Consider the following 72,089-nt stretch of genomic DNA (forward strand, 5'->3'; position numbering starts at 1 on the left):
ACACGGACAGCCACCAGCAGACAGAGAACGGTCGTGACAGATACGGGGACTCTCAAGGCTACCAGGGTGGCTTCAAGAGCCGCGGCAGGGGAGGCGCGCGGGGATCGGGGAGGGGGGCCGCTCGTCCGCCGCGACCGCACTACAACCGCAAGCAGGAACACGTCGAATAAGCCCTCCGGCGAACTCGGCGTCACATAAGCGACTCACTATCGGACTAAATCATTCGTGAAAGGCAAATTTCACCGGCAACAACGCGCTGTGGAAACAACAAGAGATTAAGATAATAAAAAGATAAAAATCTCAAAAAAAAAAGTAAAATAATAAAACTCGAAACTAAATAAAAAATAAGTTACTTGAATTTAGATGTATGATATATGCGTTTATTGTAAGTTACGTTAATTCTAGATTCGTGTAAGGTTATTGTCACGTGACTCGGAAATTCCGGAAGGCCCGCTGGAGCCCCGAGCCGTCTTCGCTCAGTACCTCTCGCGTGCCTCTCGTCCTTGAGATAAGTACAGGATATACGATGCACATAAGTTCTCTTTCGGATATTCCCTCTTTCCTGGTCGATTATTTTCAATTATACAGTATAACCCTTGCTGGATTGGCTTTTGTATTTATTTCATTGCGATGTTTTTATACATACTATTAATGTTTTTTTTATTGTGCCCCATTACTTCCCAATAACAAATGTTTTACTAAAGTCTAGTTTTAAATGTTTAATAGTTGGCAATAAAATGTTACTCTTAGATATTTTATCCGGCCGTTCAAGTATTTCGTAAGCACTTTAGGGGGGAGGGGTCCTTACATTTCCTTATTTGGTGATAGTCAACAGCAACTTTACTTTTTTAAACATTATTACCCCCACATATTGTCTATGCTTGATAATGAAATGCCTACAAAAAATTAATACGTTTATGTCCTATTATTTTTGAGAGCGTTGCTTACTTTTGAAGACGGGGGGGGGGGGGGGGGAATACGCAGTACGTAATACTTGAACGACCCTTTATACATATTACGAAAGTATAATTTTTAATTATATAACTAAACTAAATGTTGGAATCAAGTTATAGATAGCACAAGAACCTTGTTATGAGCTATGAAGTAGAGAATATTTCGTGGGAATATAGGCTCATTGAGTATTATTGGAAAATAAGTTAATAAAATGCTTTAGTGTTTAACTGTTAAACGTTCAATAATGTATAAAACGGGAGGTAATGGATTTTTAAATCAAGAATTATTGAAGCAACTAATGTAGTTTCCTTGAATTTATTTGACCTGTTAGGCTGTGTGCAAGCAAATAAAGTATTCTATGAACAATTTTTTTTATTCAAAACCCTGTGGAGGCCAGCCTTAAATGGGCAAAAAACTGTTCACAACTCCAGGTATATATATAGTAGAAAAACTAGTAGTAATTTGCCTCTTTTATGACCTGGACCTAAATTTATTGATGTGTCACGACATCGAGCTGGTATATCTAGACATCTCTACCTGATATACCAGCAGGAATAAAGCGACCGTAATTTGTACTTAATTTAAACCATCTATTTATTATCATATAAATACGCTTTATGCGTTACTATTATTCAGTAATTAAACTGAATTTTTTTCTATTCTACACAATTTCTTGGCAAGAAAAAAAAATTTGAAGAGTAAACAGCGTGTATGTAAATTGTCCTGTCTCATAAACTGTATTATAAATATTTTTATTGTACTTCAACAAAAAAGTAAAGAATTAAAATTATTTCTGACGCAGGTCCCAAAGCCTACCTTAAGATCAATTTTTCAATGTGTTGCTTGCTCGGCGATCACCATTACTGATATTTCTTTTATATTATTTAATTTCATGTGCCACCAGGGGTGGATCTACTTAAGGGCTTTTTGGGTTGCAGCCTAGGGCTCCGTGGGCTCCCAGTCCCCAATAAAAACAATAGGCGATATTTTTAATTAAAAAAATATTTGAAATTTTAAAAAATCTAATAAATGGGTCAATTTAAAATCCGTGGCAGAAAATGTCGTCCCCAAGCAAAAATTCTTTGTTCACTAATATTTTTAAAATATTAAAATTTTGTGGTAGCGTATTTAGTTAAAGTACAAATTAATTAATATATTTTTAAAAGAAAAACGGAGTAACAGTTTTGTATAAAGTAACAGAATAGTAATTCATGGTAACAGAGGTGTTTTACAAACAATAAAATGTTGTCCCACGTCTCATGGCACTATGCAAAAATCACAAAGTTGCGAATACCACAAGAAAAAATCGACAAAGAGCTCTTCTGGTAATTATTAATACGCAAGAATCAACACCAGATGTTGAGAAACCACCACCTTCGGCATCTGACATCTAGAGAAAATGATTATAAATTACAAGAAAAGATACAAATAGAGCTGTAAAAAACTGTCCAACAGCACGCCTAACCTAAGCTAACGGTAACTTACAAAAAGATTGGTATTGGTAAATGAGTTGTAGCTACAAACAACTATGTAACTAGACCTACTAACTACTCTAAAGGCCGATTTACATTATCTTAGTGTTTAGGAGAGTGCTTAAGTACAACTTGAAAGGCAAGTTCTTTAGCGTAGCGTTTACTAAAGCAAGTAGCGTTTACATGTTTCAACTAAAGTACTATCCTAAAGCACTCTCCTAAACACTAACATAATGTAAATCGGCCTTTACTTTATGTCTCTAAAAATATGACCGAATTTTGAAATTTTATGGAAAACTGATACTTGATTTTCTATATGTAATATATACTATTCAGATGATTACACAGCATTATTGGTTTGTTCTTATAATTATTTCGGCGCTAATTCAGAAAATTGAAGTCAAGATCAAGTAGTTGTAGCGTGTTCAGGCAAAGAGTTTTTAGGAAATCGGTATTTATGTTAATAACTGCTTTATGATGACTGAATACATGTGTTAGCTCGTAAAAGAGGTTGTAACACATGCGCACGGGGAATTCCTTTGTTCAAGTTTGATGTTATAGAGTTTACGTTAAATCAGTGAAGTGAAAAAAGTTTAATTTCCTACCCTAAGAACTAGATCAACTAGCCCTTTTAGGGCCTTTCCAACGGGTCCATTTTGTTAATGAATAAAAATCAGTTTATAAAGTAATATATTTAATTCAAAGTATTCCTATGTCCAACTAGTGTGTTGTAAAAATAGTCATACAAATCAGAAAATTTTCGACCAAAATAAATACTTTTATTTCGACCAGCTGATATCATACAATCTTAAACCATAAACTCTGTAAAAACCTATATATGCTTACAGTAATCAGTGTAGATAGTGTTAACCTATACAACCCAATGCAATTATACAAAATATCATCTACTTATCTAGCTTTTAAAATAAGGGTAATATCGCATTCGTTTGTTCGACCATTTTCCTCAAATTGAGGGTATTAGAAAAGAGGGTATACCAAAATTTATTGCATACAGAAATCACTAGTTTAATGCTAGGAATGTAGAATTCAGATGGATGAATAACGAAATTTTGGAATGATGGAAAAGGGACGAAATGGACCATTCCAAATAACTTTTTTACATTCTGGTCTTAAATTAAGATTATAAATAAAATGTTTTTTTTGTACAACATACTTATTGTATTGTACAGCGACTACTATGATGGTCCACACGACGCATTCACACTATTCACGTTGATTTAAACAAAAGAAATTTACTTTATTAAAATTTGTTTAACTGAATTGTCGAAAACTTAAATTATAATTTTGGCGGTACCTTTTACCACCACATTAAATACTAATTATGCATAGAAATGTATATGTACGCTACGTAATATATTATTATGTAGCGTTTATATGATTTATTCTTTGTAGAGTCACACGTACTAAAAGAGGTAAATTTAATTTTTTTCAAGTTTACACGTTATTTGATAATCTTTGTTTCCATGGTTTATTGGTAACCATAGCAACGACCACGACACGAAGATTATGTTTCTTATGGGCCTATATTCACTTTGATTAGTGATTAGGAGGAAACAAGTGTGGACAGCGACTGATTAGTTGTTTGCGTAGTAAAGTGATTAGAAGCGTGTTCTATTTTTTTGCGAGTGAAGTGCGCCCTCCCTTCCCCCTCACTTGCGGCGTGCTTGCCAAACTATCTCTCAAAAATCGACAAATGAATTTACTTTTTTTTAAATTTTATGTTATTATTATTAATTACTTGATATGTCATGTGGAACATGGTGTGATGGTTGCAGCTCCTTACAAACGTTGTGTAAAAAAAAGGCGATTAAAAAGAGTGGCGGAGTTTATTGCCAGTTCTGCTCTTCTGTTTTACGCCCTTGATTTGAGAACTGAGTAAATGTAAAATTAGAAGCATTAATATGTACTGACGAGTCATAAGTGTTACCTATAGGTTATGTTATGTTACCTATATGATTTTTTACTTTACTTTACTTAACAGGGCCACTAAACAATAATTGGACACTACTTGCACTAATCAACATCAATTACTAATCACTTGCACTCGCACTAATCAAAGTGAACAGGCCTTATTGCTTCAGAACAGTCGGCCTAAATAAGTGAACGAAATTATACCACCATACATTATAATGGTAACCATAGTAACAACAATGATATCGCATTTATTAAATGTCGTGTGTCATCATAGTACGTCTAGATTCATAACATCATTGCACACAAACATCAATATTTACACTTATTGCTGTTTAATACGTATTTTATAAGGCTTTTGTTTAGACCTAATAGTAGACCGAAAATACAGTAGGTTGGTTAGTATCACTGAGACAAATGAATATCAGTAAAGTATCGTCAAATGTTTAAATATTATATCGAATAAACGCGAATCTTTTACATTAATCACGCTTTAAAAAATAAATAAATCAGCAACAACCTTTTTAGGTCTGGGCCTCAGATTTCTGGATCATGATTATCTAATAGGCAGGTAGGTGATCAGCCTCCTGTGCCTGACACACCGTCGACTTTATGGGTCTAAGACAAGCCGGTTTCCTCACGATGTTTTCCCTTCGAGCTAATGTTAAATTCGCATAGACGAAGTCCATTGGTGCAGCCGGGAATCGAACCTACGACCTCTGGGATGAGAGTAGCACGCGAAAGCCACTAGGCCAACACTACTCTTCTTTTAAACTCAGTTAAATTTAATTTACGCTTATTTTTGTGTAAATAAAATCGCATTTATATATGTTAGTTTTATTTAAATCGTGTAACAAGTTTAAAAATAATTTGTGATACTATTCGTATGTAGAGTCGTAATTTTTAAATTGTCAAATGCGATCTCAACGATAGCAATTTAAACTGTGTCTTTGCATGTGATAGATATAGTTTTATACGATATTGGTATAGAAATACTATTCGAAAACGAATTAGACCGAATTCCTTGAGTAATTAGTTCCCTATCGTTTACTATGACTCAATATTTCACTTAACAAATTCAATTTTTAAAAATGATTTTTTCGCGTTTTTATAACATTTTGGTCTGGATAATACAACCTTTGAGGACTAGGCCTCAGGTTTGTTGCTGATGATGACTCATTTTCATAGGCAAGTAGGTGATCAGCCTTCTGTGCCTGACACATCGACTTTTTGTAACTAAGGCGTGCCAGTTTCCTCACGATGGTTTAACTGAGTTTTATTTAATCTTTGAATTGAGAAAGGAAAATTGATTTTCCGCGTTTTCCGCTATTAATCGAGTATTGAGGTAAAATAGTATTGTTTTTATTTTTAAATTACACTAACAAACGTACTGTATTAGGTATTTGTGCAAAACAATTATACAAAATTCCTTTGCGCACTTTAAAAGATCACTGTACCACAAAAACTAAAGTATTGCTAGTTTTGAGGCGCGACTCCGCCTGCACAAGTCATTAGTGTGGCTTTGAAAAAGTATTAAACGGAAATATTAGCAATTCGCTAGACTAGCGGTGAGAGGGTTTGTATTCATGGTAAACATTTGTTTAACAACATTTCGTCATGATCGTAGAACAATGTCGGATTTAGTATTGTCTTTGATTAACATAACCTTTACACATTTAAAGAAAAAAAAACTTTTACCGGATTAAAGTTATGTATTATTATAAATTTACAATTATTTGACATATTTTTTGTAATAAAAAAATAATTGTAAATTTATAATAATACAAAACTTTAATCTTTCTTATGTAAAAGATTTTTTTCTTTAAATGTCGGATTTGAAAAAAAACATTTTTTATCATATTTGGATACTACAATGACTAAATATTACTGCTACATTAAATCCATGTTTTAAATTTCAAATTAATCAGTCGGTAAAGTGACGGATTTGATAGAAATGTGATTTTTCTAGAAAACTGTGTAATTTAATGTTATTACTTTTATTTTGTTTTAAAACAAACCCTTTTGTTTGATTATATGCCAATTTTCATAATAACAGAATAAGAATTGAAATAGTTATGACAAAAACTAACATGATTATATTATTTAGAAATGGCTGCCCCGTAAAGTTTACTATTTGTCACATCCGTCACTATTCTACGACTATGACGATTTGTTGCCGTGTGTGGACGTGTTTGCGACTTTATAATACATAGTGTGGAGCAATGATAAAATAATGCAAATAATAGAACTGTTTCAATCAAAAGCATTATGGGACTCCTGAATCAAAAATACAAGGATAGAAACAAAAATAACGACGCATTTGAAGAAATTTCCCAAACCCTAAATATACCCAACAAATGTTCTTTTTGCAGAAGTATAACGTAACGAATTTTGGAAGGAGGGTGTGTGTTCGCGGTATTGTTAATATTATTTTCGACTTTCCAGTACTTTACACCACATAATGATACCTTTATGGTATAAAGAATCACTTTGGTGGTCACAAAATGTTTTACTATTGGGTACAGAAAAACGTTACGGCGCGTTACACGAAGGGGGGGGGGGGGCTTCAATATTCTCCATCTGTAATCCTATACATCAGATACAGAGAACACTTCCAATTGATTTAAACAAAGGTTCCAGCAACATTTTTTTTTTATAGAACAAGAAACAGGGAGGAGGCTCACCTGATGTTAAGTGATACCGCCGGCCTTTTAAGTATTGGTACATTCTTACCGCTCATCGACTATTGCTAAACAAATATTTACCATGAATGGCTAAAGTGTGTGACGTTCTAGAACACGTTCTCCCGTGTTCTAGAACGTCACTCAATCTTAAATCTGCTTTTAAGAGCTGTCAAATCATTCCTGAACTTTTGCATATTTGAGAGTGCTCAAGAGGAGATTGTGTCTCGAGATATCTTTTGGAATACGGACCTAAAATTGTTGTTAGTTTCAATTGAGAATTGTTAGTAAAAGTAAATTTTATTTAAATATGCAATTCTATGATTAAACGATTCCAATTTTTGACTAATAAGCGTTTAATACTTTTTCAAACTCACTTAAAATGCATCAAAATCGGTTTAGCCCTAAGATTTGCAGTCTTTCCAGTGACATATTAATGCAAGTTTTAATTAATTTTGAGGTACAGTCAGCAAAATTGGCACCAACTAACATAAGTAACAGCCTAAAGTGATGTTGGTATGTGATAAGTCAAATATGGACCAAACCAATAATTTATTCCACGTCAATTTCGCCTCGCAACAAAAACAAACATACAGACATATTTCTTTTCCCTTATAAAAATAATATTAAAATTATTATTCAAATGTCAGGCTTATAAGCGAATAAAGCACTTTAAATAGTTTTGATTCACGTTAATTACTACACGAATACTATTCGGGCTTCCGTTCAATTCCGAATTTCCATAGAAACTATTCGATAGTTCGTGAGGCTTTGCAAAAAATATTTTCCCGCTAGAATCGAACATGGAATAAACTATGGAGGTTAAATGGCGTTATATTCAACAGTATATTAATCTAATTAAATGCTAGCGATGTCACAAATCACATATAAATTGTCCATGTTACATCGTATGTTAAATCATTTGTCTGGACATCGCGTGCCGCATTTTTCTTTCCCACGACTCTGCTTCCGCCCAAGAATGTCGCACGTCACGGAATAACTGAAAAAAAAAAAAAAAATTATTAGGGAGCGTTCAAGTATTACGTCACGCAATTCTTGACCCCCCCCCCCCCCATGTAACGCACCGTAACGTTTTTCTGTACCCAATAGTAAAACGTTTCGTGACCACCTAGTGACTCTTTATACCTAAGAGTTACCATTATGTGGTGTAAAGTACTGGAAAGTCGAAAATAATATTAACAATTAACGCGTAATTCAATCCCCGCCCCGCATCGTAACGTTTTACAAGAGGACCCCCCCCCCTAAATTCGTTACATAATACTTGAACGCTCCCTTATTGTTTTATTATTTACAAATAACATGTCCAAACAGGTGACCCTAAATCAATAAGAATCCATAAAATAAATTAGTGGCGCTACAACCTTTTTTTAGGTCTATGCCTCAGATTTCTGAATCTGTTTTATGATCATTTGTAAATCTAATAGGCATGTAGGTGATCAGCCACCAGTGCCTGACACACACCTTCGACTTTTTGGGTCTAAGACATGTCGGTTTCCTCATGATGTTTTCCTTCACCGTTCGAGCATATGTTAAATGCGCACATAGAAAGAAAGTCCATTGGTGCACAGCCGGGGCTCGAACCTCAGGTATGAGAGTCGCACGCTAACTGCTAAATCCACTTATAGTTTAAGTTATTTTGTGTAAAATTCTAAGTTGAGATTTAGCGGTTTCTTTAGCATACCCGTTTGGCTCCATTCGGAAGAATGACCAAAGGAAATGTTCAGCCCACTCACCTGTGAGAGCCACGGCTCATCAGCCAGCAGCTCATTGAGTATGGCAGTGGTATCTTTGCTGGGGTTCTGCATTCGCTTCTCGGCAACACGTTTGCTGCATTCAGTGTACATCAGGTACTTCTGGTGAGATATCTTCGTGTACAATTGCACTCTGCCGCAGCAGGCCGCGCACACTAGGAACTCCTGGAATTTGTGTTACAAATCTATTTAACTCACTTAATTAAGCTAATATAAATGTTGGATAATATTTTAGTGTTAGCATAATGAACAATGAAAATCTTAGAATTTAGAATTTATTATAAATACATATATTCTTTGTATATTTCTTGTATTTGTATAGATGAAACTGTGCTTTGTGTATGTTTAAATGTGTATTCCGTTTTGGCTATTGTGTACAGTGTAATTGTTTGAATATGTTTTAATAAGTAGCTGTAGGAATACCGTTGAGCAAATAAATAAATAAATAAAAAAAAGAAAATTATTTTTTTTGGCCTTAAAGAGGCCGTTCCAGTATCACGTAAGCAAATTTACTACAATTTACCCCTCCCCCTCCTCTTGCAAAAGTAAGCAAAGCTCTCAAAAATAACAGTACATAAACGTATTAATTTTGTAGTAATCCACAAAAATGCATTTTGTTTTCAATCATAGACAATGTGTGGGTAATATGTGTAAAAAAGTAAATAATTACTGTTGACGTAATACTTGAACCCCTAAAGAAATAAAATAGAAACATAAGAAAATGGGTTTTCTTTTGTTTAAAATATAATTTATTCCAAGTAATACTGTCGTTATGAGAAAAAATAAGCATTAGGATCTTTAGAGAAACATTATGTTTTATAGTAGAGAAATCTCCTATACCTATGGTATTGATATTGAAACTACAATAAATTCCATTTAAAACGCATTTTTAGATGAAGGACCTTCCTCTAACTCTTCCTCAGACTTAAAGGAACCCCAACCAGTTTAGTGAGTCCCGATTATCGAGATGTATATATCACCGTAAAATTGTAAACACCGTTACATTGCAATCTATCTCGCGAGATTGTGAACTGTCGAAAGATTGTGAACCTCAACGCACTGTTTACAATTTAACGTATTATTCGGTAGATTGTAATCTATCGAAGTGAAACCGTCAAATTACAATCTTAAAATTGACCGTTTTATGTCCATAAAGTTAGGAATGAAACACGGGTATCAGTCAAATAAACTGAACGCACTTCAAGAATTGTGATATCAAGTATTTATTCATTACATAGTAGGTAATCAATAATTCCGACATCATAATCTCGCGAGATAGATTACAATCTAATGGAGTTTACAATTTTACTGTGACAAATATATGCCCAACGAGAAAAACTTCGATAGCGCGTTTCAAGAAAAAATGTATTGGCTTGGTTTTAAAAAGAAACATACCTTCTCATACGCCAGTCTTGCATCTGGCTGGACGGGTTCCAACGTAGCAGGGTTGTAAGGCTGTCCGTAGAGCAATAGTCTTGCGACTGCCGGCCGCACACACGCTCTGCAAACACCATTTCCAGCCGCCACACTTAATCCTGGCCATGTGGCTACCGCCGCATCCAAAGACCGGGATCCATTACCGCCACCACAGACCCCACTTGAGACGCGTGTTCTCATGGTCTCTGTGACCTCGTCTACCGTTTTTACGTTCGATAGGAAGTACTCGTCTGTAAATATTAGCGGCCGTCTAAATACTTGAATGTTGTCCTTGTCACACTCGTGTAAAAGAACGTGACGAAAAATATACACTGGTTTGGTTCGTTTATAAATAAGTATTTGTAGTAATGTAGATATTTATTGGCTGAAAACTATATTTCAAACAGTTTGGCGATCTATATCTCGTTATTAATAGATTCATGCGTTCAAGTATTAGGTAACACAATTTTTAGAGTTACTTGACCCCCCCCATGTAACGATGTTTTTCGTTTCGTGACATTATGTAGTGTAAAGTACTGGAAAGTCGAAAATAATATTAACAATAATGCGTAATTCAATCTCCGCCCCGCATCGTAACGTTTTACAAAACGACCCCCCCCCCACAAATTCGTTACGTAATACTTGAACGCTCCCATACCACGTTATTTGTGAGTGTCACAGGCACTTAAACCCGAAAAATTAATACTTTTTAGTGGTAGGCAGAATTGCAAAGTAAATCTAAAAAAAAACGGTCGAACGAAGTCAACGACAACATATTTCTAACTTATACATTATACAAAAAGTTCTACGACGCTTCTATCTGCCTGTCCGTGATTAACTCAAAAACTTCTGCACGGAATTTATCGTTTTTAATGTTTACCGTTTTTTTAACAGTGAACTGGTGAAATATCAATGCAAAATGTTGTTTTTAATTCTACTAAAAAATATGGCAACAAAATTGAATTCCAAGAAAGTCAAAACAAAATTTTCACGAAATATTCGGTAAATAGGTAATTAAGTGTACACAAGTGCGTACGAAAACTGAATGTAGGCCGATGATATTTACATATTTTAGAAAAAATATTCTTTAGCCTTGGTTAGCGGCCTCTATACATTCGTCACGTACATAAATTCGTACATAAATCTAGGTCCTTTGAAAACCTTTGCTAATTGGATTTGACATTTATAGCCTCGTTCTGGTAGCGTTGGTAGACACAGAAAACCATGCTTTCAAATCAAACACAGAAATATGTCTGCCCTATGTCTAATAGGAAACGGGACCAAATGTACTATATAATATTAAATATGGGTAATAAATTTCCCAATTAGTTTGCCTTACGAATCTATATAAATAAAAATGAATAGCAAAACGTTAAGCACAAATCTCGTAGACAACTGGACCCATTCGAGTATGTTTTTAAGTTTATTTCTTCAACTCTTAGGAACGTTTTTATGACGAGAAAAATTTGAAAATATGTATATAAAAAAGAGGAAAATTGCAAGGGTAGCTTAGAGAAATATTCATATGTTGGTATGTAAATAAGGTAGGCTAAGTAAAAAAACGACGGCTTGCATTCCGGGAGTGCCGGCAGAAGTGAAAACTTGAATATTAACGTTGTGCATTTTTGATATTTTGGAATGGTTAGGGAATAATTTTGCACGAATTGCTTTATCAGTATAAAATTACTATCATTTATGTGGTAGAATACAATATTTATTTATTGCGCTATCGTACACAAACAAGACAATTTATATTACATTAAATACGCCGCGCCAGCTGTCTACTCTCCATCCGTCTTACGAATTTTCGATCAGGTCACGTGTCCTGACGCGAGTTTAACATTTTTTACCCATTCCAAAAAAAGTGTACGTCGCTAAATAAGTTTTCACTTCAAAAATATTAAGGACAAACGATGTTCGCGAGGGCATCTAGATGATAAATATACTCACCCTGTTCCTGAAATATTTCTGTAAGGAAATTAGGGTCTAAGGCGTGTGATATTAACGTTTGTATATACACTTCGAAGTTCTCTTGATACATTTGGGTCTCAAGCATCCGTTTCTCTATGAAATGGCAGTCGTCTCCTTGGAGTTCACTTCTCACTAACTCTACTATTGTTTCGAGGTGGGTTTGGGACCGAATTTTCACTTGCACTTGTGTGTATAATTTCTTGTTTTCGGGATTCCATACTGTATACTGAAATGTCAATAGGATGGGCCGATTACTGCATAAAATTAACATTATTGTATTATAATTATTATCTCATACATACAAAAAACTACATGTACGAAAAAAAAAATGTAGTTTTTTAAAGTAATTTTGCTATGTACTTCCACTAGAGGTAAGGTTAGCAAATTATGGACCGTTCATGTATTAGGTAATGGGAGGGGTGTCAAAAGTTACAAAGCGTTATAGGGGTGGAAGAGGGGTTTGAACTACGCGTTACTAAGCAATGTTTTTAATAATATTAACGCGATTAAAACTGCGTCAGGGAGCATTCAAGTATTACGTAAGCAATAGGAAGGGGGTCTTTGATTTTCTTATTTGGTGATAACGTCAACAATAATAATTTATTTTATTACCCACACATTGTCTATGCTTGAAAACGAAATGCATCTTCGACGATTCCTACAAAGAAATAAATTATAAAAAGAGATTTGCTTACTTTTGCTGACAAGAGGAAGGGGGGATAAATTGAATTAAATCTGCTTATGTAATACTCGAATGGCCCCTAACCAAATAAGGAAAAAAAAAATTACCGTTGATATATTCCTGTACAAAACTTTTCCGTTATCTTCGAAGGGCTCGTATTTTTGTAATAGCGTTTTTCCGTCTACCCTCCATATCGTCGGCCACATTTCTGCCAATTCATTTTTTAACGCTACGAACTCACCGGACTGAAAATATAAATTACATATTTACGTCTAAATCGATAAATTTGAAACGCCATAAGAATGATAATTAAATTCAGACAAAGAATCTCCACCAGGATTTGTAAATAGCGAATTTAGATTTAAAAAAATATTTTAAAAGGGACCAAAACCGTTGGTAGCTTTATGAAAATAGGGGTGTTCCACACATGCATTTTCAGCCCTTAAGTGAATCGCTCTTACGTACGTCACCTGGATAAAACACCACTAGGTTTAGTAATTTAAGGAGTATACTTACTACTAGAAAAATTACGAAAATGTAACTCTATATGTATATGTCCAAAAATAAATAAAATAACAAACGCAATCATTAGAATTAAACGCAAAAATCAATTAACGATTCGGTGAATGTAATAACATAAATAAGGAAAATATTTTTTGATAATTTCTCAGAACTGATATCTTTACCAGAAAAAAAAGTCCGATAAAAGCATCTATTAAAAATAACTCTTCTTATAATCTCCTCTTAAAATTAAATGGGCCTTTGATAATAATCCAGTGCCACTACAACCCTATATCCCTATACACTTGGCATCATATTGCATCTTTTTCATTGATATTTTTTATTTCATAGACTAGGTGATCAGCCTTCTGTTTGACACAAAGTCCATTGGTGCACACCCGGGGACCGAACTTACGACCTTGCATGAGAGTAGCATAATGACGCAACTAGACCAACACTGTTTTTGCTGCTAAATAATGTTATTGGTTTAATTAAAATGTATATAAATACACTATTTTGTTTCTCTATTATTAAAAATATAAAACCTTATTTTTAAACATTGGCGGTTTACGACCGCTAAGGTAAGCATAAATAATATTGGTGATTCCATGAATCTCGTATGAGCGTACCAATTATTAAAAGGCCGGCAACGCACTCGCGAGCCCTCTGGCATTGAGAGTGTCCATGGGCGGCGGTATCACTTAACATGAGGTGAGCCTCCTGACCGTTTGCCCCCCGTTCTATAAAAAATCCGTAACACCAAATATTGTTTTGATAATGCCAGCTCTAATTAGCAGAGGAAATCTATGCGATTTCAAACACCCCACATACTCATACAATGGTATTTCCACTTTGGATATCAAAGCGGGTCACACACTAATAATAAATAGCTAGAGATAATAAGTATTTACCTGATACGGCATTTCTTCAATGGGCCGTGAATTATCTATTTGACCGGTATTGGGAATTTGTTGATGGGTTTTAATATTATGCAACTTCCGGTTTGAGTTCGCATCATTTTCCGTCGATCCGTAACCATATCCCAAAGCACCAGAATGAGCACCTACTAACATAGAAACTTGTTATAAAATATTAAGTATTATACAATTAATATTAATAAAAATATATTACCTGTAATCCGAGTTATTAACCTAAATTTTTTTTAAATTATAAAAATTGAAAAAATATGGCGGGATGGGAAAGGAAGGGATGGTGACGAACTACACCAATGTGGATAACATGTGCACGTTATACCATATGTTACGATTATTACAAATTTATTTATTCACTAATAAATAACGCATTAACAATGGACATGTTATCCTAAATCGGCGAATTGAAGGGTGCTACCAGGAATAATTACAAACTAAAATTATGTAACACAATAATCAGTAATATACTCGCATTTATTTTATGATTTTCCTTCTATTATACAAAAGTATTTACATAGAATATTGAGAATTGTGCATAAACAAATAACAAATAGAAATACAAAACGTATATTCCGGGCATGTCCTTCTAAATACATATTTTCTCAGCTTAACCGTCAAATTATTATGCAGTTCGTCTTCCTTATAATATAAAATCACTTTGCTAACAGCGAAATATGAATACACTATCATAAGTACAAACTAAACCGAATACTGTAAATACAATACATTTTATATTTACAAGACACCCACTGGTATCAAACCCATAGAAAAATATACCACATTTTTGGAATTATTTATGGTAGCACCCCTTCAAAAGCGAGTATGACAAGAGTCACAATTTCTACAATTTACAATTAAATGGCACTTATAACGTGTCATAAACAACAATCATTGTGAAATCTTGTTACAGAGTAACCCTAAAATATCGAACTCTAAGATAGATACATCACATTTTATCATAGAAACTATTTACAGGCAATAATAATAATAGATTTCATCTAATAAAAATTTACATATCACAGTTAAAGTGTAACAAGTTTTCACGTTTGGCTGCCGGAGCAGTTAGCTTGCTCCTGTCATACAAGCCTCAGGGCTAGTTCTTCACCATCGCGCTCTACTTCTCAAATGGAAATCTAGTAAATTGAACGCACCTTCGTCGGGCTGGTGCTGGTAATAGTACTGCTGCTGCGGCACCGGCTGCAGCGCAGGCGCGGGGGCCGGGGCTCGGGGTTTCTTGGCCGAGGCGGGCTGAGGCGCTACGGCCGCAGACGGAGGCGCTTTGCTAAGCGCCGCGCGCCCTTTCTTCGCCTTGTCGTTCAGCGGCGTACTGGGCACGTTCAGCACGGGCTTGTTCATCCGCCGCGCTTCCTCCTCGGCGTCGTAGGCGGCCTCCTCGGTGCCGTCGTACTTTCTCTTTCTGTCCTTATTCAAATGGTAATATCTCGGGTCGTCCAACTCGACGCCTTTCGGCTGCGAACCCAACAGGTTCGACTGAGCTCCGTGCAGCTGATTAGCACCCAATAGACCGGCGGAGTTCATCCCCGCCGCCGGACTCATCACCGGGTTGTTTAGAGCCATCCCGGCATTTAGCACGCTCGAGGAGGCCATCGCGCCATTCGCACTTTGGGTTGAGTTTGCCTCGCATGGGTTTTTTGGAACTTCATTGGGGTTAAATGCCTTGTTATTGACAGTATTACTATTGGTGTTCGTTCTCGACCACGTAGACTTTCGAGCGCCTCGGCCGGCCGGCGGAGGAGACGTGTCGCGTTCTCCTTGCAAAAATTTTAAATAAGAAGCCATAAAGCCCGACCCCGGGCCCGTGACGGGAACGTTGAATTTTTTTTCCATTACTTTCGAAGTAGCGTCTTGCGAGGCACTGTTAAGATTCTGCTGCTGTGAAGTGGGTGCTACCGTCGTCGAAGTGTTAGCGCGTTGTTCTGCAAGGAAACCGAGTTCTTCCTCTATATTGGGTACTACCACCTTGGGCTGTTCCTCCTCACGAGTTTCAGGAGTTGAAAACGATGACGAGGAAGCCGAAGGTGGAGTTTCACTGAATGAAGATAAAGGTGTTAACTCCACAGAGGATTGGAAGTCGGGATGGGGTCCTAAGTGAAATGGTGGAAAATATGTTAATGCATGACTGTGCTGCATTGCCAAGGCCTGATGTTGGTTAAAATTACTAGCATGTAAAGGGGCCTGAGAACCAAAAGCTGAAGTACCGGGGAACATTTTTGGAGGTGGGGGAGGAAGGTTCCATCTCTCAAAGTCAAAAAAGCTGCCGTTTTGCTGTTGGTTATTTGTTGAACTATGTGCTGGTGGCGGTATTCTACTAGCTAAGTAGTCGGCCATAACTGCAGCATTGGTAAGTTCATTTGAATGTGGTATAGGTTTTTCAGTACTTTTTCTTCTGGTAACTTTAGCTACTGGAGGGGCACTCACTACAGGTGTTACGGTTTTACTTGGTTTTGATTCTTGTACTTGACAACTTTGTTGTAGGCTTTGTAAATTCTTAACTATACTCATAGGATCACCGCGACAGCTAGATAAATCCTGTAAAGCTACATTATTACTATCAAAGCAATTAGGTTTTTCACTTAAGCCTAGGGTCCTATCCATAGAATTTTGAGATTGAGACGTTGTCTTTTCATTATGAGTATTATTTTCCGATATATTACTATAATTAGTAGAGCTTCCACCGGTATTACCATTACTAGCAAATTTTCTTTGCCGTTCAGACTCCCAGCAGTTGGGTGCAGAATTTTGGTTACGGTCATACCGATTTTCATTAAATGACTTAGCTTGTTCGATACCTAATGCCCTTGTGATAACTGAAGGATAGGCGACTTGACTATTTTGAGATGGGGGTCTTGATATAGATGCATCTAAAGGAGATCTTGGCGCAGCATTATTTACTTTACCATAATGATCTCCATGTTGTGGAGAATGAATAGAATTCATAGGACTGTGATAAATGGGATAGGCAGGGCTAGACCTATGACCTAACGGTGAGGTTTGTGGGGCTACTTGCAAAGGACTCTGTCGCTTGGCTGCACCTATACTACAATCGGGACCGTTTTGAGAGCTACTACTAGAATAACCAGTGTCAGTGCTAGAACTACTCTTGGCTCTTACATGATATTCAGTTTCAACATTATTACCACTTTGGTAATGTCTGAAACTGGAAGTCTGGGATGATGAGTAAGGAGAGTTACCTATTCTATTTGACTTAGAACTTCCATTAGAGCTGTTATAACTTAACCTACCGGGAGCATCCATAATTGAATAACTAATAGGAGAAGATTGTGGCTGAAGTTTATCAATGGATTCACAACTCTTTCTTTGTTCACTGTTAATCTCAGGATAAACTTTACTTTGAGCTTTAGTTTGAACCTGGGGAGGTTTAGGTGTGGGTGATACAAAACCACTACTACTATTGGTTGGTCGGGATGGTTTTTCACTACTGGCACTTTTGGGGGACTGGGAATTATAAATGGATGAGGGGCGAGTTGAGTTGGAAGATGAGGAACGGAAGTCTTTAGTTGGAGGGGTGGAGGAAGAAGTCACAGGTGGAGTTGACACAATACAAGTTTGTTGGGAATGAGCACTTGAACTTGCAGAACTTGAATATGACTTACTTCCCGCATAATCCTGTTGTGTTGAAAGTCCACTTTTAGAACCACTTGTACTATATGAATTGTCACTTTGATTTCCGTAACTTGAAGGAGATTGGAAAAATGTTGAAGGTGCTGAAGATACAGGTTGTTTAGCTGCAGTCGCTGGGGATCCTGACCTGTTTGTTTGTTTACCAGCATTGGTAATTTGTGAGTTTATGTGATTATTTAAAGTCTGAGCTGCAGCAAAATGAGCATTAAAATTTTCATAAGTTGCCCCTGATTTTGTTGTAGCTGGGCTGGGTGATGACGGCACAACACTTTCATGAGGTAGAATTCCAAATGGACTTGGTAGTTGATTATTGCCCTGCCAACTTAGGCCTGCTGTACCACCAGGAGTTGTAGGCTGATCAAAAAATGAAGTCCCTTGTGCGGCAATTGCCTGATGAGAATAATTCTCTCTTAATGAGGATAGTTCTGTTTCTACAGATGACTGCTTAGAAGCCACAGCAGCTTGAGCTTGTGCTATGACTTGGCGGTGTTGTAAAGAAGAACTGTAGTGTGCTGGTTTAGGATTTGCGTGGTGAAATAATGGCGAGAAAACAGCATCATAACTTACAGCTGGTGGAGACAAAAAACTACTAGGATTAAATGGTGATGCAGTGGTAGAGCCCAATTGGCCTGCAAGTGATGCAGTTGTATGAGCTGCCTGCAGTAACAATTGGCTTGTGGTTGAGGGCACCGATTGGCTGCCTAAACCTGTTCCACTGCTTGCCAGGTGGTGATGAAAATCTCCACTTGCAGCACCAGCCTGAACACCAGCTAGCCGATTGTATGAAGCATATGCTGACCATGGTCCTACTGGATCCATTACCACCTCCGTCTTGTTATTGTTTTTTTATAATATCAATATAAGTCCACACTTTCATCCATAATTTAAATTACAAATGTAAAATTATCAAATACCACTAAATGCAGCACTTGTTATCATCTTTTTAGATATTTCCTCTATGTACTTGAATTGCACTCCTGAAAAGAAACAACATGTCATTAATAAACAATAACAATGATGGGCATCTTATAAGAGACAAATTGTAATATATATTTCGGTGTTTATTCTTCGAAAACTTTTACAGAAAATAAAACTGTTTATACAACATATCTGTTATGACGAAGTAAGTAGACGATGAATCGAATGCTGATGATAATTTGCCGCTCATACAGAAGCGTCAATGCGCTACAACATACTTACACCCAGGTTATGGATCGTTTGTAATAAATTTAAAGACTGAAGCTTGAGGAAACGTACCATCTCTTTAGTTTTGTTATAAATAATGTCAATGTGGTTTCAGTGGACGCTCACAAAACAGATAACATCGTAAATATGGCCTCGACTAGACTCTTCTTGTGCTCGTGACGACGGGTTTTGTCTATTGTGAAACGGAGAAGCACTTGAACCGTCATAAATTAGTCGCAAAACTGTCACGTATTATCGATACTGGGAAATAAATATACGTCGCGGTTCTTATTGTTATTGAACGTTTGAAAACTGCTGCTACTTTTATTTACAAGCAGAAAAATTACAACGTTTCGCCTTTCACATTAATCGCCGCCATCTTACTTGTCTTATGTCGAATGAAAAACCGGACAACAAGCCGTGCAGCGCCCTCTAGATGGCAAAGGTGTTTTTTTTTATTTTTTTTGACATATTTAACTTTTATCTGTGGTACTATTACAGACAGACATATAAACAGAGTGGTTTCATGTCACAGATTGTGAAAATGAGTAGATGTATAATCAAAAATAACATTGGTATAGAATAAAAATAATAATTACAGTATTATGTTCATTGATAATATGAACTAGGGGATTTAATAATATATTTAAATAAAAAATGTTCACCAGTTTATATATAACACAAAAAGCGTTAGTTGTTACCTACTAACCTTTGCTGTGTAAGAAGTCCAAACACTAATAATATTTTATTATTCAATCGAAAAAATTGTGGCCCGGCTTAATGGAATATAAATACATAATGCTTACTTGGTGCGTTTTCCAATTACAGAGCATAATGCGACTCAGTGCCGTACAATGCCGCATAATGCTGAAGCTTAATTGGAACGTGAATTAGTTTTCAAATGCATCAGCAGAGTGCGCTAAGTCAGTGTTGAAAAAAAATGTTCTGAATAGAGCCTCATTAAAGTATAAATAATGTGGTTAACAATAATAATTGGTTGAAAACTTTTTACGCTTATTTTAATAATCAAATTATTTCATTAACATTTTTTTACTGAAATAAGAGAAAACCTTTAAAGAATATAAGGTTTTAACAAGCTAAATTAACAGTAAAATATATTGTTTCATGTAAGAAGTTTACATCATTTACGTTTTGAGTAATTTTTTTAAAATGATTTCTAAAAAAATTACTTACTTTTTCAAAACCATTGCAATGTTTACAAGAGTATAATTCTGTAAAATAAATTTGTTTACAGATCCGAATTTTAAAATAAAATTGTATTCATATTTTAAATGTGGAATATAAAAAAGTAACTAACTTTAATTATTTTCAAAATCTACGACGAAACAAATTTTTCAACAATAGTTGAAATTATTTTTTATTATTTATTAATAATATCTACTAACGAAAATTTCGATAAATGCCAACTTAAAGTAAAACACTGGTCAATTTTCTGTCACTGTGTTGGTATTTATTGCGAGAAGCACGCGAGAGCATTAGTTTTGAGAGTGCTCAATTGTGCGAAGCGTTGCTGTAGTTGGAACATTCAACGTTGAGCATTATGCCGCATAATGCGCTCTAGTGCTGTAATTGGAAAACGCACCATGTTTCTATACACAAACTGGAATAAGGGGCTGATAAACAAAATGGTTACTTACCTTCAAATAGCAATATTTTAAATTTCATGAAAATAGAAACCATTTTAAATATATTTTGTTGTTTGAGAAGGGTTGCATTTTTTTTCTAATATTATAGAGCTAACAGTCCGTCTTCAGGGACTGTTTATAATAAAACAAAAAGTACCTAATAAACACATTTATTATAGGTTATAAGTATTAATGTTACAGCAAAATAATGCTTTCTAACTATACTTTTTAGCCACTAGGTATGCTCTTTGGTTCCGATAAGATACATAAAATGATTTTAGGAAGACTTAGATAAATTAATGCAAATTTCAAAAATATTTACGATTTTCTTATAAATTATTTTTGCCTTTCAAACTATTGATATAATATGTACCATAACATTACACAAGTAATTAAGGAAATAGATCCGGAGTATTCTATTAACCATGCCAGCCAAGCCGACCAAACTTACTTCTTTCTTCATTCATAGCAGACTATGAATCGTTATTTAGAAGCCGAGCTCTATAAACAATGAACTTCTAAATTTACTTTAGAAAAGAGTATCTTTCAAATGAGGAATCTATAGACAAACTTACGATGCGTAGCAATAAGAAAAAGAAGGTACTGTATCCTAAGACACGTCCAAAGAGTATAGTAAATATTGTTACAATATTTTTTGTCAACGTCATTGTACAATATTTCGTATATTTCATATTTCAGGATAATAAAATAGCTCGTCTCTCATAACTGATGACCGCGACTATACGCTGTTGATTAATCTAATCTACATACAAGAATTATTTTTTTACGTTTACACAATATAATCGAGTTCCCTGAGATCTGTGCCGTCAAGAATACAAAACGTAATCCATTTTTAAATGTAAACTTAAGCAATTTTACAAATACTTATCAGAATATGAAAAATATTGGGATTGTCATGTTGTCTATGCCTGTTTTACGTATAAATACAGGCTGCTTATTAAAAATATTAAAAAAAAAACCTATTCACACTCGTGTCAACAATTTTGACACATTAATGACAGTACTATTTGAAACCGCGCCATCTAGTGGTCATTAATATAATAAATTACATACAGTACAATTCATTTAAGACGATTTCCCAGGAACTCAAAACGCTCGCGGAAAAGCGTTTTAAGCGGTTTTTGACTGTAATGTAAATCATACTTGTCGTGATAGTCACTTTAAAACCTCGCCATCTGTTAGATACTATACGAAATAGCTGAATATAATGTCCAGATAATGAACTTAAAGTAATAGACAAACCTTATTTTAATAAAAGAATTATGAGCTACAAAATTGTGGAATCAGAAATTGTATTTCATTTTGGCACATGAAAACGTAACTAGACGGATATAATGAAAACAGCACAAATTGTTTACAATTATTGTGCAGGACGGCACTTAAAATTACATTATTCAATATTAAACGATTAAAAAAACACTAAAAAAAATAACAATAATTTATAAATGTATACATTGTCATTTTTGTGCTCTCCCTTTCTATCGTATTGTGCGTTCTCTATTGTATTAAGAGACAAAATATTCATTGGTTAAGTAAGTTAAATATATAAACTCGATCATAAGAGAGCTTTATTGCTAAACAACATAAAAATCGAAGAAATCCATTTGTTATTACCGTAACCAACGCGATGTGAAGCAGACATTTTAACAACTAATTTTAGTTTAGTGTAAAATTCACGATCCACGCTAGTATTAACATCAAACTGCCTAAAACGTCAACATTATTCCACTTTGTTTTGCGTTGACAACTCAGTGTCATAAAGTGCCTCACTATAGAGTTTTGTTTCACTATTTTAATTGGTAATAAATTAATTCTATAAAAATAAAATATATTCGTTTAAAGTAATGGTTCATACACTGGCAAGCAATTAAAATATCACTCATAAAATTAAGTTCATTAAAGAAACGAACTAAAATAAATGTTAATGATTTAGCAAACAAGGCATAGCTGAAGTTATTTAAATAAGTACACCACAGATACAATTGGAGACTAGTCTTTTGTCTATGATTGCTTCAATTATTGTACCTTATGGACGATATGTTTTATAGCTAACGTTTCAGTATTGTGTGATAGACGACTCCAACAATAAGAAAACAAACAGTACTTAAAGTTCGTTACTTTAATGAACAGATTAAACGATATAACGCGATTGTGATTTGTCAAACATGACAGATGACGCATGTGGTACGAGAGACGTCATTGACCAATCACATTCAGGCAAAACACTTTCCGTCTTTTGTATTCTCAATCAAATACCTTAAAATATCTTTGGTTTTTCAAATAACAAAAATAAAAACTAAAATAACAATGTCAAAAAACCTTATCCTAATAAATCTAAATCTTTTATGAGTATCGAATATAATATCGTTTTCTTATGAGTACTTTAGATTCTTTTCATGCAATTGAACGTATAACAGATGCCAACGAGTCGCTCAAATATAACAGCTACTTAAATTTCTTTTACACGGATTTTGTTTGAATTATAAAAATACGACGAGTTGCACTCCGGGAGTGCCGGCAGAAGTGAAATCTTGAATATTAACCTTGTGCATTTTTGATATTTTGGAATGGTTAGGGAATAGCTTTAATTATCAGTATAAAAGTACTATCATTTATGTGGTAGAATACAATATTTATTTATTGCGCTATCGTACACAAACATGACAATTTATATCACATTAAATACGCCGCGCCAGCTGTCTACTCTCCATAATAACCTAACCTACACAAAAATAATTAAAATTATTCACTATGTTTTAAGTTGCCATTTTTTATTCGCGTCAGTCTGACCAAATCGTTAATAATAAAGCTTTAGACGTTTCGCAAAATTAAACCTTTATGTATTGACTTAAGGTCCAATTACATGCATCAATGTATCTGAAGAAAGAGACAAATTAATTAAAACCGTAACAATATAGCACGAAGGTTCATAATTAAAAAACATCCGGCTTACGAATTTGTCCTGACGCGAGTTCAACATTTTTTACCCATTCCAAAAAAAGTGTACAACGCCGCTAAAGAAGTTTTCACTTTAAAATAATTTGATGTGAAAGAGTTTGACCCGGACGTCCATTCGATTTACGCCTCAGGTAAAATGGCAGCTTTAGTAACTGTTTGTGCAGCAGACGGTTTATTTCGAATAAAAAAGGTTTGAATTTTGCAGTGAGATAATAATTGTCATAAGAATTATACTCATTAAACTCTGACAAAAACGAATTATTTAAATCTGTTATTTGAGCAGCCCTTATATTTGATTAGACATTTAATCTACTATTAATTAAAATATAAATAATATGTAAAGTCGGACATATTTCTCTTAAAATTTCTAAATTTTGAGGTAAACAACGTCGAGAAAGTTTAATTACCATAATTTCTGTCTAAAACTAAGCTAAGAATACGCCTGAAATAGTACAATGTTTTGTCTTTATCACTCACAAATAAAAAAAGTCACAATAAAATTTATAAAAAAAAAAAAAAAAAGTAATTAGTAAAAATGCATAAAGTATAACGCATGTATCATACTCTTATATGACTAAAGCACTAAAAACAGATTCCAGAACGAAAAATATTAAACAATTTAATAAAAAATCCCTATTGCAATTATATCTGGCTGCCTTGCGCAATTGCGCTAACTTAAATGCGCTGGTGGATCAACTCTTAATACTTGACAGATGACATGTCAGTTTGACAATTCATTTTTGTAATTTAAAATTTCACATCGTTTTCAAGTAATAATGCAAACTATTCGTATACAGACTGTCGGTAACATAGTTTTGACAATTCTATGTTACCGACAGTCTGTGAACAAACATCAAATGTCAGATGTCAGTGCCATGTCATTTGTCAAGTTTTATTTGTACCGCAGCGATTTTGAGCTAGCGCCACGCGCATCTAAGAGCTATCACTTAACGTTAGAAATTTTCCATCTCTTACTACAATTAAAGCAATCTTCTAAATCTGACATCGAATTTCACTGGAAATAACAGGTTCGCTTAAACTTAAATACCTTGAGTTAACGAGTTTTCTAGAACAATATCAAATTCATCGAGCGGTTCCAATATTTGCCTCAAAAACGTAAGTAAACCACGCTTACGAAGGAAGCTTTGTTCTTCATACATTTCTGTGGTCACGCGGGTCATTGACATCGGTACAAGCATTCTATGAAGCCAATGTTCACTGAAAAGTAAAAAAAAGTAATACAACTATACTACGCTTGGACAGGGGCTCAATTTTTAAATGGATTTTTTGTTTGACGGCGACATTAATGAAAATGTTAATTTTAACAGCGATGGCAACACTCTGCGCGGACTATGACAGGACAGATATGTTAACGTAAAATTGTAAACACCGTTAGATTGTAATCTATCTCGCGAGATTATAAACTGTCGAAAGATTGTGAACCTCAGCGTACTGTTTAAAATTTAACGTATTATTATTCGGTAGATAGTAATCTATCGATTAGATTACAATCTAACGGTGTTTACAATTTTACGGAGACAGATATAACCAAATAACATATTTAATTAAAATACGTTCTCATTTTTTAAATATTTTTACGTAGCGTACAAGTAAATTTAATGCTTATTTCCATTCATCCAAAAGTCACGATTGCAAAGATATGATTGAGAATTTAAAGAAAACACTTTTTTTACCGGATTGAAGTTATGTATTTACGTTTCGCGTGCTTTACAGCGTGCGTGGTCACGGTGACTGAAGACAAAAGGTGTTGAATGTCAAAAAGTATCACAGCTGTAGAAAAAGTTGTATTATCTGTATTTATTTCCCAGGAATTTATATCGACTAAAAGTTAAAACTCTATTTTTTTATAGATAGAGGACACGTCGGAAAAATTTTTAATTATGTAAAATAATTATAAGTTTATAATAATACATAACTTCAATCCGGTAAAAAAGTGTTTTCTTTACATGTGTAAAAGTTATGTTGAGAATTGCCAAAGTAGAAGACTTTTAATAGATATTAAATAACTTTAAGATCTATTAAAAATCACAATACTTAAATTTGGAAACCAAATACATACCGCAAGCTAAGACAAACAAATAACTGGAACTTTCCATCTTTTCCCAGAGTCCTTCCAACCGAATTGATCTCGTCCATTAAGTGGCAATAACACCTCCATATAGCTCTGTGCTCTTGGTCCTGCCGGCAATTGTATGCAACGCCACAACTCTTGTTCCCTTGCAAATTCCCCTCATCACACAAGCTCATCTTGAATTCGTCTTTCACTCTCACTGTTAAAGAAAATTCAAAACCTATATATATATATATAGTCAGCTAGTATATATATATATACTAGCTGACCTGGCAAATGTCGTTTTGCCATGTACAATGTACATATATCATTTATAATAAAAAATAGGGGTTGGTCGTAGAGGGATGAAAATAAGGGGTTGTATGTATATTTCAATGCTGTATCATAAAGAAATGAAAATATATCTTAAAATTTAAATTTTTTTGGGGTGGACTACCCTTAACATTTAGGGGGATGAATGATGAATAGATTTTGTCCGATTCTCAGACATACCCAATATGCACACAAAATTTCATGAGAATCGGTCAAGCCGTTTCGGAGGAGTTTATCTACAAACACCGCGACACGAGAATTTTATATATAAGATATTCTAGAAATTTCGCAAAGGAAAATACGCCACAGATTTTATATAACAGAGGGCAAACGGGCAGGAGGCTGATGTTAAGTGATACCGCCGCCCATGGACACATTGCTATACTCTGATTTTTAATTCCGTAGAATTCTGACATTTCATAGATGTTGCTACTAAAAATATCTCCACCGAAAAAGGGACAAATTTGACCCATTTGAAGGCCCAACTGAAGGTCAAATTTGACCCAAGGGGAATATAAAATAAAATGCAACGTATTTTTAAGGTTCTATCTAGAATAAATATAAATATTTCGGTAAGGTTAGGTAAATCTAAATATTTACTTAGTCAAGTGACCTAATACAAAAATAACAAATATTTCAATATCACAAGTAATATATCGAATTAACTTAAAGTACTTAATTTTATTCTTTAGCTGGTATCACTGTCTACTAATTCCAGGTTTAGTAAACCTTTTTAAAAAATGAATGTTATCTTAATTTTGCATTTTTTTACTGTTAGCAATGACAAGGCACTCAAAAAAATGGATACATTCTCTAACAAATAAAATGTATAAAATATGAATAGACTCAGTTGTTCAGACTCGTATTCAAATTGAAAAACGTGCCTGGCTAACAGGTTTGCCATCTCTGACATGTCAAAAAATTATAGCTGTCAGAATTCTACTGAATTAAAAATCAGAGTATACAAAGCTCGCGAGTGAGAGCGCGCGGAGGAGACTAAGAATTGGTTCGGAAATACTTCAGTAGCGAACATTATTGACATGTTCAATCCTATAGGTAAGTTAGAATTCGGGAGCTTAATATTAAATTCAAATGGAGTATCTAGATAATGCGATCTATTGAAAGAAAATCATGTGTACAAACATAATGCGTAGGTCTGAGTTTCATCATCGGACGTTGAGGCAGAATACGAAATTCCACCCGTATCACCTCGACGTCCGTCGTTCCACAACTGAGCGTTTTTCAAGGCAGTTTTTGCCGCGCACCACCACTATGTGGAACCAGCTGCCCACTGAAGTATTACCGAACCAATTCGACTTAGGGTTCTTCAAGAAAAGAGCGTATCAATTCCTTGAATGCCGGCAACGCACTCGCGAGCCTTCTGGCAATGAGTATCCATGGGCGACGGTATCACAACATCAGGCGAGCCTCCTGCTAAAAAAAGGCTGTTCAAGAATGAATTCTATTAAAATACACCTGCAGAATAGTTACAGAAAAACTTACTAAAATAGTCCCAAATAAAGAGATTCTTCCCAAACAGTCTTGCAGATTTGAAACCACACAGAAACGCTTGCTCCAAACATTTAACCAAGCCATTCTCGCCACACAATAACACGCTGAGTGAGTTGGCGTCTTTCTCCCGCTTTGTTTGATAATGCCATTTAACTATCGCATTAACGCAATCACCTAGAATATTGAGAAATAATGAAATATACTAAATTGTCGATCCTTTGTGCAGGACATATATCCGTTAGAGAAGATACCAAAACAAAAGAAATGCAAAATAAAAAACCCTAACGGTAATTTTAAATGTATTGAAATTTATTAAAAAAAAATATTTACATTACTATAGCTAACACAAAAGCAAACTTTATAAAAAAAATGATATTTTTGAAGTTATACTTCTTTAGGCGCGTTATGAAAAATTGATGAGAGTGAAATTTTACGATTGCGCGCGCACCGTGACACAAAGTTGTCAGTGTGATTATAGCGTGCGCGAGCGAGATGGGAATAAGACAATCTACAAGTAAAAAGAAATAGAATATGCGTGAAGTTAGCAAAGAATTTTCAATGACCATAATGACATTTACCTTTTAAACAAATAAAGGAGTTTTAATTATTTTTTCAAAGAAATTTAGCAATGTTTTTTTCACAAAGACCTATTGTTACTTAGTTAAAAGGTTATGAAACATACCAAGTTATTAAATTGAATTAATAATTGAATAATATACTAAATATTAAATATTAATAAATTGTTTACGTTAAATATTATTAATTAATTATATTAAAAAAAAATAAAGCAGGCCAAAGAAGTATAACTTCTTACGCGCGTACATAAGTACACGCACCCTTTTTTTTTATATCAAGTGGTAATGGTTATGATCAACCGAAAAATTTAGGACAAAGAACTAAATAGACATAGACATAACATTTATTACATACGAAAACACACACACATAAACACACAAAATAACAATACTTAAAGAAAAAATAAAATAAGACATATCAAAAACAATTTAAAAATTCCCTTTTGCCGGTTCGCTTCTAGTGTGCAATGTGTGTGTACTGTTGTTGTTATTTGCCCTGGCTCAGCATTATGCTGAGGAGCAAAGCAAATATTTTTTGTAGAATCATGTAATACAGTGCTACGTCCCGTTATGATATATGAGGTCAAGATATATAGATATATATGAGCAAATTTATTTTCATAATCCCAAATATATGATTTAATTATAATTACAAGTAGTTAAAAAGAAACAAACGATTGTTAAAAACTTACCAATCATATGCTGTATAGTAGAGGTTGATAAATGCGTTGTAGTAGGGGAAAGAGCCGCTTGCGCCTGTTCACTTTGCCTGGACTGACGTTGCCGAGATCTGGCTGCTACAAGCACCCTTTCAGTAGACCCGTCATCTACGCCTGTCCCTAGCCATCTGTTGCATGGGAATCTGGAAGGTAGGGGCATGTTGAGTCATATTTGTTTCAAAAGGGGAGATGGGCTTCTATACTATTTGAATTTTTTTTTATTGAAGTGAAACTTCTTTATCGGGGTTGGAAAAAATTTAGTGTAACATTTTTTCGTTACGCGTCACATTTTTCCGTTACGCGCCATCTTTTGAAGTGAAACTTCTTTATCGACGTATGGGAGAAATTTTGTAGCAGGTTACGCGCCATGTTGCTTTTTGAAGTCAAACTTCTTTATCGGCGTTGGAAAAAAATTTACACACATTTGTCACATTTTTCGGTTACGCGCCATCTTTTTCTTGTCCCTACCACGGTTGATCCGAAAAGATTCGAAGCCATTAGTAACAAAAATATATAATAACGAAAACAATGATAGTACCTAATACTAATAATTCTATTACAATTAATGAAATTCTGTAATAATCTTAGTACTACATAGTAGTACAGGAATAAGTTAAAATGAAATAATTGTATTTGTATTCATGTCTATGATAACAAAAGCCTTTTGTTAAACTTTATCTAATTTAACTTTATTTAACCAATTTCTGTAAAGTTGCATATAGTAGATCATTTTTCGAAAAATAAGGCCATAAAGAAGTTTCACTTCTTACGTGTGTACACCTAGTACACGCACATATTTTTTCTAATTGAAATACTATTTAATTAGGTTTTATTTATATTAGGTTTTATTATATTTCGACTTAACCGATTTTAATGAAAGTCGGAATAAGTAGTGTACCTGATTCAAAACATATAGCACACGTTAAACTCCAAAATAGATCAAAATTAGCCCAATCAGTCCAACCATTCTCGAATTTTAATACTAGCTGACCCGGCAATCGTTTGTTTTGCCATGTATATTATTTCTAGGAAGCATTTGTTTTAGTTTAATAAAAATAACTTTGGGTTGATCGTAGAGGGATGAAAATTAGGGGTTGTATGTATTGCTGTATCATAAAAAATATAATTTTGTTTTTCTATCAATTCTATCTTATCACTAAGGGGTTTGAAAGATAGTAGCCGATTCTCATATTGAATTTGCATAAAAAGTTTCATAAGAATCGGTAGAGCCGTTTCGGAGGATTATGGGAACGAATATTGTGACACGAGAATTTTATATATTAGATATAGACAATGCAATAGTATAGAATAATATAAAATATCAATACTTACAAATATGTATGACCAGTGACTTCGTTTCTCCCATATATATGATCCAGTAACCACCGTGGCGACAAGCCCGAGTTGTCGTGACCAATTCGTAACGTGGAAAGGATTCCGAGATTCTTATGCTGAAATTATTTCAACATTTTGACAATGATTAATTAATTATCATTATATAAATAATTATGTTTCTATTTTTTTTGAAAACAGAGTTGAAATATTATGTACAACCATTTAGGTGGGCCACAAATATCTGAATCTGTTATATATGATCACTAGCAGACCGGCCAAACGTTGCTGTGGCTAAGGCTTTTGTTATATTACATAGTAGCAAACTATTCAAGGGAAACGGTAGGAGAACACCAGTCATGGGGACCACTATGCTTTTTCGTGGATATGCCATTAAATTGTAGCTTATGTGAAACGTTGGTACTCAACACAGCGCCATCTGTTAGAATTGTGACTATCAAATAATTAACAAATAATTTGCAATTAAATAATATTGCGGGTATAAATTGAGATGTAAGCTATCCTATCTTTTAAGATCAAACCGCACACGGTGTGCAAATTTGATTGAAATCGGTTCAGTAGTTTAGGAGTCCATAGCGGACAAAAAACGTGACACGTAATTTATGTATATTAAGATATGGCATGTAGGTCATCAGCCTTTAGTGCCTTCGGCTTTTAAAAACTTATAAAAAAATAAAATAAATCAGTAGCGCTACAACCTCTTTAGGTCTGGGCCTCAGATTTCTGTATTTGTTTCATGATCAATCTAATAGGCAAGTAGGTGATCAGCCTCCTGTGCCTGACACACGCCGTCGACTTTTTGGGTCTAAGACATGTCGGTTTCCTCACGATGTTTTCCTTCACTTTTCGAGCGAATGTTAAATGCGCACATAGAAAGAAAGTCTATTGGTGCACAGCCGGGGATCGAACTTACGACCTCAGGGATGAGAGTCGCACGCTGAAGCCACTAGGCCAACACTGCTCACAATTTGTATATGGTGGTACATTTACTGAATACGCCATCTAGTGGTGTGAAGTGATCAAAATTTAAAACCTAGTTTACTCACATGAAAAACAAATTCGTTAGTGTTTCGTGGAATCGGTATCTTTGGTGTCGATTCTCCATTAGCCCCAGATATGGACAGCCAGCAGTTGGCAGTCGTTTGACTTGCCTTACGCGACGGCACTATGAGTACCCTATATGGTAACTCTAAAAAAAAGTAAAATTTCGGGTTCTATCACAAAAATAATATATAAACCGTTAAGTACGCATAGAGCGAAGTGCCTCCAGTGATGCCTATTTAGGGGTTTTCCCTCCAAATTTAGGGGAAATTAAGATGTCGTGGGGGAGTTAATGAGTTACCGTTGCTTAGAGCGATTTCAGGGGGCACTTTATATAGGATTTTTTTGCTCTTAAAAACGCAAGATTCTATACAATTTAAATGAAACCTAGAACGTAAAACAAAAGCAAATATAACTCCAAATTGGATAATTGACAAGAATTTATAAATGCAATATTCAACTCCTTGAAAATGTAGTTAAGTTATCGTATGAATTGAATTGAATTTATTATGTTTGCATTTTTTACGTTTGGGAGAAATTATTTTTACAAGAAAGACGGCCTATTTAGTCTTTGTCTTCATTAATTTTCTTCTGTTTTGTGTTATTCTGATGTAAATAAAAACATTTTTAAAGAGGTAAAAGCATCCCATAACGTGATTATCCCGTTTTGAGACCCTTAAGAAAGAAGGCAATATTTTTTTTATATCCTTATTTCTTCTATAAATTATTAATCGTGATATTTTATCTCCAAGCTCTTCATTGGTTATCGTTGACTGAATCTTTTTGGTCTCATAAAAAAATTAAAGTACAATTTACTGTGACTTTTCTAATTACTACAAATACACTAATACACTCACTTGTAGTTGGATACGTATTCGTAAAACAGTGATAGTCAACAGCATTCAACGTTAACAAGTGATATAGAAATTGTTCTCTCTCCTCTTCGCATCGCAAGAACGCAGTCCTTTTGTACTGGGACCTCAGTAATGTTGTGTCAGAGAGAAGTTCTCTTAGATGTTTTGATAACAGCTTCTTTTCTAGCGACAGTCTCACCCACGCACGGGCGTAACCTATTTCGGTTTTTATATCTGTCATGGCTTGTACATTTCTGGAAAAAGGATTTTTTTAAATTTATTTATTACAGCAACAAAGAAAATATTAGAGATAATGGTCAATGCAACTCCTGTGAATACATATATCGGTTTTACGATCATAATTAAGAGTGCGCACGTGTAAGCCGTGCATCTCAGAGCAAGAGCATATCAGCCAGCAATAGATGCCAGTTTTTTTGTTGACCAGGAGGCATCGCAGGCCCAAACTCTCTAACAAATATGAATTCTGTACCCTCAAAGTAACAATGTCTGGTACATAAGCGGGTGGAAAGGATACATTTTATACATACTCATTATATATTTACTCCTCTAATATTGAATCTCATTCTCGGACTGTAGCGACAATTTCGAAAGATGTAACATATGTGTAAAGAAATTAGGTTATAGCTAATAAAACACTTGAGTAGATTAACGCAATGATTTTGGTCTAGAACCCTGTCGAAGGGAAAGCGTAAAAACCGTTTGACGTTACCTAAAGTATAGATAGACACTAAATATTATATAACTTAAAGCATTATTTATATTTTGCATGTAGAAGTAAGGTTTTTTATTATCTAAATCTCGTACAGTTGCACCACTTCTAAAGATTTTAAAACAATTTTCAAACTCGGATTAGATCCTGAGATTACCGCATACAACGTCACAAACTTTATAATAGAAGTATAGATTACGTATGGCTCGAAGGACCAAAATTTACGGTTCCTATGTAACAGTGTGTTTATAACATAAATATAGTGTTATTTATTACTAACCCTTCAACGCGGGTATAAAGGATATAAAATACCTACTTTAATGCTAAAACAATGTCATATAAATGCTGAAGGGTGCCTTCTAGCTATACTTTTGGGGCGTAACTCCGACGATATAGGTAACTCTTACGCTATGACCCGTAAAGTTACGATCTAGTCGCAGCCACAAACCTCATGTCAAAAGTGAGATTTTCAGGCAACGCTCGTAAAGGATTATGAGGCTGGGACGACCTCCGTTCCAATGTGCTGGAGTTACTCAATCTGTCTCGAGAGCTATCTCGGGATCCACCTCGAGAGCTGTCCCTGGATCGATTTGTGCTTGTGCACTGCTGGGCTTCTACTTCAGCACCCACTGATGATAGGTCTGAAATATAGCACTCAGATCTAACTTAAAATGCCCCAAACGTTCAAAGGAATATAGCAGAAAATAAGTCATTGTATGCTACCAAATGTAAACTTAATCTACTTATTAGACATACTATGAATCTACTCTTAGGGACAATTTAAGGAATGACTATGAGTACAACGGCACTATTTTGTCCATTCCGTTCCCAATTCTTTTAATGTTATCAGAAAGAATGCTCCATAAAGAAAGTTGTGATACTTACAATCCAATCGTTTTCGTAAAACACACCAAGCCAAAGCTGCATGTTTAGAAAGTTTATATTGAGTATAAGAAAATAATTAATATGAACGGCAGACGCCCTAAAGTTATAAAGCAGTTTACGTTAAATAGCACTTTGTTTAAAGTATCATTACGGCATAGTAAAAGTGTATACGCGTGCGGAGATTGATGAAAAAGCAATCAAATTGGTATCAATTGGAACTGCGATTTCAATATACTTAAAATTATTGTGTAATAAAAAAATGTTTTTGGCTTTCAATTTTATACTGAAATTGTATATGTTGTATTAGAATAATAATGGCGATGCGAAATGAACAAACTTTATTCATCTTCATTCATGTATTAAATAATAAAATTTACCTGGCGTCAAATAATTAGGATCAATTGCCTTTGAATTATTACTACACTGCTCCAACTCTTGGTAATTCATTAAATGCATCCACAGAGCTGACTTCCCCATCTTATGCTGGAGTCCATGAGACCAGAGTCGTTCCAATAAATCACACAATGACGCTATCATTGTGCTTTCTTCTATTCCTGTAATTGATACTTCCGAACCTAAGCCTAAGTCACTCTCTTCTGTACCCATCTTCTCTAGGAGCATTCGTTTTGTTTTACTCTTGCACTCCTAAAAATAATGTTTTTTACTAACAACCTCCAGCGGTACTAAACTATAAAGCAATACTTCAAATCATTAAGATTATTGGTTCAAATATCATGTTTCATTTTCTTCTTATTTAGGTACAAATGCTGGTCCTCACAAACTTTACCTGATTTAATGTTTTGTTATGAAATGTTTCATATAATCTATTGCCTTTATAAAGACCACATAGTCATGACAAAATTACAAGCAAAACCAAATCATAATATCATTTAAAAAATGTTTTTTACTTGCACCATGTATCACGGTATAACTGTAATCTTACCCACAAAAGACTAGTTTTTTTTTCTAAATAAAATTGCACCATGTACCATATATATGTACCTGTACTAGTTACCCACAACACAGAGGCTTCCTAGTGGGGACTAGCGTTGGATCAGTTTTGTCACAACCATATTTCTGTCATGAATAAAGTATTATTATAATATAGGTAAGAGAACGTTGAACGAATGAATGTAACTCCAGTCCTCAAATGAATAGTAGTACAAACGAGATGAACTGGCAATTAACTGCCCGTCACTCTTTTTAAAGGAGTATTGAATAAAAGGTACTAAACCTCAAATAAGTATATGATCAGCCGTACATTTGCGGATATCGTAAGAGTCCAGTACCTTAAGAAGTTTCTCAACAAAGGTCCTATTATTTTGTGCAATTGCCGCGGGTGTAACATCAGTCGACAGACGCCTTCCAATATCACCGAGTAGCAACTCTGGGGGGCAATCTTTAACCTGCCATTTGGCATTTTTGATTCTCTTCAAACTATTTGTTCTGAAAACGAATTTCTTTGAGATCTTGTCCTAAGACACACAAAGTCAAGCGATGAATTGGACACTTACTAACGTGCTGGATTTTGATAGTGATAACGAAAACTCTTTATAAATAATATATTGCATTAACAACCTGTTTGGTACATTTGTGCATTAAGGTACAAGTTTGAGAATGCATAAAGCATGCCACTAACATACACAACATTGTCATACAAAATAATATTTTATTAAATATTGCCATTAAAATTTAGTACTCTATATTATGCTCAGCTTAGCTGCAATAAACATTTTAAAAACAAATACAAAATTATAAAGTATTTAATAGTCATAGAGCTTTAATTTATCCGTTAAGCGTGCTAGTTACAAAAACTGCATTGATATTACGAATTCATGATATTAAACGTGAGACGAATTTAATTATTATTTTTTAATTTCTATAAGATCAACAGTATAAAAGCCGTCGCGTAACTTGGCAAGATCGTAAACATGAGTCATCTTTTTGTCTCGCTTCTAAACGTACACGCACAACAAAATCTTGCCAAGTTACGGGCCGAAACTCACACGTACGTAGGTACATACTAGTGAAGACCATATTATTAAAATTATACTTAAAGATCTATGCCAATTACAATGAGCATTTAACAAGCACATGCTTTGCACGTGCATAGTATATAACATGCAATATCACAAAAAAAAAACACATACAATGTTTAAACTAAATTAATTAGAAAAACTAGCTGCATTGCTATGTAGCTAAAGTTTATATAAAAGATTTTTACTTAAATAATAATAAATATGAGATTCTTTAACTTTGTAAAGGATCACAGATAAGTAATAAAATTCATAGGTACAATGTTAAGGCAATATGTAAAAGGATCATTACTCTATCATGAGTTTAACGAGGAATATCTGAATACTATGTCAATCTGTCTTAGCAATTATAAAATAGTCTTACAATAAAGTTGTTTAAAATAAAGGAGGCGTTATGCACGAGATAGAGAGGCCGCATGTGGAAGATGAAATAGCCACGACGGCGGCGAAAGATGACTTAAGACAGGAACATAGAAAATTTTTGAAGTTATACTTCTTTAGGTGCGTTTTGAAAAATTGATGATAGTGAAATTTTACGATGCGAGCGCACCGTGACACAAAATTAACAGAATGAAGTTGCCCACGGAAGATGCTACGGCATTGGACATAATTTAAAAACAACATTCGAATAATAATAGAATTTATGTTACACTTAATGTAAGAGAATAATAATAAATATTTATTTATTTAATTTTCAAATGTAAACTGAACTACTGACTATAATGACTCCTTTTCCAGTCTTTGATTATTTAATTGTAATTAATTATTTGCATGCAATCAAATTTAATAATGCCAAAGAAGTATAACTTCTTACGCGCGTTCATAAGTACACGCGCCCTTTTTTTATTTATTTAGCTTAGGAAATTTGTCCTAAAACAGAAGTGGCAGTGGGTGGGGTATATAGCCAGATAGACAAAATATTGAATTTAAAGACTATATGAAAGAGAAGAAGGAGAAGAGGGGGCCCTAGAAAAAGGCGAAGAAGATATAGAAGCCTTAGCAGGAAGCGAATGGAGAAAGAAACCCATGAAAAAAGCTTGAGGCCTTCACTCGTGGAGGGATTCCGATCAATTAGGAGTTAGTTAGGATAACGAGAAAAATAATGTATACTGTTAACATTTGTAAGGATTGGAAATAAACGGGCTTTATTATTATTATAGGAAAGTATGAACACGGTGTTTTTAAAATAAAAATTTTGATTAACTATTTAGTTAAACGTTTGTTATTTTAAACGAGATTCTAATACAAATATTTTTATGAAGATACTTTGTCAAATTCACGATAGAGCTATTGGGCTTGAAACTTAACGACAGGCGTGACCGACTAACGCCAAACGAATGTGTATGAAAATGGTCACGTGATAAACCGTGTGCTTTAGTCTTTCTCATACAAATACCTTTAGCGGTAACGGGCCACGCAAGATATAGTGATTTTATCAAGACAAAAACGTATAAACATTTTTTTTACAAATTAAACATATATTTTATAAACAATATGACTTGGTCACAGCAAATAAATAGTCCACCACTGGTTTCAAATGTAGTGTTTTCATGCCTATATATATTATACCTTTATGTAAAATATATCATAAACACTTACAATAGGGCCAATTTAATAGATAACATTTGACATCTGTCAGTTTTGGCATAGTAAGGTGACTTGCTTAAAACATCGATTTAAGTGAATGAAATACTAACTTCAAATATTATTTGAACCGAATACGGTTATTATGAAAAAGTATTTAAAGGTTTGGATTTCGTTATTTTTACATTAAACTAGCTGCCCGCGCGAACTTCCTTTTGCCTTAATATGATTTTTTTACTTAGCCTGCCTTTTCAGTAGCTACATATGGAACATCTTGCTACCCCAAAGAGACTATTACGCTTATCCGAAATGAAAACCTAAGTACGAAATTTTTTCAATACTTTTCTCAATGAAAATCATCAGAGTTCAAGGAATAAATTAAAAAAAACCACTCGAATTGGTCCGGCCGTCTTCGAGTTTTGAGCTTACTTATATGACGATTTAAAAAAAAAATTGCTATAATCACAATGTTATTAATGTATGGTGTACAAGTAATTTTAGTTAAAGTTCCTATATTTTTGTTCTTTATTTATTTTTTGCTTGCTTGCTTGTAATTTATATTTAATAATATAATTGATGTATTACAAACGTCATATTATGATGTATTTTTACATAGAACTTATGAAGTGTAACTTTCGGTTTTTGCCACATCACATTAAAAAGAAAATGGGTTCACTTAGAACATTGTAATGACGTTCTGTTCTATTTAGACCAGATATTAGTCATGTTTAGTTTGGTTTATTAGTATAAGTAAATCGTAAAATCACCTTTTATTGTCATATTCCAATAAATATGTAATCGAAATTAAGAACAATTTTGCAGTTTCAACTTCGAAAAAATAAACAATAACAAAGTTACCTTATTTAAGTTTGATGAGTCAAATGTGATCTAATAAATTGAAATATAAACACAAATACATGCTCTAACCCAAAGCAAGTACTTTTCACAACAACAAATATAAACTTCAAACACATGATATAATAATGTTGCCAGTTCTGATGAAATACAAATAAATAGTTTTTACAGCGCTTCACTGCGTACAGATTAGACCAATAATATTGTCTATGGTTCAAGTTCTAAATGTCACATTTTTACTTGAAAAGTTTAGTCATCAGAACTAGCAATGATGTTTATTTACATGCATTAATGGTTTTAATAAATTTATAACGCAATATCGGATTTTTGTAGAGATAAATGGATTTTAACGTAGACGAAATGTCTTTCATATTCTTTAATAAAAAACTTCGGTTCAAAATTGTTATATTACAATTGCCTTATTACGCATTAATTTCATCTTTATTACAAACACAATTTATCAAATACTGATATACCAAATCCATTTATCCATCAAGGATATACTATAAAGAAGCCGCACAAACACGCATGCGCAAGATGACGCTCTTGAATCTTAAGGATATTTAAAAGTGAATGGAGACAAAAATTTGACAACTACGTCTTCATTTCAGCATGTGATGAGCAAATAGCAACTGCTACCTGCTAATAGCAGCCCGAATGTGTGCTGTTATGTACAGATGTTCCATTTAACTTGCGAATAATCAAGCAGGGAGTTTCCCTTTGAAGAGTTCGGTCACCATTCCATCTCTATTCACCAATCGAGGGTCCCGAGTTTGCTATTTTAATTCTTTGCTATGTGACGTGAAGTTTTTGCAATGCATAGAGTATAACCCCAATTCATTGCCGTTCACGTTTTCTATAAACGAATTTAAAAATGGAACAATTGAAATAGCAGACTCGGGTTAAGCGCGACTAGTGATCGCACCTTCGATCGGACGTTGGCGGGGGTGCGAGTGCGTTCGCGTCTAAACGGGCAGGAAACGCTCGATAGTACGCAGCTCGATGCGGAAGCCTTTCCCCCGGGGCCCCAACTTCCAATTCAGCGGGGCTCCACACACTATTAGCGGAGGCAGCGCCGGCCCACACGCTGTAACCGCGTGTAGCTAGTCCCCCTTCACCCAGACGACGTCTGCAACAACGCGGGCCCCTAAGCACTAGCATTGACTTATTCTAACCCATAAGATTTTGAAATCTTCCTATATCCAATGATATTATTAAATATGTTATACGCTCATTTAAAAAATATGTCATATATGGCGTATTAACACACCTACTAGTATCATCACCCATATCATTCAGCCTAAACCTATAGTTCTCGACACGTAAGTTGGTAGTAGTAATAATTTCAGATTTTATCCGCATCACCTTGATGGCTGAAGTTTCACTAGATATTATCTATTGCGAACTAGAGAACTAAGAATCTGCTTTAGTGGAGGTCTTCTTTGAGAGATAGGACCTACAATTATTAAAAAAGAGAGCTTACTGCTTCCTCAATCAGCACCCATTAAACTGGGTATCCACGATGTTTTAAGGCTCGTTTGCTCATATTAAAGATATTCTGATTCGTATACGCGCAGTTTCCCCCCACCACAACTTGCCAAGTTACATGCCGAGACCAAAATTATTATCAAAACCGCCCAAAAACTTCAGCTCTCTTAGTGCCTAATTCCAAATTTGTTCCCGCTAGGAGACATGAAAATATTAATTATGAAACCATGCAAATTATTCAATTCCATACAATCTCCCAACTGTGCAATATCAAAGCATTAGTATGCATTGCATAAGTTCAGTGCTTGAGCGATATGCAAGGACCATTATGGTCTAAGATCCCGCTATACAACGACCTTCACCGAGATGCTTATTTAATGAAACTTATTTTATATTTAATTTAATATGTCAATAAATATAATCCATATGGGTTGCCTAGCAAATTTCAGTCCAGAGTATTTTTAATTAATTTAAAAAAAAAATATTTTTTTAAACATTTCACCGGTATGATTATTAGATAAATTCTATACCAATCGAAAGTATGAAGCCCATAGAATATGCAAAAGTTAGGTTGTTTTTAATCAATTAATTATTTATGTGTATATTTTTTATGTGACACTAAAGTATATATATACATCTTTAGTATAAAAGAAGGTTATAGTGATACATATATAATACTACCCTGATTAAAAATATTGATTGAAAAAAGTTCAAAAAATTTACTACATGCTAATTATAAAAAAAAATTTTTTTTTAAATATTAATTAAACATACTCTGGACTGAAATTTGCTAGGCAACCCATATGGATTATATTTATTGACATATTAAATTAAATATAAAATAAGTTTCATTAAATAAGCATCTCGGTGAAGGTCGTTGTATAGCGGGATCTTATACTATTAGTAATGATTAATTTTAAGATATTCAACGCAAACTTTATACATCAAATGTACGTAACGACGTGCAGAAACCATTCACCCTCAGAGACTTAGCGCTATTGACTCCCAAATGTCAAAAACCTATTGGATTTGACACACCGAAGTGACAAAGCCTAAGTCTGACACTTACCCAAACACGAGGTCTGGCACGTTTCTGATTATGAAAAGCGACCAGGGAAACAGATTGAGACATCTAATACCAATCTCCAATACCAAAGGTTGAAGGTTTATTTCTTGACTGGTAAAAAGTCCCTTAGGGTGCGTACAGACTATGTAACATATTATATAACTTGTGTTTTATAACACGTCCACATTATGTAACCTTGTTATTCAACATTATAACATAAAACAATACTGTACACATTAGAATAACAATGCAATATAACAATGTTATATAACCATTTTAAATAACAAAAGAAAAACAAAAAAACGTAGATGCTGGGTTCGTCCTAGCATACATATCAATAACATGTTATTATAACATGTTTTATAACATTCAGTGTCCACATTATCTGAAACATGTTGTATAGCAATGTTGTATAACATGTTATGTTATATAGTCTGTACGCACCTTAAAAACTGCTTAGTTCGACGTACGTACGTGACGTACGGGACGTGACGTACGACTAAAACTTGTAATCTGACTGGACGTACGATGCAAATCTTAAGTCACAAACCGTCACAAAACTTTGCATGTAACAATACATTAAAAACTGGTTTAAACCGGTTTTATATAATTTTTGATTACACAGTACTTACCTAACAATTTTAATCCTGTGCTCAAATACTTGGAGATTCGCATCAAATTCGCCCCAATTCGCCATAATTTTGTTGTCGATTAAGGTCGCAAACATCTGAGTTTCCAAAAAACGTGAAAGGAATGGTCTATGCCTTTGGGGTTGGTCAGACAAAAATGATGCTTTATCAAAATTCACCATAGACTCGCGGGATGACAGCCACGAATCCCGATCCTGTAGATGCAAATGTTAATTTTTACTTAGTATTGTCTTTTATTCACATAACCTTTACACATTTAAAGAAATCACTTTTTTACCGGATTAAGTTATGTATTATTATAAATTTATAATTATTTTACATAATTTTAAATTTAATCGACGTTACACGTGCTTTACAGCGTGCGTGCGTGACACCGACACACCGTGAGCCATTTCTGCCAAAACCCTCCATCTTTTAGTCAATACCAACTACGGGGAAATAAATACAGATAATACAACTTTTTCTACAGCTGTGATACTTTTTGACATCCAACACCTTTTGTCTTCAGTCACCGTGACCACGCACGCTGTAAAGCACGCGAAACGTCGGATAAATTTAAAATTATGTAAAATAATTGTAAATTTATAATAATACATAACTTCAATCAGGTAATAAAGTGTTTTTTTTTTAAATTTTGACTTATCTAATTACGTTTTAATTTTAATGGTAACTGTGTTGGCTTCAACGTGCGACTCTCATCCCTGAGGTCGCAGGTTTGATCCACGGCTATGCACCAATGGACTTTCATGTGCACATTTAATATTCGCTCGAACGGTGAAGGAAAACGTGAGGAAACGGATTGTTTTAGACTTAAAAAGTCGACGGCACGTCAGGCACAGGAGACTGATCACCTACTTGCCTAGTAAATTGAAAAATGATCTTTTAACAGATCTAAAAAGATTGTAGCGTCACTGATTTGTTTATTTTAACTATAAGTATAGACCTTCACTTATGAATGTCAATATAACTATTGTGTTGAACGTCTTATAAATATTGACGTTCATAAGTGTACGTACGTATTTTAAGACCTTAACCTCTTGGAGTATTTTTCTCCTTTTGGTATATTTTTAGTGTTTTGTTGAGTATGAAATCCAAAAATATCGTCTACAACCGATTAAAAAGAGTGGTGGAGAGTTTGTTGCCAGTTCTTCTCTTCCGTTCTAGGCCCTTGATTTAAGAACTGGCAGTAAATGTAAAATTAGAAGCATTTAATTTGTATTTTTTTGACATTCATAAGTGTACATTGTGTTACCTATGTGAATAAATGATTTTTAACTTCTAAACCGATTGAAGTTTCATTATGGAATGCGGACCGTGTTTATTAGCATGGCTTTTTCAATGTAAAATGGTAACCATGGTAACCGTGTAACACAAATCTATCCTCCACTAACGGTCGTGACTTACCTGATCAGGCATAATAACGAAGTTTTCATACATTAGGAACATATGAACGAACCGATTCAGGAACGTTTCTCGTATACCTATATTAAAACGAATATCTTCATTGTATTGATCTTCATCGTTGAGTATTATTTTCTTGGTCGTTGGCATCACTGTCTCTGAATCAACATCGTCTATATTGACACCTGAAAAATATTTCCTATTACATGACACTTAAATTTACCTCGTCTTTAAATTTATTTTCCCCTTTAACGCCCGAACCCAATAATTAAGCCTCAATCTCAGATTGAAAACAATGTGAGATCAGACCGTGACAGTCGATCGATCTCCTATCTGCATCCCAATAACCAAACCCTACGAAGACAATCCATTTTTGGCGACAGATAAAATGCTCTTTGTCGATTCATTTTACCGAGTTAACACTTATATTTGATAATCAATGTAAACCAAATAAAGAAAATAAAACCGTACAAATAACATTAAAACCTTAAATATGATTGTTTTATTTTTAGATAAAAAATATTGTGAAATTAATTAAAAATATTCTACACTTTTATACTGAAATTATTTATTTTAATATTTATTCATATTATATATATATATATTATATTATAATGACGTAACAGTGTTATCATATAATGTTTTTCTCAATGGTTCTCTTTCGGCACAGGCTCTAGGGATAATTTCAGACTTTCTAACATTAATTAAGATATTTATTAATCAAAAGAAATAATATAATATTAAAAACTCACCAGTTCGCTTAACAATATCAACGATCCGTTGCAAGGCGTCTAATCTCCTCGGATGACGTCTCGTAGGGGAACTGGGCGGCGACGCGTTTAGCGGCCTACTTTCATCCCACTCTAACACATCGTGGAATGAGTGTTTGCGACGAAGACCGCCTGATAATTTAAATAATATTCAATACACAGTATAACATTTACGTCTAGTACGAAACTCGACTGTAACCTGTAAACCCATAGACTCACACCGACAAAAGGCAAGTGCGCTACCGGCTTTTAAGTATCGAAACGCACATTTCTTAAGGACCGATCTGGTCGACAAAGGGAGCGTTCAAGTATAACGTAACGCAATTTTTGGAGATTATTGACCCCCTCCCCATGTAACGCACCGTAACATTTTTCAGTACCCAAGTATAGTAAAACGTTTCGTGACCACCTAGTGACTCTTTAGTTACTATTATGTAGTGTAAGTCGAAAAATTAAAAAATATTAACTATATTATAGTAATACTTGAACGCTCCCAAACTCCAAAAAAGTACATTGTTTCTTTCCATATTTCGTCATCGTTTCTTGAAGTTGGGAGAGTGGAAAAAATATATCGTGGACTTGAGTAGTTTATGTATCCATTTTGAAAGATCGATACACGATTAAACAACTTCGCTTGATAGAAAAAAAATCCGAACATAGCCAATTTTTGACACTTTGAATTCATTTAAGACGAAAATGTATATAGAACCTGATTTTGAAATTTACACGATATATTTTATCGCAAGCCAAGTAAACCATTTCAGAAAAAAAGGGTGCGTGTACATATGTACGCGCGTAAGAAGTTATACTTCATTGGCATTATTAAAAATAATTTTTAATTGCATGCAAATAATTAATTACAATTAAATAATCAAAGACTGGAAAAGGAGTCATTGTAGTCAATAAAGTTCAGTTTACATTTGAAAAATTAAGTAAATAAATATTTATTATAATTCTCTTACATTAAGTGTAACATAAATTGTATTATTATTCGAATGATGTTTTTAAATTAATGCCGTAGCATCTTCCGTGGGCAACTTCATTCTGTTAATTTTGTGTCACGGTGCGCGCGCAACGGAAAATTTCACTCTCATAAATTTTTCATAACGCGCCTAAAGAAGTATAACTTCAAACAAATTGATTAAATTACATTAATTCAATGTTTTACATAACTAATTGTTATTACGGGCCGGCGCGCCTCAGTGCTCCAGCTCTCCACTGCGCCAAAATGTGTGCTGCCTTAAGTCGTAATGGTTCAAAAATACCACCATAAATATTAATACAAACCTGAGGGTAAAGTACAGCTGCTACTCATCCCGTCATTCATATGTTTGTACGATGTCCCATTCAATGGTACTCCAAGCTTCGTTGGCTCTGTTTCTGGTCTTTGTATCTAAATAAAATTCATTAGATTATTTACGGAAAAATTTGTCAAAGATATTTTATACACAACTAGCTGGCCCCGCGAACTTCAATAGTGTGAAACGGTTTGCTGTTCGAGTGCGACTATTTACGTTTTTAATTCATTATGTTATTATGTAAATTGACTGAAATATAATAATAATTGTTGAGCGCAAAAACTTGCTAAAGAACACGATATCTATGCAGTTTCTTTATCTACTATACAGTATATATTATGTAATGCTGAGATAATGCGCAATAAATAGAAATGGTTCAAAAAATATATGTGTAATAAGTTTAACTCGCAGAATTTGGTACTCCTGTATAAATTTGTTTTATTTTTAATTAATCGTTTTAATCAAACTGAAAATAATTTTATATCATGACTGATTACATGACATGATTGATGACATGATTTAACTTAGCCTACCTTTTTCTCTATATAAACCTCAGAGTTCAATTCATAAAATTTTAATTAACAAATAAAAAATAAGGGGTGATAGGGGTGAAAATTTAGGGTTGTATGCATATTTTAATGGCACATTATAAAAAAATTGACGTGTGGCATTCGGGGACTGCCGCGGTGAAGCTATTGCATAGCATTTTTTATCAACTTATACAATTATAATTATTTATATTTTTTTTATTTTTGCAGTTATTTTTCTTCTTTGATATTGATTCAATCTACCACTATACCAGACTCAGACTAACACGCCTATATACTTTGTCTCACTCTAACGCGTACCGCCTGCACCGGCATTGCTTACGCTACGAGAGATGTGAATATGCAGTATGCGTTCTGTCCCGCTCTAACGCGTATTGCCCACACCTTTATTACGTCATCGTGTGTTAGGTTTTTTCGTTACGGAATTTCTTGATTCGGTCGCCGCGCTCAAAGCCTGCGATAAAATCTATGCAATAGCTTAAAAATAAAAATAAAACGTTAGGGGTGGACAACCCTTATCACTTAGGGGTATGAAAAATAGATAGTAGCCGATTCTCAGACCTACTGAATATGCATATAAAATTTCATAAGAATCGGTCAAGCCGTTTCGGAGGAGTATGGTACTAACATTGTGACACGAGAATTTTATATATAAGATAAACCTCAAAATCAAGGCACAAAAGGATAATAAAATGTTACCTGGTGTTTATCCAATACATGATTGAGTTCTTCAATAAAAGGCGTTCTATGAGGAAATATTGGCAGTTCTTCGGGTAACTGAATATCGGGTTTATCGATATCGACTAAACAGAGAGCCGCTTCAGAGCTTAGAGCTATGTTCCTAAGACCATTTGATCCTACTATTGTTGTACCATCAGAGTGTAGTCCTAGAAAAAGAGTTGTAATTTTTTTAAGCTTTGATCTTTTTTTTGTAGAATATTATGTTCGAAACCTCATTGTAATAAAATATGAGGCGGTGCTATTTTTTAAATTTCGAATTGAACGATCTTTACCAGGCAATATTTTGTTTTTTTTTTTGTTATTATATATTAATTGCCAGCAACTTTCATACAATTTTGAGATGTTTTTTTTAAATATGAAATTGGCGTGTTCTTAATTTGAATCTTGTCTAAGTGCAATCATTTCAAATTTCGAATTAGGACAATCCTAATAAATTTTCCGATTTTTATATTAAAATTCGATGATTATAATGATACTCAAATTTTCAAACTTTTGTGGTGGTATTTTTTTTAATTTCGAATTTAACGGTCTTTACCAGGCCATACTTTGTTTTTTAATTACTTAAGTATCTTATGTTAGTTGCCAGCAAACTTTCATACAATTTTAATGGCCTATTTTTTTGTGATTTGCGTGTTCTTTATTTGAATCTTGTCTAAGTGCATTGTAGAGCAAGATCCCAGGGCCGCCAGACGTCACGTATTTTCTGACGGATGAAATGTGGACGATTGGGTAGTGTTAGTATGTACTATGATCGTATGTCTACCTGCTAGCTTGGTCAAACGGCCAATTCCCAGGTATCAGGTAATCAAGGTACACAAAAACATTACTTACTTCACGTAAATTCTCATGGCTGATTTTTATATATGTTTTCGAGTGTATAGTTAAAAATAAATTGTCAATACTCCCAGACACTTTCCGTCGGCCATATTGCTTAACAGACGCTTTAAGGGTCTCAAAATAATTAGTCAACTTCACGTAAATTCTGACGCTCCATTTTTATATATGTTCATTCGACAACTATTTTAAAAGCTTTGACAAGAAGACAGACCGATCCAAGGGGCCAATCATCCCCTAAACTAAATTTTAATATCTCTATGAGTGGGAGAGCATTATCTACGCGCATGAGACTGAGTGAGACCGACTGCGCTGTTAAAGCCATGAAAATTACTTGAACAGATATTTTATAATTTTTAGAACTTTTGTGAACAAGTAAATTATAGCAACAAAAATAAGAAAAAAATTTACACATAATAAATAATACTAAAGTTAGCCGACATTTTTTTTTTTTCAATTTATTAATTAGAACTAAAAAATATTTTTTTAAAATACCACTTATATTTAAATAGCAGCAATTTTTTTAATTAATTATTTATTGGAAATTTGGAAACAAAGTGGAAAAATATTAATTCTTCAATATTTCTTAACAGTGGCTTTTAATCTTCATTATCATCATCAACAAATATCAATCTTGAAATTGAATATCTAAATCGTGATCGTCATCATCAGCATTATCCTTATTTTCTTCCTCTGTAAAAAACAAGTTAAACAATGAAGGTCTGAAAAAACTAAAAAGATACTACAAATAATATGAGAAACGAAAATAATTTACCTGATTGTTCTTTCAGCGACTCACTGACAAAACCCGGTAATTGATCTCCATCGAACCAATGAAAATCATATTTACCATCTTGTAGTGTCCAGCCATTGTTTTCGGGGTTGAAAATATTTATCATCTTCATACTTGCATTGTTCCAAAGCTAGCCCGTCGAAACTGTTGCCAAAGCTCACTTTTACAAGGTGGTAAGTTACTGGCATCGAAGTTTCTTAAATTCTTTCGATTGAATTCTTCATTTATATCAGATACCATGTATGTAAATGATAAACAACTGTAGTCTGGCAGCATCTACATCAATTATTCCAGGAACGTTGTAAACATCACAGATAAATTTTTGTATTATGTTGAATACACGTTCTTCTTCATCTACATCACCAACAAAATCCAACGTACCAAAACGGTGAAATGCTTGTTGGTACTCTTCATTTTTCTTCAAAATATTAAACGGCTTTTGCTTGCCCTTTTTGAATAATAATAATTTTTCAAGTAATTTTCATGGCTTTAACTGCCGACTGCGCTAGTCGGTCTCACTCAGTCTCATGCGCGTAGATAATGCTCTCGCGCTCCCACTCATAGAGATATTAAAATTTAGTTTAGGGGATGATTGGCCCCTTGGATCGGTCTGTCTTCTTGTCAAAGCTTTTAAAATAGTAATAGTTTAAAATAGTTGTGGGATGAACATATATAAAAATGGAGCGTCAGAATTTACGTGAAGTTGACTAATTATTTTGAGACCCTTAAAGCGTCTGTTAAGCAATATGGCCGACGGAAAGTGTCTGGGAGTATTGACAATTTATTTTTAACTATACACTCGAAAACATATATAAAAATCAGCCATGAGAATTTACGTGAAGTAAGTAATGTTTTTGTGTACCTTGATTACCTGATACCTGGGAATTGGCCGTTTGACCAAGCTAGCAGGTAGACATACGATCATAGTACATACTAACACTACCCAATCGTCCACATTTCATCCGTCAGAAAATACGTGACGTCTGGCGGCCCTGGGATCTTGGACCATTGATTTCAAATTTCGAATTAGGACAGTCCTAATCAATTTGCCGATTCTTATTTTAAAATTCGATGATTATAATGATTTTGACATTTCAAACTTTATTTGATTTAGTCGTGGTATACGTATTCTTATTTCGAATTTTACGTACGTTTAAACGCAAATTTAAAAATCTACTACATACCCATAACGAATGGAACCGGCGCATCGAGAAAATGGTAAAGTGGCGCTGGCAGTATTGGTACGTATACGTGAGCCCACGTAAATGGCAACAACAATGACACAATGCATTCCGCTACTAGCATAAGCTTGTTATAATCTGAAAAAGAGAATAAAATATATATTTCAGATTAGGCTGCATTTTTTTTCAACGTTGGATACAAGCGCTTTACACTATGAACTGTATTATAAGTGCATTATTTTTTTTTTAAATATATAATTTTGTGTTTTAAATCTGTTGCCAGGGGCAAATGGGCAGGAGGCTCATTTGATGTTAAGTGATACCGCCGCCTACGTTGCCATAGGTCGCGCAAGTGCGTTGCCGGCCTTTTAAGAATTGGTTCGCTCTTTTCTTGAAGGACCCTAAGTCTAATTGGTTTGGATATGCTTCAGTGGGCAGCTGGTACCATATAGTTGTGGTACGAAACTAAAACTACCTTAAAAAACTCTCTTATCTATGAAATAAGAGATTATCTATGAAGCTCCTACTTCGGCATTGTTGGAATATATTCAAGACTCTCAATATACGTTTCCAAGTCCAACTTATTTAATATATTCAGTTTAAAATCTTAGATTACAAACATCAGAAGATGTTGTTTTTCAAACTAATTCGAAACATATTAAGCTATTGCATAGAAGTTATCGCGGACTTTGAGCGCGGCGACCGAATTAAGAAATTCCGTAACGAAAAAAAACCTAGCACACGATGACGTAATATAGGTGCGGCAAATACGCGTTAGAGTGGGACAGAACGCATACTGCGCATTCCCATCTATCTGACGAGATCGGTGGTCTGAGTCTGGTAGAGTGGTAGATTGAAATAATATCAAAGAAAAACAAAATCTGCATAAATAAAAAATAAATAATTATAACTGCATAAGTTGATAAAAAATGCTATGCAATAGCTTTACCGCGGCAGTCCCCGAGTGCCACACGTTTTTTTTTTTTTTATAATAAGGCTAATTAAGTATTATCTTACCAGTAGACCTAAGTAAAACTTGATGCTCCAATAAAACACAGGTAAACAATTGGACAATACATTCAACACCCAGAATATTAAACATTATGCGCAGTGGGTAATCAAGAAGGGGTAGTTCTTCTGGTGGATTTGGCATTCTTATCACCTGAAACATAAAATATAGTATATATATTACTATGTCTAGTTCATAAACAGTTAATTCACGGAAATTAAATGTAAGAAATATGCTAATTGTAACCATGGAAGGGTGTGTGGAGGAAGAAAGATGCTGCTGTTCCGATCTAAAGGGAGAATCCTCGAAGGAAGGCCCCAATGGCAATGGTAGAAAAGTTGTGTATATCTAATATATAAAATTCTCGTGTCACAGTTTTCGTTGCCATACTCCTCCGAAACGGCTTGACCGATTTTGATGAAATTTTTTGTGTGTTCAAGGGGATCTGGGAATGGTTTAGATTCACAAATCAGCCCGCCAGATGGCGCTGCAGTCGGTACTTTAATACTTTGCTTTACTAATTGCTTGAAATATCATGCAGGACAACGTCTGTCGGGTTCACTAGTGTTATATAACTTCGTTAGGGCGTTTCAGAATATGACGTCATTGCAGTATTTTAAATACTAAAAGGCTTTTGTTCTACAAAATATTTGTAAGGAGTTCCGTTACCTTCTTAAATAAAGGATCCAAGATTATTACTATTATTGCTATAGGCTATCTTATTAAATTTCCGGTGTAATGCCCCGAGAGTAAAGCCAGACGTAGGCACTCTCTTCAGCATAATAACATTTAAAAAATTAGCATAAATTTAATTTTTGTTATACGCGAGTGATAAAAATAATGTACTTTTTGAAGTTATACTTCTTTAGGCGCGTTATGAAATATTGATGAGAGTGTAATTTTACGATGCGCGCGCACCGTGACACAAAATTATCAGTATGAAGTTGCCCACGGAAGATGCTACGGCATTGGATATAATTTAAAAATAACATTCGAATAATAATAAATATTTATTTAATTTTTCAAATGTAAACTGAACTTTATTGATTATTTGCATGCAATCCAAAACTATTATTAAAAATGTCAAAGAAGTATAACTTCTTACGCGCGTACATAAGTACACGCACCCTTTTTTATTATTACAGTGTCCCATTAACACAGGAACTGTAATCATTAATTCTTCAGTGCTTAGTAAAAAAGTCTGTTTCAATCTAATAAACTGAGTATAAAACACAGATACATAAAGGTTTTATCTATTTAACAGCATAAATGAAACATAATTATTGTTCGATTTAATCAAAATTCTCATCAAGAAAAAAATTGAGTCGAAAAAAAAAATGTGCAGCGTTTTTGTCGATGAAAAGGGAGAGATCGATTGAGAGAGAGTGAGAATGGGAAATTACCTCATAGGAGTTCTATTTTTAAGAAATATAGTATTTTATTTTTATTGCAAAATAATTTTTTGAAATCTCAAATGTCGAATTGTAAATTAAAATGCCACGTGTTTTTATTATCGAAAAAAAAAAAACATAAATTGTATTAATTTTCGACATTATTTGAAAGACGATGAAATTCATTAAATTCCTAACATATCACCCTTTGTCACTGCCTCTAAGTCTAGGAAATCTAGACTTTTAGTTTTGTATAAATATGAACAAGACTTAAAAATTATTTTGACAAAGAAATTTAACTTCTGACATGTGTACTTTGTACGCATGCACTTTTTTTATTTATAAATAGAACTAGCAAACTCGGCGAACTCCGTTTCGCCACCAGATGGCTTCGTTTTATGTAACATTTCGTTTGGTGATCCCGCTTTTCTATTGAAATTTTGCTATAAACCTCACGGAGCCCGAGACCTTTCCAACGAATGCAAAACCGTGGAAATCGGTTCGTGTGTTCTGGAGTTATAGCGTCAGGAAGGAAAACCCGACTTATTTTTATATAGTAGATATATAATTCTCACTTACAACTGGTATAGGATCCAGGTGTGGCTCTGGTGGAGGGACATACAGCCTTAAGGCTTGTCCCGGCAAAGGTACTGGCACTTCATATAATAAATTATATACATATGATTCAGGGCTAAGACCTGGCCCTGGTTGACGAGGCAATGACCTGGAAAGTATTATTGATGTGAACTTCTTTATCAGGGTTGGAAAAAAATTTAGTGTAACATTTTTTCGTTACGCGTCACATTTTTCCGTTACGCGCCACCTTTTGAAGTGAAACTTCTTTATCGACGTATGGGAGAAATTTACACACATTTGTCACATTTTTCGGTTACGCGCCATCTTTTTCTTGTCCCTACCACGGTTGATCCGAAGCCATTAGTAACAAAAATATATAAAAACGATAACAATGATAGTAATACTAATAATTCTATTACAATTAATGAAATTCTGTAATAATCTTAGTACTACATAGTAGTACAGTAATAAGTTAAAATGAAATAATTGTATTTGTATTCATGTCTATGATAATAAAAGCCTTTTGTTAAACTTTATCTAATTTAACTTTATTTAACCAATTTCTGTAAAGTTGCATATAGTAGATCATTTTTCGAAAAATAAGGTCATAAAGAAGTTTCACTTCTTACGTGTGTACACCTAGTATACGCACACATTTTTTAAATTATTATTATGTATATAAACACACTAGCAGCATAAGCGTGTATTTTGAGATTTGGAGAAACTATCCAATCTATTTTTATAGGAGTTCAGAGATGGTGCACTGATTACACTTTCCGGAAGCCTATTCCAGTCGGCCACTAATCGGTTTGGGTAAAAGTTCTTTAGGGAATTTGTGTTATGTTGAGTAGTCTTAAGTTTTAAAGAACTACCCCTCAAATGTGTATTTTCACTTAAAATAAAGAGCTTCTCAATTCCTGGAACATTATGGTGGCCAGTGAGGATTTTATAGGTTTCATTGAGATTTCCTCTTAATCTACTTCCTAAATCAGTAAGGTCAAGTGCTTTCAGACGCTCAATATAAGATTTCTTCCTGAGTGACCTGATCATTTTCGTGGCTTTTCTTTGAACCCTTTCAATCATAATATTTGGGTAATGTGTTACAAAAAAAAAACAGTGGCACTGTAACCTTTAATTTGGCCCTTATGTAACTGTTACAAGTTATTCTTTTTTTAATAGACAATTAGGTGATTAGTCTTCTGTGCCTGACACTTAGCGTTGGCTTAAGGTTGCAGGACATGCATCGGCATGTTTTGTTTCACTGTACAAGCGATTGTAATGAAAAGTACAGTGGTGCATTAAGCTGTGAAGCGAACACATGACTTGAGGTTTGATACGAGATCACTAAAGCCATATCAACAAAGCTCAAGTGTTACAAAGGTATTTTAGTATTACAAATTAACTTGAATGTTTTTTGTTTATATTGAACAAGGTTAGTCGGTCATCAGTCGGAGAGATAACAGTAACACTAAATAGCGATTTATGAATCTAGATGATTAATGAACATATAAATTGGTAGAGTTTTAATATATCCAACTGTATAAAGAGTTACGGAGTACTACTATTAAGTGAGAATTTCAGGGGGACAAATAAGCCCGCTAGATAATATGCGATTACAATTTGTTAGCGGTTTTTGCTTTAAAAAAACTAGCAATATGAGAATTTACTTACCTAAATAAATTCTCTAAAAATAACTGTGCTACCCGAATAAACGGGTATTGGCATATGAGTGCTATACATTTGGCTACATAAAGTTTGTCTTTGGTTATATCATAATATGTTAAAGCAGATCCTGTATGAGGTGATAGTTTAAATGATCTTGGCAGTGATCTTGAGCTTTCCTTGCCTGAGTTCTTTCTATGCCCTGGTGGCGTTTGACCACTCGATAACTCTGTAATGTACATAGCCTGAAAAAATATATAAATCATATTAACAACCTGCCATATGGTAACAACAATAATAATAGAATTAAAAAGAGTGGCGGAGAGTTTATTGCCAGTTCTTCTCTTCCGTTCTACGCCCTTGATTTGAGAACTGGCAGTAAATGTAAAATTAGAAGCATTAATATTTATTTCTTTAATGCCGAATCACAAGTGTACATTGTGTTACCTACGTGAATAAATGATTTCTGAATTTTGAAAAAATATAGAACAATATTGTTTTAATACAAATCTTAATAATAGACAACCATTGGGTAAGAGGCACATCCTCCAACCTATGAGATCACTTACTCAGGCAAAACTAAGAAATTTAAATGCTTCAATAGTGTGTCTAAAATACTATTAACAGACAAAGCTAATCTAGAAACAGCCATAAGGGAAGCTTTAAAAATAGAATGACGATGACTACATGAAGATAATAATAACACCCTTTTATCAACTCAACCATACTTTTTTGTTAAAAATAACTTTATAATAGATATATGTATATGTGAGATTAAATATTTGTTAAGATTATCATTACTTCAAAACAAAATTAAGGAAAATGTAATGTTTGTAAACAAATTGCCTATTATCAAGGCTATTAAATAAACAAAATAGAGTGGTAATTATGTTAGTGATACAATGGTATACAAATAATTACATGTTTATAATACAAATGTCAATTGGTATACAAAATTACCTGCAATGTATGCATGGCACTACATATATTACGATTTCTAACTTCTTCATAAAATATGAGGCTGCAGCCATAATATCTTGATGCATTTTCTCGAGTAACTACAAAACTGTGAAACTTTGGTTCTAGTGAGTGCTTCTGAGTGCGAAATTGGAGTCCAGTTGGCAAGCAGAGCTGTGAAAATTTTAAATGTGTTTTTTATCCTAATAAAGTAATTTTTTACTCCAAAATAAATAATTATTTCATATATTCAGAACATTTTAATTTTATATCTAATGTTAATGCCTAAATTGTTAGCCATTAACGTAGATAAAATTTTCAAAGTGCCAATTTAGCTATTTTCTACCTTTAAACATAACACAGTCCTTTAAATTTGAATGCATAAAATAAACAATACATTGATATTATTTACATAATTGTAGTTACATTAATTATTTTTGTTTGAAACACATAACTTACCATACATACAGCATGCTCATCAAAGGCATTGTTATGGAGATTATCAGGATAGTGTGCAAGTACTTTTCCTTTATAGGAACGGTCCAATGGAGATATATGTAAGTTATCACCTGAAAAATCGTAATAATGATGATAGGTGGCATAATAAATTATTTCATTTAGCTGATTGTTTTTTCTAGTAATAAAGAAAATAAAAACCAATAAGATTGATACACTAGTTTGATTAAAATCAATAAATTCAATTTACCTGAAAGTCTGTCTGTCTCTAAGCCTGAATCAAAATCTAAACCACATATGGCAAAATAGTCTGCAAATCGACATCCTACTGATAAATCGCTGACAGACATATTCATATCGACCCGTTATTTACTATTGTGAGATACTTTCTCTTCCACTTGCGATCTTGCATAGAATTTTATCATTGTTAGATTTACGTGGAGCGCAGAAAAATCATACTTTACAGATTTAGGATATGTAAATGGTTATTGTTTTACTTAAATTGTTATATTTCTCAAATTATCATTTTTTTATTGAAAAGCTAAACACTTTGTATACGTGAAATAACACACACACAAGTTCGCACTCTTCAGCAAAACACGCACGCTCGAATTTTTTAATCGAGTGGCAGCGAGGGTTGCCAATGCTAAAAATATTGAACGGCTGAACGCTGTACAGTGTACGGTTATAATATGGAGACCACAGATTAGTAGAATTCAGTCGCAAACAGCTGTCTACCACGACAAATGCATGCTGCCATTGTCAGAATCTGATTAACAGTTAACATTTTTGATTTTACAATTTTATTCAATAGCAGCGGATGCCGTTCGGTAGAAGGCTGGAATTACTTCTTTATTTGTATTTTTTTGAATGAATCATTGGCATTTTATAAATGAGACATAGTTCAGACTAAGGATGGTAAATACGTGATGTGAACATAAGTAAGAATTCCTGCATAAGTTCTTCAATTAATGAAACTATAAGTTTCACTAGTAATTGATTATATCATTTTATAGGCCCGTTTTTGGAAAAATATTAAGAAACTAACACCTTATCTAGTAACGAATACGAGGTAAGATAAATGTCAATATGAATTTATCAACTATTTATAAAATTTATTATTAATGTTTCTAATTTGTACTAAAATTTCTTTCAGAATGTTACGAGGAAAAATTTTACATTTAATGCACTGTTTCTTTTTTTTGTCATTCATATTTGCCTTCCTGGTATTTGCGGGTGCTATTAATTTAAATGAAGATGAAAAAGCATACATTGATCCCATTCAAACCTACGGTTTTTTTGGAGCAGCAACTTTATACATTTTCAGACTCCTTACATTGTTGACTATACCTCAAGTATTGTGTAATTTTGCCGGACTGACATTGTTTAATGCATTTCCTGGTAAAATTAAATTAAAGGGTTCTCCATTGTTAGCACCATTTATCTGCATAAGAGTTGTAACAAGAGGGGATTATCCTAAATTAGTGTCCAACAATGTTACAAGAAATATGAATACTTGTTTGGATGTGGGCTTGGAAAATTTTATCATTGAAGTAGTAACTGATAAAGCTATTAATCTGGCCAGTCATAGAAGTGTCAGGGAAGTAGTTGTACCTGCAGATTATAAGACTAAAACTGGGGCCTTGTTTAAATCAAGAGCATTGCAGTACTGTTTGGAGGATAATGTGAATATATTAGGTGATTCTGATTGGATTGTTCATTTGGATGAAGAGACTTTGCTTACAGAGAATTCAGTGCGAGGAATTTTAAATTTTGTCTTCGATGGTCAATATCCTTTTGGTCAAGGACTTATTACATATGCTAATGAAGAAGTGGTAAACTGGCTCACAACATTGGCCGACAGTTTTAGAGTGGCTGATGATATGGGAAAGCTTAGATTTCAATTTTATACATTTCATAAACCACTATTCAGTTGGAAAGGATCATATGTTGTTACTAAAGTAAGTGTAAATCCAACATTAGCACCCTATTCATAAAACAATGACCTAATCAGCCTAATTTAATAAAACAATATAGTACTTATCTTTCTGTCTTTCCATAACAGAGTAAACACAATTAGTAAAAACAAAAGATAAAAAGATATTGCTCCAAATTTTTTGTACAATTTAAAAATAAAAATATGTCTATAAATATATATTAGTTTCAAGTTATTAATTGTAATAGTAAATTAAAAATATTGACTATATTATATTTTTTTATATTCTAGGTAAGTGCAGAGAAGGCAGTTTCATTTGACAATGGGTTAGATGGTTCTGTGGCCGAGGACTGTTTTTTTGCTATCAAAGCTTATAAAGAGGGTTATTCATTTAATTTTGTTGAAGGCGAAATGTGGGAGAAATCTCCATTTACTTTATGGGACTTTATGCAGCAGCGGAAAAGGTGGATTCAAGGTATACTTTTAGTCGTTCACTCTAAAGAAATTCCCTTTTTTTATAAAGTTTTCTTGGGTATCTCGTGTTATTCATGGGTCACACTACCCTTCTCAACTAGTAATATGTTTTTAGCCGCTTTATGTCCTATACAATGTCCCCATATTTTAGACTTAATTATTGGCTTTATAGGTGCAGTCAATATTTATATGTACATATTTGGAGTCATGAAATCTTTTCCAATGTATAGATTTGGTCCTTTGAAGTTTGTTATGTGTATCGCTGGGGCGTTGGCTACAATTCCCTTTAATATTGTAATAGAAAATTTAGCTGTGATTTGGGGTGTATTGGGAAAGAAACATAAGTTCTATGTAGTAAATAAGGAGGTAAAGACGCCAGTAACAGTGTAAGGATGTTAAAGTAACATGCACAATTTATGATAGTAGATAATGGTTAGTCTGATTAACAATCTTATACAGGGTGTAACCGCATTCTATATGTATGTTAAGCTAGAAATGTCAAATAGGTACTTTAAATACTTTAAAAATCTGATCAGCTGTAAATTAGCTGGGACTAACTGCTGGTACACCCTGTTTAAACATTGAATCGTAATTTACAAATTTTAGTACAAATTTTGTCACAATCTTTGTTGTTTGGGGTGGATTGCTGCTTAAGATAACATTTTTTTACGTTCTATGTGATGACCAACATTAGTATTAGGTGTCCAATGCACACATTCCAATTATTGCGACACTGATAAGTCATTGATAAAGCTAATGATAAACACCTATAGTATTCATAAACATTTTTTAAGCCTCATATAGTCATAGACGGTGTATTGGTAATGTAAAGAGTAGTCATGGACATTACTAGAGAAAGAATGCTGATCATCTCCTGGTCTGGGCAAATACGGGGAATGAAAGAGACATTCTATAATTATATGTTGCTTAAATATGTTTTTATATTTATGTATTTTCCAAGTGATAAGGACCTTCTAAACGGTTATATGTTTTATAGCCGAGTATTGGAAAGTTTTTTAACATGAACAAGTATATAGTCAATTTTTATACCTACCAAAGACTTAAATTATTCATAGTATTAAGGAGATTGTAAGATAATTTTAAGTCATCAATAGTGCTTTTACATGTTTGTACTTATTCGAAGTTTGTATATTTGGGAAATTAGTTGTGTTAACGCAAGTGAATTTTTATTTTCATTTAATTAGGTAATTTAATGTTACCCTTGTAAAAAAATTAGTTTTAGTTTACTTAGGTTAAATTACCCACCTATTTCAACTATTTTAATGGTGTAGCTTGATAAAAATTCCACCACTCAGTTCTAATAAAAACGCATGTAGGTGATCAATCTGTGCATTCAAATGAATAGTTCATATTGTAACGTAAATGGTTTTAATAATACCAAAACAAATGTTACGAAAAATTCTGCATGAAAATTATTTAATTGTGCTGAGGGAGCGTTCAAGTATTACGTAACGTATTATGGGGGGGGGAAATCTTTGGAAAAACGTTACGATGCGGGGCGGGGATAAAATTACGCGTTTTTGTTAATATTTTTGTCGACTCACACCACATAATAGTAACTAAAGAGTCACTAGGTAGTCACGAAACGTTTTACTATACTTGGGTACAGTACTGTACTTGGTTACTGAAAAACGTTACGACGAGTTACATGGAGGGGGGGTCAATAATCTCCAAACAGTGCGTTACGTAATACTTGAACGCTCCCATTTTATAAAAATTGTGATTATCCTGGATTTTAAATTGCAAAATAAATCTGAATATTTTAACTGGTGAACAATTCAGCTTTTCAAGAATTATGACACCATTTTTTAGATAAGAACTATTGCTATTTATTTAGTTATCACATGGTATGAATGGTATCTGCTATGATTCAGTACTTAGAATTGTTGTGAATTGAACTTAATTTCTTTGTAATGCGGTGGGTTTTAGAATACAACAATGTAAGGGCATTGACGCGTTATGTGCTCATGGTCATGTCAATTTTTATAATACATATTTAGTACAAATCCCACGAAATTATTGTCTTTCGATTATCTTTCTGTTGTTATTTATAACCTTAAGCCAATGAATAAGGTTGAATGTATCTCAGCAAATCTTAATCCCGTAAACACTATTAGCCGTTTTTAGTCAAATTTACTGTCGACGCTTTGGCCAATATGCAAAATCTGTAAAGTATGGTCGATTAACGCGGTATATCCTTCCAGCATTTGCAGCTCGTTTCGCTATGCCCACAAAACCTTCCCCAATTATTAATTCTGTAGCCACAAAGGCATTGAATTGCAGGAATTTTTGCTCGAACTTGGTCCATTAAAATCAAAATTGATGTACATATTGTGCTAAAAGCGCTATTCGGCCAGTTAAAAGCTTAGCTAGAATTTTAATGCTGACAATTTCAGTCGCGTAAATGGATGTCGAACTGCGATATTTTCAACAACCGCTTGAATATTAAAGTAAATTTTCACGGAGAATGTTAGAAGATGCGCAGAGGTAGTTTTTAGGTTATTTTAATCTAAAATTACTTTCCCCCACATTACGTCAAATCTATGTCTTGCCCAGACTACTATAGGTCGGTTATCGAAAGCTGGCGGGTTCACAGTACTCACACTAATGCAATTTCACATACAGTATGTTTCAAAATATGATTTTTTTGCCATGCTATACATTTTAGTCCACTCTGGTTTTAGTAAGGTTGGGTGGGTTGTAAATAAATAAAAATGTGTCAAATACATATAAATATTAGGTGCATACGAGGGTGGATCCAAAAGTTCTAAGCCAGACCAAGAACGTGAAAGAGTAGTTCGTGTAAATAATTTTTCATTTTTCGACATAAGCTCCATCTAGCTCAACACACTTCACTTTTACTTCACTAACTATTCTTTCAATACTCCTCTTAGAAACCCCAGTCGCATCTGATTTCAAATTAAATATAACATTTTTTCATTAAACTGTTTTTATTAAGATGCTTAAAATAATTAAAAATATTGTGCACCATTTCACGAGATTGCCCTGGTAATGTTTGAAAAAAGATCAACATGTATAAAATAATAATAATATAAAACAGTAAAGATCAACATAAACAGTAGCAAAAGAAAAACAATAACTGTCTCTTTTATACTCATAAGCTTGACCGAGCGCGAGAGAGACGGACAGTCTTTTCATGATGTATTTGTGATTGTATTTCAGTTTGACATCACGTCTCGCCCATATTCACAGACACTACACAAGCACAAAGTGTAAATGTGTTGAAGCCGCCAGCTTTAGATAACATACCTATACAACTACATAATCTCAATAAAGTCTTTATATGTAGAATCACCTACTAGGTACTTGAGTGAGACTGAAGATAACACTAAAAGTTCCGATTCAAATTATGACGTCATGTAAATTTCGATGTAGTTCGATATCGTAATGGAATCGAAATTACTAGGTAATCCCGCTTGCTTGTTCGAAAAAATTACATCTCAAAGTCATGTTTATATTATGTATTTGTCTATTTAACCAAATATTTATAAAGTTCCTTTTTTTTTATTAAAGTAAAAATTAGCTTACGGTGAGATTTCATATTAATATAGTTTTGAATATATAGACATGTTCAGACGATTGTACCCAAAAACATCGAAACTACTAGATTTTGATTAGTTTTCCTTGTTCCATACAATGTATATTTTTTTCATATAAGAACTCGATAACGAAATTGCGCAGTGCCTTGAACGTCGCTTGTAAGCACAGTGTACTTATTGTGTTATTAGTACATTAGGTCCGTTCAGCAATCGTGTATCAGCAAAACAAGAATAAATTTGATTGTTGACAGTGGTACAAACGAATTAAGAAACAAATTATGTTTATTGTTCTAGTACGTTATTACTGTTCAACGTTTAGTCAAGTTCAAAAGAACTGTCAAATGCGATCTCTAGAATGAAAAGCGAGTACAAGTAGAGTCTCTAGACTATAGACAAACTACACAAACCAGCGTTCGATTTTCAAATCTAAAAGAGTTTTTAATTGTATTGCGTGCAATCGTCGAATTTAACTTGTTCGCTTGAAAACATTTCAAAACTGCAGCACGATGTTGCCATACTGCCTTATCGCATGATCTCGTAATAGACAAATAAAGTCTTATTAGTTACAATTTTGTACTAGAACAGCCGCTTTGACTGCCATTTCAGACATGCATAATCTTTGAATGATCAATCACACGGCTCACCTGTATTGCCTATATTACCATATTTAATCTGTGGTTGTCAACACCGGGTCTTTTTGCACACGTAGTTCCATCATTTTGAATTTTACGCACAAAACGCACAATGTAGTAAACGATATTATAATTTACTATATTTTTTTAAAACATGAAGCCTTTTTGATATAATACTTTGGCGTATTGATGTAATCCGCCCAACACTAATGATTTTCACAATTATGTGAATGCTAATCACCCATAGTTTGATTGATTGATTCCTGTACAACCATTATATATCGGTACATATTAGCACGTACTATTTGCCAAGTATTCGTCAATAAGATGTCAGAACGCATAGATTTGTTTGTACTACGTGAACGGTATATCGTACATCCGCTTAGAAGCCCATTGAGTGCTTCTTTATATGAAAATTATTGTTACTTTGCGTATTTATAAGGCAGGTTTTATATAGGAAAAAAACCCTGACCCAAACTCCATGCTGTAGGATTAAACTGTAATAATTTCTATGTATACGCAAAGGAAATACACGTCTGCAGAGTTATATGATTCAAAATTATTGCAATGTCTAATAATTCGTATTATCTTTGTAGTTTCACAGGGAATGTAACACGAAACTTTTGCTATCCTAAGTGGTGACGATTACTTAAGAATATAGAATTAGAAGATTTGTAGATATATGCCATAAGTTTGAAATTATATACAAATCAGAGCCTCTAAGATTCACAGTCGAAACTTAGCACTATGACTATGGGAGCGTTCAAGTATGACGTAACGCAATTTTTGGAGATTATTGACCCCCCCCCATGTATCTCGCCGTAACGTTTATCAGTACCCTAGAACAGTAGGTACTGTACTCAAGTATAGTAAAACGTTTCGTGACCACCTTGTGTCTCTTTAGTTACTATTATGTGGTGTAAGTCGAAAATAATATTAACAATAACGCGTAATTCAATCCCCGCCCCGCATCGTAACGTTTTACAAAAGGACCCTCCCCCCTCCCAAAACGCGTTACGTAATACTTGAACGCTCCCTGTTTTAAAAACCTCTACCGACAATCTCGATGGCTACAGGATTGCACGTGCATGGATCTGGTTAGCGCAGCGACATGATTCGTTCTCATGTGATTTTCAGTCTTATGTCTATGAAATAAGACAAAACATTGTTTTGTTTTGAGTGATGTTTATGTCTCATAGTAAATCTCGACTCTGAATCTTATCTGTGTGATATACGTGACCACTAAAGCAAGAATTTGTATGGACACATGAAAAGGCATGATAATTCATACAATTAATGATGGCGAGTCGTGCCTATCGCGTTGCTATTGTCTAGGGCAAGGTACGTGCTAATCATTGTTCATACAAATATTCTATAGCGATTACTCCGTCACGCTCATGGTAATCCTGCATATTCCAGGTGTATTAATATGTGCCTGTTATCAACATTTATATGTACAGTATTAAGAATGGATGGATGTTTGCTTATATTGTGGTATGTATGCCTACTGATAGTCATGTGAATATTATAATTGAATAATAAATATTGATTACAAATCTTAGTTTGTTTTAGTTATGAAAACCTGTAAAATTACCCTTTAACCTGAAATTTTTGTATAGGTAAAGGCTAACGATCGAAAAATATTTCTTCCCGATTGATGTTTTTTGTTCCAGTGCTTGGGGCCGTTCAAGTATTACGTAAACAGATTTTCAGCAATTAACCCCCCCCCCCCCCTGTTGCTGCCAGCAAAAGTAAACAAAGCTCTCAAAAACAATAGTACATAACGGTATTAATTTTTTTCTAGAAATTCTCAAGCAAATAAATACAATATGTGGGTAAGATGTGTAAAAAAAGTAAATAATTACAGTTGACGTAATCACCAAATAAGAAAGTAATACGGTAACGTAATCACCAAATACCCCCCCCCCCCCCCCATATTGCTTACGTAATACTAGAACGGCCCCCCCTTCCATAAACGCAATAATTCTATTATTGTGTCTGGTTCTTCCTCGGAATTGATTTTCACCTTCTACTTGGCTTTGCTTTTGTGTAGTTCAAACTTACTTTATGTCTTCTCTCTCTTATTATTACGGCTAGGTCAAAATCTAATTTGAAATATGATAATAGTAGGAATTGGGTTACTCAATATTAATCGAAATCGTGGACAATAGCGATATCACTTAAGGTCGATTCACACATATCAGTGAACCCACAGTTCCGGCACAGTACCGTTACAGTTCCGTATCCGTGCTACAGTGGTGCGTCAGTGCTTCAATTCACACATATCAGTACATATCTCTGCGGGTCTTCGTGCACGACGTTCCCTTCAGACTAGCGTTGACGTCGATTGTTTTGATGGCACTCTTCAATAACACAGAATTAGCTATGATAGCCATTGCTTTAGACGAAGAAGAAGAAGAGAATCGAGGAAAAAAAAGAAAATGGGTACATGAAGCATGGAAGTTAAGAGAAACAGAAGGAGAATTCGTGACATTATACAAAGAATTAATTAAAGACGAAAGAAAGTATTTTTAATATTTTAAAATGCATAATATTTTTTATTTCGATGCAGCGGCGTCAGTGATCCGTGATAAAATATCGTTGTCGCCGATCACGTCCGTGATGGCCGGTGCCGGCACTGACACTGACGGTACTGAGACGACACTGACACTGACAAGTGTGAATACATCCATAGAGAATGTTTGAAAGAATAATTATCACTGATGCGGTACTGTGCCGGAACTGTGGGCTCACTGATATGTGTGAATCGACCTTTAACATTTTAGATCGTTTGGTCTCTATGCTATATTTAGATATTAGATGTTAGAGATGTTCTTTGTATAGCGTGTACATAGGAATTTCAAAATACGGATTGAATCAGGTGTATGCGTGCATAAACTCGACTTATGATTTACATAACTCGACATTCCGTGTATCGTAGACGAGAGACGCGCAAATGTTAGAAAAGTTTTATTTTAAAGGAGTAGCGGAGACAACAAGTAAATAATAATAAAGCAGTGTTGGTATTAGCATGCGGCTCTGATACCTGAGTTTGAGGTTCGATTCCGACACTAATAGACTTAGCGCAGCTCACTCGCTCGTACGGAGAAAGAAAATATCGTCGAACAAAATGATCGATGCAATCTGAGGCCAATAACCATTTAGGGTTGTAGCGGATTATTATTAGCAGAGACAACAACTTATTTTGAATATTTTACTGTCCCTTTGGGTATTTTATAACCACGTAAAAGAAATCGATCAACCCCGATGTAACATGATACGAAACTCAAATACTCTTTAGAAAATTGCACGTCGAAAATGGCGATGTAAGTATGTAGCCTCATTTAGGTTTTTACAAAATCAATTCCGGCAATTTCTTGAGTGCTATGGCTAATTTATTAATATAATATCATTTTAGCTTGATTAAGTTCACTTTGTCAACAAAATGTATCAACTTGATTCATATACGTAGTCGGTCCCAAAGTTCTGTCATAAATAGAAATAATGATAAAAACAAAAGTACTTATCAGTTTTTAATGAGTGATATATCAATTTATAGTACATTAATTAAGGAATAGAAATAGCATAAAATTATTCGAAATGACCTTCCTTATTTTTAATACTGGCCCTTAAGCCCCGCGGCCAGTCGTCTATCGCAGCACGCACCATATTCATGTCGATTTCAGTGATTGATTTATTTAAATATGACGTCAGACTCTCCAAATTTGTATGTGGTATAGCACAGACCTTCCTCTCTAAGGCCTGCCAAATTTTATAGTCCAAAGGATTAAGGTCCGGACTGGAGGAAGGCCAATCCACATGTCTAATTAAGTTGATGTTTTGACGCTCAAACCAGGCTTGAGTGGTCTTGACTGTGTGTGAAGGCGCAGAGTCCTGCTGGAACACGAAGTGATGTCCCGAAAATAGCGTGCTGGGCAGGTCTTTGACAAGCCGATCCAAAACCGTCTCTGGGTACACTTTTGCACTGCTTTTGACCCCCTTTTCGCAAAAATGAACGTCATTTGGCCCGTATTAGGATACTCCCAATCAGACCATTACTGATGATGGATGACGTCCATGTTGCACCCTTGGAACTTTATATACAGCTTATTCAGAACTCCTGGCGTACACTCTATCATTCTGTTTATTGTACTTCTCTTCAAAATCAAAAAATTTTTCGTCCGAAAAGAAGATATCACGGTGTCGGTTTTTCGCGTACCGCTTCAACAACACCCGCGATCTCTTAAGCCTTATAGCTTTTAGATGAGCATTTAATAAGTGGCCACTTTTTTTTGTATGCTCGTAGACCAAGATCTTCATTTAAAACCTTTTTTACTATTTTCCTATTGACACCCATCTGCAAAGCCATCAACTTCTGTTTTCGGACAGGATTTCTTGCTATACGCGCCTTGATAGCTTTGATTACTGCTGGTGCTCTTGCGGAGCATGGTCGACCAGTTTTTTTCTTGTTTCTCAATACGGGAGACGTCATTGAACCTATCAATAGTACGACACACACACCTAAGCGTTATATTCAAACTTTTGAGCAACTTGAAAATGTTACTCGGCGAGTGCCAACAGCGGTGCAACGCAATAACAGCTATTCCGTTTTCTTTCAATGTCCACTCCATCGTGAAAAATTACGGAAAGTGATTGTTTTTTTCTTTTAAAACAATAGTCAAATATTCAAAAATATAATGCAATATTTTTTTTATAAAATCATGTTCGTAATTTAAAAATAATGTGGCAGTGACAGAACTTTGGGACCAACTACGTAATAACTATACTAGCCCGTGACGTTTCATGAAAATATGACGAAAACCTTTTTGGCGAAATTAAAACGCAACTAAAAAGCTTTTAGAAAGAATGGTGTATTGTATAGAAAAACAATGTTGGCTGATTCGGCTAGGGCACAGCTGCTATCTTTATTGAGATTGGCTATGTACGCTGTAGATTATGAAAATACAATCTTTATTTCATTACTCTTGTAACGACATCCACAATCTATGACTGTAAGATTACGTCATATCTCTAATCGCACAACAAATTGTTTTCGACTGAGTAAACATTCGATGACATTCCTTCAAGTCGGAGGAAATGCACAATATCTTTCCTTTACACTTTCGTACATTGTACGCGCTCGACCGCATTATCAGAAAAAAAAAATATCATGTAGTTTTAATACAAACCTTCACCAGAAATATCTATCTGATACAATTATAATTATTCTGGAGTTTGTCTCTCAACCCTTAACTCCATAAAAAATGAAAAGGCGACTTAAAATATTAAAAAACAATATGTTTTGTGACCCTTTTGATCCGGGAAAGTATTTTATGATTTTTTATAGGAAGCTCTTTGAAGAATCAGTCGTTAATTTTCGATATCTCTTCTAGTTTTTAATTGACTTCAAGGAACCTGAAGGAGATTGTCATATCGATAAATTAGAGAGAAGGAAAGAAACTTTATAACATAATAAAAAAGTATGTATAAAGGGGAATGTGCACTGGTCACACTAGGATTTCGAGTCGTGGGCAGTTAGTAGTATTTGTCATATTAATAATTTTAGGTACTTGACTAAATAAATTCTACATAACACTTACAGTTTTAAACTTAACCTACTGTTGTACCAAAATAATACTTTCCGTTTCAGCATAGGACATGTTGAGAACATTGCTTATTATTATTATTATTATTTTTTTAAAGACAATTTACACCAATTGACCTAGTCCCATGCTAAGCTGGTGAAGCTTGTGTTATGGGTACTAGGCAACGGATATACATACATATCATAGACAGATAGACATATAAATACATATTTAAACACCCAAGACCTAAGCACAACACCAAATGCAGATCATCACATCGATGTTCGTCTCAGCCGGGGATCGAACCCGGGACCCATGGATTCGTAGTCAGGGGTACTAACCACTAGACCAATGAGTCGTCTAAATTAGTTAATATTAGTGAATGTATGTATGTGGACTCCTTCCGAACTTAGACGCCTATTTGGCCCCTCGTGCATAAAGTCCTGACTAATTAAGCCAGCCTAGCTCCTTCCAGAAGCTTCCTGTTTCCTGAGCACTTCGCAGGCTTCACGGAGCGACCTCTGCTCCGAGGATTTCTGTTCGTTGGGAAGTCACAGCCATGCATTACAGGACTACTGTGTGACTGATTCCTCTGCGCTGAAACAGCCTCTGCACAAGGACCCGTAATTGTCCCTATTACTATTATGAGATTAATTCTGCTGATGATTAGAAGTCGCTTTGTCACTAGCGGGTTTACTGGCAGTGGCATTTTGGACTGTCTGCAATCTGTTAGTGACATTTTGTTTTTAAGAAAGTAGTTAGGAATCTATAATTAGTAAGTTTCTTCACTGATATTTTGTATTATTTACATACTACAACAAAAATAAATACTAAACCAAAGCGTACGACGGCTTACCAAATACACTGGCTAATAAATTGTGCGGATAATGCGTTCCTAGCACGGTTCAATCCGTATTACTTAATTAACTAAAAGCTTTTCTATAATCAATAGTTAAAAGACGCTCTGACTACCCTTAGAGATTCAAACAGAGCGATAAAACATATAAGTATTCAATCGTACATTTGTAATATTTACGTAATTTACGTATTTGTAATAATTGCCATATTGCAAGAAATTCAGCGAATCCTGCTTTAGAGTACCCAAAATAAAAAATAAAAATTCTTAAGCCAATTTTAGCCGCGCACCACCACTATGTGGAACCAGCTGCCCACTGAAGTATTTCCGAACCAATTCGACTCAGGGTCCTTCAAGAAAAGAGCGAACCAATTCGTAAAAGGCCGGCAGCACGCTTGCGAGCCTCAGTGTGAGTGCATGCCTCCTGAAAGATAAAAAAATCCTAGGTTTGTTCTTGGTGAAACGTTTGGTACATATAAACAATTTAATGATAGAAGCGCTGTAATACATCGCTCAGTGGCGGATTAGCCACATAGCAAGAGTAGCAAATGCTACGGGCCCCGCGAACTTAGGGGCCCCGCGCTCCAACGCCTGTCTGACCGTAATAAAAAAAGTATTAATTTAGATAGTAGCGTAAAATATCTTGCATACCTTTAACACGAAGCGCTTAGTCTATGCTTCACTTCCACATAAAAATAAACTCGACTTAGTCAAGTATAATCGTAAAAATAAGAACGTATTTATCTTTTTAACGTTTATTTTCAAATTTTAATTATAATCGATATACATATTTAGACTAGCATGTTATTTGTACCCTTCAGACTTGTACTTTTCTAATCGATTTTAATATAATATCGATTATAAGTATATTAGTACTATTTAAATCCTAAAGCCTAACCAACCAACCTAATTTGCTACAGGCCCCGCGCTGGCTTTATCCGGCACTGACATCGCTACACTGCATTTAACATGTTTTGGTACGGGTAGTATATAATATCGACACCTATAGGTGTAAATAAATGCATAGGTGTTAACTTATATGAAACATAGGAAGACATTTAAAAGGATTATGTCGTGAAGCCCTAACTGTGCGTTCATGACCCGCATGGACGGCGCATGCTTATATACAAGTAAGTTCGCTTAATTTAATAAAATACATCATAGTAAAATACCAAGGGCGATCGGAAACAGTATATTGGTTTTGCAAGAACTGGTCGGGTGTTCCGTCTTGCATCTTCCGAAATGAGTGCACCACCGGATGTGGTTGTGGAAGCTTGCAATGGTGTTGATGAAGATGATGATGACAATGATGATGAGGGGTATGTTTTGGTGATTGGATAGTGTGTGATTAATGTGTCAAAGATAGGTACAATAGACAATTATAAGTTATGTGCGAAGCGGTGATTGTGTTACACTAAATAGATTTCGGTGTTGTAGTCGCGTTAATGAAGAATTTTATTTAAATTTTATAAAGGTCTAAACCAAGTAATGGAATTAATATTCAATTTAAAAAAAACTATTATTCTGTACATTACAATAAAATCCTAACAATTTTGGTTTCATCCGAAGAGACCCTGCTACGTTGTATTTAACCATCTTTATGCGTTCAGTAATATTTATTGTAAATATAAATAAATCATATCAGTCTGAAAATCAATTAATGATTCATTATCGTTAATAATTTTATTTCCCTAAAAGATTTTTAACGTATAGTGTTCGCGTAAAATAAACACAAAATTATTGCATATAAGAAAATGACATACGTAATGGTAACGTGTCAAAAATAATAACTTCTTAATTTATATTTACTGCCAGTTCATGAGCGTAGAAATGACAATTAACTATTATTTTTAATCGTCATTCTTTATTTAAATATTAAAGATGGAAGCCGACAGGCACCGCATGCATATTACATATAACATTCATATTAAAATTTGCTTTGTATAAAATCAAACCATACTTATTTATCTGCGGTTCTTATCGTTAATAAAAAATTAATTGGCCGACACCTCATTTGACCTTAGTTTTAATTTTACGATTAGTCACGCATAATTAAAATATTTCGTATCTTTAATTACAAAGTAGAAAATTACATACCTACACATGATATACACAAAATCTCTTACATGCATAACCTAATTGAATTATAGTAATTTATTGTATCTCATGCTCAGGTTTTTTTAAAAGGCAACTCACAAAGATAATATAGATCTTTTAACAACTTTTCCTGGATGAATTAAATCGAACCTCAATGTATTTTATAACACTTCTCAATCATATAACGAGTACTATATCATTAGAACATAAGGGGGCGTCCATAAATTACGTGAGGTGTTTAAGGGGGGGGGGGGAGGGGATCGAGTCAAATCTCATTTAATCTTACGTTGGAGAGAGGGGGGGGGGGGGGAGTCTCGGCAAATATCACGCAATTTTTTTAGGAAAACGGTTGACCCTAAAGGCCATCTCTGCAACTTCCCGCTAACTCATACCTAAATGCTCAACATTTCACTTATTTTGTTTTAGTCGTAAATAGAAGCACAAAGCAATTTTTTTTTCTTTTTACAATAACTATCCAACGCGTTTACGTAAGGAACCCACATTTTGAAAAATCTCACGTGAGATTGGGGGATAGGGGAGGGAGGTACAGAAAATTTAAAAAAACACATAATTTATGGACGCACCCTAACATAAAACTGGTATTGTGAATGCATTAGATATTATATTTGTTTTCCTTTTTCACATATTGCTACATATGCCAGCACGCCACACAAGGGGCTCTCGGCTCGGGTGGATGATGGAGTCCCCAACAATAAATGAGTACTTCTTTTTGGCGTAACTGAATAATGCAATATAAATTTTAGAAATAAGTTTTTTTGTTTATATAAGTTAGGACTGAATATTCTTTCTTTAAAAGTATTATTTTGAATAGACCTCAAATATGTTTTCTACTTTTTACAAAAAAATAGTATTTTTAAGGTTTTGTTTTTTTTATTAATTACTTGGTAAATGTAGGTACTGTGTATACTTCGTACATGTGTGTAACCAAGAATAAAAAATTAGCACTCCGGGAGTGCCGGCAGAAGTGAAAACTTCAATATTAACGTTGTGTTTAATTATAAGTATAAAAGTACTATCATTTATGAGGTAGAATACAATGTTTATTTATTGCGCTATCGTACACAAATATGACAATTTAATACCTCAATAATTAAACTCAATTGAAGATCTGTCTATCAAGCATACTAGTTCCTCTTCCTTCCCCTCGATCTTACGCTTTTTCGATCAGCATCACGTGACCCTGACGCAAGTTTGAAAGTTTTTACCCATACAAAAAGTGCTCAGCGCCGCTAAAGAAGTTTTCACTTCAAAAAAATTGACTGCGATTTTATTAACATTAAATCTTGGTAATACATATGTATATATTTCACTAGTGAAATATAAATTATTCTTATTATAATGCTAAGAGTATTAACTATAATTACTTTGTAACAGAATATATCAAAATTATAGTATTTTTTTCATAGATAAATAGCCAAGAAAAGAGTCTATTATAGATTAACAAAATATCGCAGCATACGTATCTACAGTTTCAAAATTTGCGTTCAAACGTGTCTTACAAACTCATCTTTTATAATATTAGATTGCGAATATTCCAGAAATAACTATTGTTTTCCTCCAAAAGTTTTTAGGTGCGTTTAATTATTTTTGTAAAATTATTATACCTCAGTGATGGGTATTTATCAAAATTTTATTTAAAATTATAAAACTCTCGACGTTTCCCGTCACGGTCGATAACGTTTTTATAATTTTAAATTTAACGAAATTAAGACAAGTATTTGGTATTGTGTCTTTCAATTGGTTTTTTCTATT

At 34.1% G+C, this 72,089-nt stretch overlaps 4 protein-coding genes across 8 annotated transcripts in view; 2 read left to right on the forward strand and 2 right to left on the reverse strand.

Annotated features, from left to right (window-relative positions):
- LOC125061268 (caprin homolog) overlaps nt 1-1,317 on the forward strand; it is a 4,172-nt gene extending 2,855 nt beyond the window's left edge. Inside the window, exon 4 of the mRNA XM_047666621.1 lies at nt 1-1,317. This exon is cut by the window's left edge and continues 1,199 nt beyond it. Coding sequence (XP_047522577.1) covers nt 1-170 — 170 coding nt within the window. The 3' untranslated portion in view covers nt 171-1,317.
- Nucleotides 1,318-6,447: 5,130 nt separating this feature from the next.
- LOC125061263 lies at nt 6,448-19,583 on the reverse strand. 3 transcript variants are annotated; one of them, XM_047666598.1, is made up of 9 exons: nt 19,234-19,583; nt 17,949-18,953; nt 15,465-16,250; nt 14,293-14,447; nt 12,988-13,125; nt 12,178-12,424; nt 10,207-10,478; nt 8,794-8,976; nt 6,448-8,039 (listed from the first exon to the last, which is right to left on the reverse strand). In XM_047666598.1, exons 2-9 carry the CDS (start codon nt 18,793-18,795, stop codon nt 7,953-7,955), a joined length of 2,715 nt encoding a protein of 904 aa, XP_047522554.1. In that variant the 5' UTR covers nt 18,796-18,953; nt 19,234-19,583; the 3' UTR covers nt 6,448-7,952. The 3 variants fall into 3 exon arrangements, with proteins under 3 accessions (XP_047522554.1, XP_047522553.1, XP_047522552.1); XM_047666597.1 differs by having other exon boundaries at nt 6,450-8,039; nt 14,293-14,444; nt 15,465-18,953; XM_047666596.1 differs by having other exon boundaries at nt 6,450-8,039; nt 15,465-18,953.
- A 4,499-nt stretch (nt 19,584-24,082) lies between these two features.
- Nucleotides 24,083-55,792, reverse strand: LOC125061265 (DENN domain-containing protein 5B). Of its 3 annotated transcripts, XM_047666607.1 has the most exons (24): nt 55,406-55,792; nt 55,159-55,268; nt 54,703-54,873; nt 53,752-53,987; nt 52,084-52,228; nt 50,122-50,266; nt 49,108-49,242; nt 46,255-46,442; nt 44,997-45,102; nt 43,692-43,841; nt 42,943-43,124; nt 41,521-41,732; nt 39,260-39,463; nt 35,149-35,305; nt 34,237-34,504; nt 33,860-33,895; nt 33,423-33,615; nt 32,248-32,498; nt 31,396-31,538; nt 30,329-30,447; nt 28,970-29,139; nt 27,694-27,876; nt 25,867-26,077; nt 24,083-25,004 (listed from the first exon to the last, which is right to left on the reverse strand). In XM_047666607.1, the coding sequence occupies exons 1-24, from the start codon at nt 55,509-55,511 to the stop codon at nt 24,827-24,829; spliced, it is 3,999 nt and encodes a 1,332-aa protein (XP_047522563.1). In that variant the 5' UTR covers nt 55,512-55,792; the 3' UTR covers nt 24,083-24,826. The 3 variants fall into 3 exon arrangements, with proteins under 3 accessions (XP_047522563.1, XP_047522565.1, XP_047522564.1); XM_047666609.1 differs by lacking the exon at nt 39,260-39,463; XM_047666608.1 differs by lacking the exon at nt 33,860-33,895.
- A 157-nt stretch (nt 55,793-55,949) lies between these two features.
- On the forward strand, nt 55,950-59,071 carry LOC125061273 (beta-1,4-mannosyltransferase egh). The gene is made up of 4 exons (XM_047666625.1): nt 55,950-56,096; nt 56,172-56,227; nt 56,312-57,116; nt 57,383-59,071. Exons 3-4 carry the CDS (start codon nt 56,313-56,315, stop codon nt 57,953-57,955), a joined length of 1,377 nt encoding a protein of 458 aa, XP_047522581.1. The 5' UTR covers nt 55,950-56,096; nt 56,172-56,227; nt 56,312; the 3' UTR covers nt 57,956-59,071.
- Nucleotides 59,072-72,089: the final 13,018 nt, after the last annotated feature.

This window comes from Pieris napi, chromosome 23 (genome assembly GCF_905475465.1).
Source record: "Pieris napi chromosome 23, ilPieNapi1.2, whole genome shotgun sequence".
NCBI classification, from domain to species: Eukaryota; Metazoa; Arthropoda; class Insecta; order Lepidoptera; family Pieridae; genus Pieris; species Pieris napi.

Bases quoted from the DNA above. Each gene is read 5' to 3' on its own strand.
- LOC125061273 (XM_047666625.1), top strand. From the start codon at position 56,313: ATGTTACGAGGAAAAATTTTACATTTAATGCACTGTTTCTTTTTTTTG. The intron at 57,117-57,382 runs GTAAGTGTAAAT...TTTATATTCTAG, and splicing joins GATCATATGTTGTTACTAAA to GTAAGTGCAGAGAAGGCAGT.
- LOC125061265 (XM_047666607.1), bottom strand. From the start codon at position 55,511: ATGAATATGTCTGTCAGCGATTTATCAGTAGGATGTCGATTTGCAGAC. The intron at 54,874-55,158 runs GTAAGTTATGTG...AAATTTTCACAG, and splicing joins ATGAGCATGCTGTATGTATG to CTCTGCTTGCCAACTGGACT. The intron at 43,842-44,996 runs GTTTGTATTAAT...TTAAATTATCAG, and splicing joins CAGCTGTACTTTACCCTCAG to GCGGTCTTCGTCGCAAACAC.
- LOC125061263 (XM_047666596.1), bottom strand. From the start codon at position 18,795: ATGGATCCAGTAGGACCATGGTCAGCATATGCTTCATACAATCGGCTA. The intron at 12,425-12,987 runs GTAATTTTTTTT...TTGACATTTCAG, and splicing joins TGTACAGGAATATATCAACG to TATACAGTATGGAATCCCGA. The intron at 8,977-10,206 runs GTATGTTTCTTT...CACAAATTCCAG, and splicing joins CAAGACTGGCGTATGAGAAG to GAGTTCCTAGTGTGCGCGGC.